The following is a 72,089-nucleotide window of genomic DNA, read 5'->3' on the forward strand; positions in this document are numbered from 1 at the left end:
TTTTCCATACAATGATTGTTAGCTATTTAGAATTATACAACCACTTTTGGGGCACCTGGGTGACTCAGTCGGTTGAGCGCCCAACTTTGGCTTAGGTACTGATCTCACAGTTTGCGAGTCTGAGCCTCACATAGGACTTACTGCTATCAGTGCAGAGCCCACTTTGGATCCTTTGTCCCCCTCTCTCTCTGCCCTGTCCCTCCCCTGCTCATACTTCCTCTCTCAAAAATAAATAAAAACATCAAAAAAAATTTTTAATTAAATTATACAACCACTTTTAAAAACACTTTGGCAGTTTTTTATGATGTTAAACTTAACTTATCCTAACACCTACTAATTCCATTACTACATGTTTATTCAAGATAAATGAAACATATGCCAAAAAAATACTTGTATAAAATTTCCTCAGCAGCTTTATTTATATTAATCAAAAACTGGGAAAAATATTCATCATGAAGTGAATGTATAAAAAATATAAGAGAACATAAAAGTGCTAAAAAGGAACAATTATATGATACACTTCAAAACATACGTGAATCTCAAAAACATTCTATTGAGCAAAAGAATCTAGATACAAAAGTGTATATGTTGCATGTTCCTATTTAAATGATGTATGAAAACAGTGAGGGAAATCAGAACAGCGGTTGCATCTAGTACATAATGCAAAGTTACATGGGATAGAACATAGATCTTTCTGGAGAAAGGGAAATATTTGAGTGGGAAGATAGTTACAGAGATGTGTACAGGCAGTCCTTACTTGGTATAGTAATGTAGGACCATTCAAGCTGAAACCATGCAAAACAATCTTAATAATCAATGGTAAAAGTATTGTTATGTGAATTTAAAATTTTTTGTCAAAACATTAGAAACTCTTATTTTCGATTATAAATGTGTAAGACAATGGAAGTAACATTGGTATCTATTTAACACACTGTAATTTAAAACATTAGAAACACTGAGAATTAAACTGTTTTATTTCTTTATTTAAAAAAAAGCATTGAGTAGTTTGAACAGTGCTTGTCTTCCTCCTCTGCCCATATAACTTATAGAGTGATCATCTTTTTTTATGCCTTGATGAGAATTATACTCCTTTCTAAGATTAAAACAGCTTCTAACTTTTTATCCCTTGTGCTTTCAATATCATAAAATATGTCTGAGATATTTTCTAGTGAGAAGTTTTGCCAGCATCACTTCTTCTGGGACATTCCCATCCTTTTTATCATAAACATTTTATTTATATCAATAAATTTATCTTCACTAGGATATGGCTTCATCTCTAGCGTCTGTTGAATGGAGATTATACCAGCATTCTTACAGTCAGCTATTTCTTCCATATCTCTACTTTCTATACAAATTTTACTTTCAGCATTAGTAGTTCTAATTTTTTGCATCACCTTCATCTTGGCTAGCTCATTTCCTCTTTTAATCACCCGTTTGTGTAAAATGTCACATGGTTTAAACTGGGAGAAAAGGATTCTATAATATACCTACATGCTTTGCTGTCTAACTTGGAAAATAAATTGCAATAACTAATCACTGTCAGGCTTTGAAAGAAATGATGTGAAATGTCAATGATCATCATGCTCACCAATTACTGAAATAGTGATTTGTACCCTGTCAAAATACCAACAACATTTTTCACATAACTTGAACAAATAATAGTAAAATCTGTATGGAACCCCCAAAGAGCCCAAATAGCCAAAGAAATCTGAAGAAAGAAAACCAAAGCTGTACATATCACAATTGTAGATTTCAAGATATATTACAAAGCTGTAGTAATCAAAGCAATATGGTATTGACACAAAAACAGACACATAGATCAATGGAACACAACAGAGAGCTCAGAAATAAACTCACGGGGCACCTGGGTGGCTCAGTCAGTTAAGCGACTGGCTCTTGACTTCAGCTCAGGCCTTGATGTCATGGTTAGTGGGTTCAAGCCCCATGTCAGTCTCTACGCTGACAGCATGGAGCATGCCTGGCATTCTCTCTATCCTTCTCTCACTCCTCCTTGCCTTCTCATGCTCTCTCTCTCTTGAAATAAATAAACAAAATTTTTTAAAAAAAATAAATAAACTCATGCTTATACAGTCAATTAAATCTATGACAAAGGAGGTAAGAATATACAATGGGGAATAAACAGTCTCTTTAATAAATGGTGCTGAGAAAACTGGGCAGTTACATGCAAACTGGACTACTCTATTACATCATACACAAAAATAAGCTAAAATGGATTAAGGATCTAAATGTATACCTGAAATCATAAATCTGCTAAAAAAGAACATAGGCAGTAATTGCTTTGATGCTGGAAGTAGCAACATTTTTTCTAGATCTAGATATGTCTCCTAAGGCAAGGGAAACAAAAGCAAAATTAAACTATTGGGACTGCAACAAAATTTTTTAAAAAACAACTTTTTCACATCAAAGAAAACCATCAAAAAACAAAAAGGCAGCCTACTGAATAGGAGAAGATATTTTCAAATGATATGTCTAATAAGGGATTGATATCCACAACATATAAAGAACACATAACAACTCCACACTAAAAAGGCAAACAATCCAATTAAATAAAGGACAGAGGACCTAAATAGGTATTTTTTCCAAGAAGACATACAGATGGTTGACAGATTCGTTAAAAGATGTTCAACATCACTGATCATCAGGAAAATGCAAATCAAAACTACAGTGAGATATTACCTTAATTACCTGTTAGAATGACAAAAATAAAAAAGACAGGAAATAACAAGTGTTAGTGAGGATATAGAGAAAAGGGAACCCTCCCTCATGTACTATTGGTGGAAACATAAATTGGTACAGCCACTATGGAAAACAGTATGGAGTTTCTTCAAAAAATTAAAAATATAAATATTATATGATCCAATAATTCCACTCTATATTTACCCAAAGAAAACCAAAACACTAATTCAGAAAGATATATGCATGTTTATTGTAACATTATTTACAATAACCAAGATATGGAAGCAACCTAAGTATCCATTGATAGACGAATGGATTAAGAAGATGTGAACACACACACACAAATAATATGCAACCAAAAAAAGGATGAGATCTTGCCTTTGTGACAACATAGATGGACTTAGAGGGTATTATGCTCAGTGAAATAAGTCATACTGAGAAAGACAAGTAGCATCTGATTTCTCTTATATGTAGAAACTAAAAACCAAAACAAATGAAAAAAAAAAAAAAAAAAAAGGGAGACCCAGACCTATAAATACAGGAACAAGTTTATGGTTGCCAGAGATGGTGGAGAGGGCAGGGATTGGCAAAATGAATGAAGGGGAGTGGAAGATACAGGCTTCCAGTTATGGAATGAATAAGTCACAGGAATAAAGGACATAGCATAGGGGATATAGTCAATGATACTGTAATAGCATACATGATGATGCATGGTAGATATATCTGTGGTGAGCACAGCATAACATATGGAGATGTTGAATCACTATGTTGTACACCGGAAACTAATATAACATTGTATGTCAACGATACTCAAATTAAAAAGGAAAATGAATGAATGAATGAATGAATGAACAAATAAATACAAATAGAGATTTGTGGACTAAAGAAGAGTAATGCTTGTACTTTATGCAACTTCTCATACTTGGTATAGCATGGTCACTGAAATTTGAACCATGTTGCTGGGGGACTGGTATTATTAAACTAAATTACAGTAACTGAAATCTGTACATATGGAAACATGCAAAATAGGGACTTCCTGTATTTATTAATACTTATAAAACATTGTATGCAAATGATATCCCTTTATAAATTAATTTTTAACAAATTAAATCTGAAAGATATAAAAATTTTAAAGGAAAAAAGCTATAATTTCTACTAGATAATACAAATAATCTAAAACTTTTAATTAATTAGAGTTTAGTAATGTGGCTGGATATAAAATTATTCATAAAGATTTATAGAGCTTAATATTTTTATTAAAAGAAATTGAAATAAACCTAAATGGATATGGAGTTATGCCATATTCATAGACAAGAAGATTCCATATCATAAAAACTTATTTATGTAAGTAACCTAATATCTATGTTAGGTTTGTCATTGCATATCCTTGGCAGGAGGAGAAACTACTTATTAAATAGTGCTAACACATTTGCTTATCCACAAATACAAAATAATGGCTACTTAATTTCCCATGTAACCAAATATCAATCACAAATGGATCTAAATATGAAAGTTAAGTTTCAATCTTATAGAAACATATTTGTAGGAATCCTAAGTAGTGAGGAGATCCTTAAGCAAGATACAAAGATTTCAATGATGGTTTTAAAATGAAGAATTTCTATTGATCAACAAGAAGAGATAAGTTATGAAATGGCAGGAAGTATTTGCAACACATAACAGCATCACAGAGAATTAATAACATGAAAAAGAAAAGAGCCTTTACAAATCAGTAAGAAAAAAAATCAAACATGGGCAAAAGAGTTATACAGACATTTTCACAGACAATTGAATATGAATGACTTTTAAATAATGGAAATATATTTAATCTTGAATACTCAGAGAAATAAAAATTACAAAAATGAAATGACTTTTACAACCATTAAATTGTCAAAAATTAAGAATTTTGTGAATACTAAGTATGGATGAGGATGGGTGTAAATGGAGCCTGTTGGTAGGCTATTATTCTGTTAAACAATTTGGCTTCATAGTCTAAAGTATACTCTTTTGGCCTACAAACCAACAGTTCTACACTCAGGTATATATCCTAGCAGAGATTCCCAACTGGTCTGAAGAGTCATATAGCTGTGAAGAGACAAGGTTAAAGAGGTGCTAAGAAATTGAGCCACTTAGTACTCAGGGTAGCCTGGTAACTCAGTCTGGTCACCTCAGGCTGTGAACAGCCTCATCCCTTTGCCTCAGGGTGTCATACATGGTCTAAGTATAATGTGAGATGTATAAAGCTATTAAAGACAGCATTGCTTAGAAAAGCAAAAACACAGAAGTGACTGCAAATGGATGAGAACAGATAAATAAATCAAGGAATATTCAAACAATGGAATGATCCATAGAAGGAAAATAAATGAATCACAAGTAAGAGCAACAATATAGATGAATCTTACAAAAATTATGTTGATAGGAAGAACCACCCTCAGTACCAAATATAAGGAAACTAAAGTTAGAGAGTGTATGTTTATATGTGTGAATATGCTTGCAGCATATATGTTGACCATATATATGATCAAACCATGTTTTTAATAAAGGGAAAAATAATATTAGAACTCAGGATGATGGCTTTCATATGATTTCATTATGGCTTCTTTTCCTGCTGGCCTGGTGGTAGGAAGACCAAGCAGTGAACTTGGGGAAAAGTATATTGGTAATTACAGGGGCAATGTTAATATTCTTATTTGCAAGGTTGGCCATAAAGCACAACACAATGGAATAAGGGATGGGGGGGGGGGTGTTGGAAGACACATAAGAGATTGGTATTTATACCAGATGGAAGAATAATGTGCTCCCATGCTTATGGGGATGATTTAATAAGTACAGAAAACTTCATGGCAGAATAGAAAGAAGGAGAATTATGCAGAAAAAAATTTTTCCAAAAGGTGGAAGAGAATGGGACCCATCACATAACTACATAGGCTGGTCTTTTTAAGGGACAGGAAAATCCACTTATAAAAGGAAAGGTCAAAGGCTAAATGTACAGATATTTCTGGGTTGACTAGTTTGTTTGTGGAAAAGTAAGGGAGTTCAAGATATTCAGCTGGGGGTGAGACAGATGTATAATGTGTATGGGGTATATGGTAATGTATAAAGGCATGAAATGGACAAAAATAGAAGAGGAAATTTCTTATTTATGTATCTGTGGCCATAAAATTTATCATAGCAATTGATGGTTCTAAGAGAACACAATCTGGGAGAATCAACCAAAAATACAACTAGGACTAACAAAAACACTTGAAATTCCCTGCTGCCTGAAGCCGTTAACACAAATCATCAAGACTTACAAGCCACCACTCTAACTTTCTTTTAATTACAGTTATACAGATGAATACAGTTGTAAATTCTAAATAAATTTTGCCAATGGGAGTATTTATAGTTTCCTTTTCTGAACTGGAATTTCCCATTGTCACTGTAAAATAAAGCCATTATATATTTTTCAATGATAAAAGAAAATAAAAATTTTAATAATTATAATTTAGAACTTGTTATTGAATTAAATCCCAAAGGAAAATTAAACTCCCTCTATATATTATTTGCCAGGTTTTGCTTTGTAAGTAGTATTATTTAAAAGGAACTGAGTGGATGACAATCAAAATAGTAGCTAGAGAAGAACATTAGTAGAATGGATTTTCACATGGTAAATAAGGTCTTTAAAATTGCTGCATTAAAATAAATGTTCTCCTTCAAAAATCCTGAGGAATGATAAATACTTACATCAAGATATTTCTATTGCATGCACAAGCACACAACTATATTGATTTTTGTGTTTTGTGTGTGTGTGTTTGGTTTTTGTTTGTTTTTTGTCTTCAGTGCTACATTTCCAAGCCATGTATAAAATCAATGTTTTTATGGACTTTTATAACCTGGGAAAACCAAAACATACATTAATGAGTGCATCTCTCAGCTCCTAGAATGCATATTATGCAGTGTTTTTTCTCCTATAAAAAACTAAGTCTCACTCAAATCTCTTTAGGAAGGCAGATACATAACTTTAGCATTCTACCTTGTGAGGATGCCTGGATCCAACTTTCCCTTTCAAAGGGACTTATCCCAGGACATTATCTTATTTTGTGGAACTCTCCTGTCTTTGATCCCTCTCAGTGCTCTGTCTGGCCCCTCACGCAGGCCTCCCAGGTGCATCCACGGACATTCCAACTGCATCTACAGCTTGTGTGTAGCCTGCCACCACATAGCCACCCCTTGATACCAAATAAACATAGCATTAGCCAACTCTATTAGCTATTTATTCACTGTAATGCACTTACTGTTTGTTCAAATTTACGGTCTTTTAGATAAATTTGACACTATTGAGAATATTAAGATTTCAAAGAGCTTCAGTGAATAGGTAAAAAGTGATATGATATTTTGAAAGCTCTCAAAGGGGACTACTTTAATGATCACTGTGCTAATTTTCATGTTTGGGTTTATATATTGATCTCAATTACATGATAGTCAAACATCAATATACTCCTGTCTATCTAAAAATATAGATGATGGGCGCCTGGGTGGCTCAGTCAGTTGAGCATCTGAGTTTGTCTCAGGTCATGATCTCAGGGTTCATGGGTTTGAGCCCTGCGTAGAGCTCTGTCTGGGCTGGAGGCTTGGACCCTCGAGCCTGCGATTCTGTGTCTCCCTTTCTCTCTCTGCCCCTCCCCTGTTTGTGTGTGCTCTCTCTCTGTCTCTCAAAAATAAACATTTAAAAAAAGAGAGAGAGATGAATTCTATACTTCAATGATATTTGTTGACTTTTTCCCTTTTTTTTTTTTTTTAGTGCTCATCAAGGTAAGTGTGCTCTTAAACCCCTTTATTTCACCCATCCTCCCACCTCTCTCACCTCTGGCAATCACCAGTTTGTTCTGCTTAAGAGACTGGTGTTTTTGTCTCTTCTTTTCTTTGTTTTTTCATTTGTTTAGTTTCTTAAATTCTACATATGAGTGAAATCATGATATTTGTCTTTTTCTGACTGACTTATTTCATTTAGCATAATACCCTCTAGGCCCATTCATGTTGTTTCAAATGGCAAGATTTCATTCTTTTTATGGCTGAGTAATATTCCATCATATATATATATCACATATCATTTTATATATATTTATACATTTTACATATATTATATATATCAAATCTTCTTTATCCTTTCATCTATCATGGACACTTGGGTTGCTTCCATATCTTGGCTATGGTAAATACTGCTGCAATAAACATGGGGGTGCATATATCTTTTCAAATTAGTTTTGTTTTGTTTTGTTTTGTTTGGGTAAATACCCAGTAGTGGAATTATTAGATCATATGGTAATTCTATTTTTAATTTTTTGAGGAAACTTCTGTACTGTTTTCCACAGTAGTTGTACCAATTTGCATTCCCACCAACAGTGCACAAGGGCTCCTTTTTCTTCCTATTCTCACCAAAATGTGTTATTTTCTACTTTTTTAATTTTAGCCATTCTGACAAGTGTAAAGTGATATCTCATTGTGGTTTTGATTCTCATTTCCCTGATGATCAGCGATGTTGAGCATCTTTTCATGGGTCTGTTGGCCATCCGGATGTCTTCTCCCCAGGGCAGGAATCACTTTGGGGTAGCGTCAGTCCCATCCAGGGCTACTTGCAAGATGTGATGTGGCAGGAGCCACTTTGCAGGGATGCCTACCAAGCAAAGCAGGTTCGATGGGGCAGGTCTGTAGGAGAACCCAGGGACAGGGCTCACAATATTAGCAAGATAAGTGGAGAGTGGTTCCCACAAATGTCCAGCTATCTGGGCTTGGGGAAGGGCAAGAGGGCATAGAAAGAAATGTGACCCCAAGGCCCTTTTGCTCTTGGAGAAGTTTCCTTAAGATCCCTGCCCTTCAGCACATGTTCTGAAATTGTAAATAAATCTCCTTCATGTATACCCCAGGCACTTTTCTAACTGTTGTTCTACGCCGTATCCCCTGGGGTTGTTTGTTTTGTGAGCATTGCCCTTAGCTCTCCCAGAGCTAACCTTAGTGATTTTGAAAGTACCTAGAGTTAAGCCCTGCTGATTATAAAAACTTGCAGCGTGAAGCCCTACTGGTTTTCACAACCAAATGTTATGAAAATTTGTGTTCCCGGTGCAGGTCCCCCAGTGCCTGAGATGCCTGGTGTACAGTCCGCTCCTCTCAAATCCGCTCCTCTCCCTCTCTGTGACTGTGGTGTCCTTCCTGTGGGCAGTTAGTCTCACCTGGAGTTTGTTTCCTGACTGTGACCCACCCCTCTTACCCTTTTTGATGTGGCTTCCTCTCTACCACTGGAAACTACAGAAGTCTGTTCTGCCAGTCATCAAGTCATTTTCTGAGTTACTTGCACTGATGTAGCTGTTATCTAGGTGTGTCTATCAGATGAGGTGAGTCTAGTATCCCCCTACTCTGCCATTTCTCCTTCCCATTTTGTTTTAATTTTTCAATTTTTGTTGCTTCTTTTCTCTGGAAGTATATTCCTCTAAAGTCTCTCTCCCTACAGATTGTCATATTGTATCCACAGTGTATTACAAAGTGCCAGACATTATAAGTATTATTAAAAGTAGCTATTTGATTTTTTAATATTAATATTTAAATTATTGGAACCAGAACATTGCCTAGCAATGTCTAGACATCTTATAGATCTCCTAGAATATCAATTAAAATAAGTGAATATGATATATTCTTGAATTGCTTATAATTTCATCACCCTGAGATACTCAGACCGAAAAGAATGGTAATAAAGTAAAAACAAAACAAAACAAAAAGTATAATGTTTAAAATTTCTGGTAGATGGGGAGCTTGGGTGTTTCAGTCTGTTAAGCATCCAACTTTGGCTCAGGTCATGATCTCACAGTTAGTGAGTTCAGGGCTCTGTACTGCCAACCCAGAGCCTGGAGCCTGCTTCAGATTCTGTGTCTCCTGCTCTCTGCACCTCCTCCGCTCGCACTCTGTCTCTCTCTGTCTCTCAAAAATGAATAAACGTTAAAATAAGTAAAATAAAATAGAATAAAATAAAATAAAATAAAATAAGATAAAATAAAATTCCTGGTTGGAAAAACTAAGTATAGTGAAAAAACAAGAAAAACTGGGATACTTTCTCAGCCTGCCCCTTCAATGGCCTGTGAAATTAAAAAAATTTTTTTTAACATTTATTTATTTTTGAGAGACAGAGATAGAGCACGAGCTGGGGAGAGGCAGGGAGAGAGGGAGACACAGAATCCAAAGTAGGCTCCAGGCTCTGAGTTGTCAGCACAGAGCCTGGCATGGGGCTCGAACATCACCAACCTTGAGATCATGACCTGAGTTAAGTCAGACACTTAACCGACTGAACCACCCAGGTGCCCCATGGCCTGTGAAATTTTAAAGAATCATTCACATGCAAAGGACACGAGCAAAGGAAAGATCAGAAGGGGCTAACGCTTATAGAATTATCTACATTTGAGACCAATTCAAATTCAGGAAACAAAGTAACTTTTTATTTTCCTCACCTGCTTCATTCCTAAAAGAAAGAAATACTAATCATGTTGATCACACTCTAGAATATTAATGGCCTTAAACCTTGAGAGGCCAAGTGATGATATAATAAACAAAACGCAGAAGTGTGTCTGTAGGATGCAGGAAAAAAATTGATACGGTACACAGCAGACCCCTCAATACTGATATCTTCCCCCATTCCATCCCCACTAATAAATTTAAATTTGTAAAAGTGCATCAAGCCCAGGTGTTATAGTTTCTTAACCTGTTTTGGGGCTTGCTTGTATGAGGCGCCAAGGAAGCAATAGAGAGCCTCCTCTTGATTAAAATCTTGACTTCTTTCTACTGCTTGCTGAGTAATAAAATCAACAAAATAAGCAAAGATCAAATTGTTATTCTAATTTCTCCTCAAACCTGGGCAAATGTTTTAATGTCTGGCCTAGTTTAAAAGAGAGGAATACATACTCAAAAGTTTTCAGATCTGAATTTTGATCCTAACCAATTTTCTCCTACTAAAAATAAGAGGGAATCTATTAACATTTGTTTTTCTAAACTTTCTGTCAAATTGATTTCTTAAAACTATGCAGAAATAAGAGCTAAGAAATCATACATGAATCATTAATTTGATAAAAAAAATCCATACTATTCCAATTTTATTTAAAGGCAAACTCAATTGGAAGAACAGGAAATTTAATAGCATGAGTCTGGATTTCATTAAGAATTTTCAGTTTCTCCCATACCACCCAAAAGTAGAAAATGGAAATAAAACTGATACAGAAATTAGTTATTAGACATTTTTTTCCACTGCAAGTAATAGAATGACTACAGTGTCTTAAACAGTAGGGGGTTATTAGTGGGTCTTACTTACCAGTCTTTCTGAAGACAGCCCCAATGTTGGTTAATTCAGTGGCTCAGTGTATTAGGATTCTTTGTTAGTTTCTCTATGGTTCTTATACTCTCTCTCTCTCTCTCTCTCTCTCTCTCTCTCTCTCTCTGTGTGTGTGTGTGTGTGTGTGTCTTTTCCTGCCCCTCCCTATCTTGTTCCCTCCCTCTCTCTTTTCTTTACACAAAAAGGCTGCCAAATCACCATTCAACATGATGTCCTACAATAATGTCCAACAAAGAAAGGGAAGGAAGCAGGATTTAGGCAGAGGAAGAAGTCAAGCTGTAATGCAAGTAGAGGGACAGCTTCAGCTGACCCCTTGGGGATTTGATATGACTCCAGAGGTGGCTTATATAGACAGCCTTTTACACTTCCTCACTGTTCACTTGCTAGATGTGTACCTCCCCAGTCATGACCTTAGACAAAGCAGCCCTCTATAGAAGGGGTAATTCCCCTATCTGATGGGGCTGTAGCTAAATAAATAAATGGAGAGACATGTCATGTTTGTGGATTATAAGACTTAATATGAAGTATGTTAATTATCCTCAAATCAATCTCTGGAGTTAATATAATAGCAGGTATTTTTTAATGAAATTTGGTGAGCTTCTACTATAATTTATATGAAAAGGCAAAGTATAAGAATAGATAAGGTAATCTTAAGGGAGAACAAACAAGCTGGAGGACTTATACCATCAAATATCAAGATTCATGGTAAAACCATAGAAATTAAGTCAATGTGAAATCAGTACAAGGATAGACAAAGAGGCCAATAAAAGAAGAGTAAATTCAGAAACAATTCATTCATATATGTTCTCTGGAGTTATGACAAAGTTTGCACTACAATTCAGTAGGGAATGGATAATTTCTTCAAAAAATACTTGTTGGGTCAATTGGCTATCCATGTAGATAAAGTGAATCCTGAAACCCCTAACTCATATCATTTGTGGAAATCAAGTCTAGATTGATAAGACAGATAAATATGAAAGGCAAAACAATAAAATTTTTAGAAGAAAACATGGGAGGATATCATAGAAGCATATAAGGCAAAGATTTCTATGAACGGACACAAAAACTACTATCATGGATGTATTTGACTATTTTAGAATAACAACCTTTTGGGGCACCTGGGTGACTCAGTAGTTTATGCCTCCAACTCTTGATATCAGCTTATGTGATGAGCTCAGGTCATGATTTCATGGTTTGTGAGTTTGAGCCCCACATCAAGCTCTGCACTGTCATCTTGGGATTCTCTCTCTCTCCCTCTCTCTCTACCCCTCCCCTGTTAGCGCTGTCTCTCTCAAATAAATAAATAAATAAATAAATAAATAAATAAAATAAAAACTTAAAAAAATAATAACTTCTTCTCATCAATAGATGTCACTAAGGGGCAACTGGTTGGCTCAGTCAGTTAAGCTTCCTTCCTCGGCTCAGGTCATAATCTCACAGTCTGTGAGTTTGATCCCCATGTTGGGCTCTTTGCTGACAGCTCAGAGCATGGAGCCTGCTTCAGATTCTGTTTCTCCCTCTCTCTCTGTCCCTTCCCCACTCTCTTTCTCTCTCTTTCTCTGTCTCTTTCTCTAAATCTCTCAAAAATAAATAAACATTTAAAAAAAATTGTTTTAAGGTATCACTAAGAGGGTAGTCAATCCACAGAATGAAATAAATATTTGCATTAGAAATATCATAAAAATTAGTTGTTTCCAGAATATACAAAGAACTCAAAATCAATATGAAAAATTTGAAAATACCCTAAAAATGAGAATTGAATAAGCAATGACTATTAAATTTACCAAAACCAAAACTCAACTTCATTAGGAAAATGCAAATTAATGGGACACTAGAACTTTCAGTATCTACTGAATCTAAATATATTCATCACTATTAACTTTCAATTTTCTCCTAAGTGTATACTCAAACGATATATATATTTTTGCCAAAACAAAATCTCTAGAATGTTCAGAGTGGCACTATTCATAATATCTCCAACCTGGTAATTATCAGCATGTCCACTGGATAAATGAGTAAACAAACTGGATAAATACATTGAAGTATATTTGCACATCAATAAGAACAAACACATTACAATTACAAACAGTAATAGGGACAAGTCTCATAAACATAATATTAAGAAGCAGAAGAAATAAATTGGCAAAACACTGTATTATTCCACTTTATACATAAAGTTCAAACACAGAACTAAGTCATTATATAAGAGATGGTTGAAGAGGGGTTAGTCTTGGGGTGAGGAGTGATTACAAAGGGACACAAATGGGCTGTATGGAATGTTGGTATCATTTTATTTCTTGATCTATGCACTTGTTATACAAGTGTTCATTTTGTGAAAAGCCATCAAGCACCACACTCATGATTTGTACACTTTTCTGAGTATATTCTAACTTTGAAAAAATATATATAAGTAAAAAAATCCATTAAGTTCCTCCTCTTTCAGAGTCAAAATGCCTCCTATACTGATGTTTTTGCTTTTATACATTCATACACTTACCTGAGCTTTGTTTGACTGAATTTAGCTGGACTATCTGGGACTTCTTCCAAGTTCTTTTTTCCTTCATCTTTTGATTTCTCAAGAGATCTTCTTTCCCTCTTTTCTTCATTGTGACAGGCTCTATACTTCTCACTTCTCTCTTGTAAATTATACTCTTGTGATACTGATGGGAACTATCAATTTCTTTCGACATTTCTCCTTCTTTAATTTTCCTAGAAGTTCTTTTTTCTCCAATTTCCTCTTTTGAAAATCTCAGAGGAAACTGTACTTGAGGTAGGGCTTCTCTGCTCCTCTAATTAGAAAGGCTTATTGTCTCTCAGTATTGATAAATTCTATTTTTAATATATATTGAAGAGATGTGACACCAAACTTTTGGACACAAGCTTAATGTGTACATTTGTAGTTGTTTGGTCCTCAGTCTGATAGTCCCTTTTCTGAATAACAGGGGGGAAATGTGTCTTTTAAATTATAGAAATAGTAAAATCAATTTTATCATGTTAACATGTTAGGTTCTTTTAACCAAAATATGTTTTGACCATATTTCAATAAAAGAGTCATGAGTATTTAATTTCACTGAAATATATGTAGAACTATGCCTGTTAGGATAAGGTAGCTTTTGGTATCTTCAATTTAATAAATAAGATTTTTAGGTACTGTTTTGATCAAAAAAGTAGCTTTATAGTAGTACTGAAATTACAGAAATGGAGTTAGAAAAATATATAATTAATTTTGGATAAAGACATGGCGGGGCATTTAAGCTGTAAAAGTTAAATCTCATGCATGTCAAAGTCCATGGTGAATAAACTTTTATCAAGATCATGATGGTTGGGGCACCTGGGTGGCTCAGTCGGTCTGACTTAGGCTCAGGTCATGATCTCATTGTCATGGGTTCGAGCCCCGCATTGGACTCTGTGCTGACAGCTCAGAACCTGGAGCCTGTTTCGGATTCTGTGTCTCCCTCTCTCTCTGTCCCACCCTCCCTCGCTCATGCTCTCTCTGTCTCAAAAATAAACATTAAAAAAAAAATTTAAAAAAAAGATCATGATGGTTTATAGAGATATCATTGATTTAAATAAGAAGTGAAAGCCGTATATATTTTTAGATGACTTGAGTTTATAAAATTATACATCAGAAAAATAATGACTTATTGTTTAGCATAAAAAATATAAAAATCATTGATTACAATATCAAATTTCACTTTGTTTGAAATCACAAGTCTAAAGAAATGTATAGAAAAATACAAGGTAAAATGTAAGCTATAACATCATTTAAAGTTGAAAGAAGTAGAAATTATACACAAAATGAGGACTATACAGAAAAGTGCTAACCTAGCAGAGAAAGACATAGTGATCACACCAGATTGTAGTCTGAATCAGCAGGATTGATAAGAAAGGAAATGTACTGCATGGATTAGAGAAACTGCATGGTAATTCTCTATACTATTCGTCTAAAGCTTAGCACAGATGCTGAATTTTGAAAAAGATTAGAAAAATAGAACATTTAGGAAATGATAAACAAGTTCAGGTGATATAGCAAAATGAAGAGAACAGTGGACACTGCAGGCAGGAGTGTGTGTTCTTGAGGTTACGACAACGCCACCAGTTCTCCAGAGGCCAAGTCATCTCACGCCTCTTGGCCCTGCTGTTCTCATTTGTCAAATAAAAACAGTTACAAAATCATATCATAATTCTATGCAGGTCCCAGATTTTCCTATGATATGAATTACAAATACATGAGCAATTGAGAGGCTGCTGACATAGTTGGCTTTAAATATGTGAGAGGTGTTCCATAACAGCTAATAAAATATTCACCTCATTCATGGATAACAGAACTGGGGGGAAATGGGCTTCATCAAAAGTAAGAAAATGTAGGTTAGGTCAATGATTCTCAATTCTCACTACCTTAGAAGCAACTGGGAATCTCTTTATAAAATGCAAACACTAGTCTTTGCCCCAAGATTCCATTTCAAATGGTCTGGGGCATGTCCAGGCATCAGTGTGATTTAACAGTCCCCCTAAATGTTTCTAATTTTCATCAAGGTATGGAAACTTCTGGATTAGATGTAATAAAACACTCCCTTTGAATGAAAAGTTACAGATAATCTCTCCTCTAGAGCCTATAAATGTTAGAAAATCATTAACTACAAAATGAACATTAACCCACAAAAATAATTAATATCTATTTACACTTTAATATATTTACTAGACTCTTCTAAGTGCCCGGATTACATCACTTTGCCCACACTATGGTAGACCTATATAATTGTACCTTCAGCCACAGAATTTCATTTGCTGCCAGTTCAATTCTTTTCTGATGAAGTTATGACTAAAAATAAAGGAATGGAAGAATGTCTGTTCTTTTACTATATTCTGTCTTGTCCAAAAGCATTACATTAATATAAAATGCCTATTAATTAATTCAGTATAAAACATGGTTCAGTTTTCCCACATAATCCATATCCCCAAATTAAACTCTTTTGAAGATAAATGTTCTGCTGGAAAATATTATCTGTTTTAATTGTAACTGTGCAACCTTAGATTTCCAACTGAGTTTGGTGTTCTTGGAACTAGGACATAAAATTACTATGTTCTTTTTCAAACTTTCTATTGAAGTCAATATTATGACTTTCACTATATCAGAAATTCTCTGCTTTGTGTTGTTTCATGCAGTCCCCGTGTTATAGGCATTTTACGACTTTTTGAGATTAAGATATTTCAAACCTCAGTGACTATATGTTTCCACTGGGATACTGGAAACAGACTTTACAGTCTCTACACAGAATACAATTTTTAAAATAAAATTCCATAAATTAAGGCTCTTATAAGCCTTTGGAAATGCTGCTGTTTCAAGCAGCTGTTTTGTTGCATTTGATCCCCACACTGTTAAGTTAAAGTTCATGGAGATATGTATTTTAACCCAGGCTACCCTTAATTAGCATGAAGGTCCTGTGAAAAGATTATGCCTTGACAAAGAGCTTATGTCAATTAAAAAATCCCAGACAGAAGATCAATATGTAATCACAACTTGAAATACACTGATCAAAATATACTATCTTGAAGAAAATATCAACTGTATCTATTGACCATGTAACACAGCTAGAGGGCTCGTGAGAGAGGGAGGCTACAAACTGAGTTGTGGTCAACAGGAAAATTCAAATTTCAGCTTCCATCCCACAAAATAAAATACATAATATAAGAAAAAGTCTTGTCATAGGACACTCATTAAATTGCATTAAATCACTTAATCCAAGAAGTTTTAGTAATGTAAATTTCACATTTGAGATGTAAGTACCTAAATGAACAGTAACTCACTTTTGTTATTTGCTTAAATTTCATACATCTTCAGCAAGAATTAGAAGGACAAGATGAGACCTTCTAGGAATCAGAAGAGAGACAAGGACAGTAACCATTTGGGAATGATCCTGAAATTTTGCTATTTTTGCTAGCTATTTACTATTTTACTGTTTTGTTTGTTTCTCTATGGGAATCAGAAATCATACTTTCAAAATGACTTCTAAGTAAAAGCCAAAATTCTTATGGCACTACTGTAGTCTGAGTATTTGTGTACCCTCAAAATTCATCTTTAAATCCTAACCCCCAAGGTGATGGTCTTAGGAGGCAGAGCCTTTGAGAGTTTCTTAGGTCATCAGGGTGGATCCTCCACGAATGGGACTGGTGCCTTATAGAAGAGACCCCAGAGAGTTGGCTCACCCCTTCCACTGTGTGAGGACATAGCAAAAAGTCAGTAGTCTACAACCTGAAAGAGGGCCTTCACAAGAAACTGACTGCTGATATTGGACTTTTAGCTACCAGAACCGTGATGAACAAATTTCTGTTGTTTTATAAGCTACCCAGTCCACAGTATTTTGTTATAACAGCCTGAAAAGACTAAGACAGGCAACCTACAAAACTTTATAAATGTGTATTCCTTCTTCTCACTCACTACTCTGACCTTTTTCATAATATGTGCCCCCTCACTTTGCCCCAACCACATCAGCTGGTTATACCAGACACACTCCTTCTGCAGGATCTTTGCACCCACTGTTTCTTCTGCCCATATAGCACTTGACTCCTGCCCTCTTTCAACTTTTGACCAACAATCTTAGTGAAGTTGTCCCAGGCCCCTCTATCTAAAATACAAAGCACAGCTAGCCACATACAAACCTCATGTACACTATCTTCTATTTTTTTAGTGCTTACCTATCACATCATATATTTTATATATTAAATCTTGTTAATTCTCTGCCCTCTTCCTTTCTCAAATGTAATTTTGATTACAGTTACGATTTTTTGTTTATTTCTCATTGCTATATCACTAAAATCTAGAACAGTGATAGTCATATGGCAGGTACTCAATAAATATTTGTGAATAAATAAATGATTGAAAACCTTTGAATTATGATTTTTATTAATTTTTTTGTGTAGGAAAGTCAGAATTGGGGAGAATATGGCCAACTCTAACTAGACACAAGGAGGACCAACTCTGAGAGAAAGGGGTGTATAGCAGTATTAAAAAAAAGAATAAAAGGAAGTAAAGATAGGCTGAATTCTATATTTTTCAACCAGTTAACTTGCCCCTAAGACTTTCAATGAGCACCACCAGGAAAAGTAAGCTCAATTTCTTCTCTCCTCCCAACCTCTCCATGAGGACTAAGCCCTCAACCTTATCTCAACCAGTTTATTTTTCCTGATCTATGCAATGTCTCCAAATCTGGCCTTTTGTTGCATTACATCAGCTGTGGACATCAGTTACAATTTCTCAAACTTGTTGCTTCCGGTTAATCTTAATGGTAACCATAGCTGATACAGCTCTGTTCCTATTCCCTGTCTAGAGCCAGCCCCATGTAACAAGATTCCTTTTCAGTTTGCTCTACTTGTGATTATGTGCCTGAATAATAAAATGGAAATTCTACTCTTTCTATTTAGTGGTGAAGATTCAGTAGCCCTCTCTCCAGCTTTGATAGTCCTTTTATATGGGACAAGGAAAGACCAATTTATGATGAAATTAGGAAGTAGTAACTCTGGGGCAAAGATTCTTCTGTGTCGATACTACTATGTTGCTTATAAATAGAATGAACTTTCTTTTCCAGCTTTTCCAGAAATAAAACTAATATTTTATCAGAGCAAGAAAAATATGAGAAAATGAACTCACAAGCCTCAACAGCGGAGACAGTGTCTCAGAAAAATTTGAGATTTGAGTTTAAAGAATAGTTGCCATGTCCCTTTTTATATGAAATATAGACAATGTGAAGTTCCCCAGGATGGGATTAGAGAGCCATTTGGGGTCATGCACCATGACAAATACTTTGTTAATTTTTTTATTAACAGCTTTATTAATATCAGAAGAAAAGCATACAGAATTATTTTACCCATAAAAGAAAAAAATGTTTATTCATGTTTTATTTTTCTACCTATTAATCAATATACAGTGTTGAGCCTTAGCTAACATTTACCAATCTCTTCCTGGATGACAGTACTTTGTAAAATAGGTATTATTCCACTTAATTCTCATAAAGGATCTGTCATATAGATCATATATTACCCTTTTGGAGGATACTAAAGCCAAAATAGTTCAGGTAATTTTTCCAAGATTACACAGCTAAGTGTGGAGAAGCCAGACCTGTATCTAAATGTCTAAACTATACAACCCCCTAACATAATCACTGGCCTGGTATATGGTATTGCATACTTGAATGAACTTCTAGTTGTCTTTATTAAATATTAGGTCACATATATGTAAAATCAGATATTTAACTGTAAGCTTTAGTAGAATGATAAAAAGTATTTTTCCTATTTATGGTAAGTGCACTTGTTTTGGAACATGTGCTTCAAAAGCCTGCATTACCATCAAACTAAACGAGGTCACAATCATTCTATATCTAGAATTGACCTAACTCTTCTTATTGCTTCTACTCTTGCCTGTACCCAAACTATTCTCCCCACAGAGAAGCAAAGAGAGCTTATTAAGAAAAAAACCGAAACCATGTCTTTCCCTTACTTAAAACTAGTCAGTGCATCCAAACACACTTGCAATTCTACCATGGCCATAAACCTGGCCTGATCTGGCCCTTGCTGATTCTTAAGCATTCATTTTGAGCCACTCTTCACTTGTTTCATTAAGCTCCAGTTACATGATACTCTTTATTTTTCTTCAATTTCCAAATGACTTTCTTTCCTCATGGTCTTTACAAAACCTTCCATTTCCCTATACGCCATGTGTCTTCACGGTGCATGGCTAATTTATTCTTACCCACTAGATTTCAGCTTATATGTCATCTCTTCAGGGAGGCTTTCCATGTCCTCTCTATCTGAAACACATGTATTACTATTCTGCCCTAAGTTATATTCTACGTTAACACACTATTTTCTTTATGATAATTATTAAAATTCATAATAATTATGTTTATTTACTTACTCTTTTTTTTAAAGTTCATTATAATGCCAATTTCATGAGAATAGTGATTGTGTCCATCTTTTCATCATTGTGCCTCCAATAACTAGCATGGAGCCTAGAACATAACACCAACCAGTAATTATTTGTTAAGTATATTATTTTGTCCCCCAAGATAAAATAAAAATGGCTTTCAATTTCAGAGAAGGTGGATTTCAAATTTCTGAGCCCAGCATTCAGTGTTCCACCAAGACTTTACCTGATTCCCTTTTCTCCTAAATCTACTCAAAACATTCTATAAACCAACACATCAAATACCTCCAGTGTGTTCCTGGACATCTTTACTCACAGCATTCTCTTTTGCTTGAATGTCCTCTACTTTTCCAAATTGTGCAGATTTCAAGTACAAATCTTCCTCAACTTACAATGGGGTTATGTCCTCATAAACATTATAAGTCAAAATGCATTTATACCCCTAACTTAAACATCATAGCTTAGCCTAGACTGTCATAAAGTTACTCAGAGCACTTGCATTAGCCTACAGTTGGGCAAAATCATCCAGCACAAAGCCTATTTTATAATGAAGTGAGGAATATATCATATAATTTAATAAATACTATACTGAAAGTGAAAAAAAGAATTGTTATATGTATGTAGAATGGTTGTAAGTTTATAAGTTGTTTATCCTCACAATCACATGAGTGTCTAGGAGGTGTGGCTCACTAACACTGCTCCATATCATAACAGTATTGTACGGCATATTACTAACCTGGGAAAATATCAAAAATTAACAATTCAAAGTAAGGGTTTTTCCCTACTGAATGCATACCATTTTCACATCATTATAAAGCCAGAAAATCATAAATTGAACCATCGTAAGTCAGGGATCATCCGCACATACATTCTAGCTTTAGGAAAACTTTCTTCTTTCCCCATTATTTCTTGTCCCCTTGAATGAAAATTAATGGACTATAATCTAAATTCATTTTGGACTTTGAAACATCTATTTATATATAGGAGTGCTTAGAAGCATTGAAGCTAGAGAAACTTAGTTGCCCCATCTTACTTCACCATTTAGTGTCTGGAGATCCTTGTTTGCTCACCTATAAAATTACAATAAAATTATGCCTATGTCATCATTTTTTGAAAATCAAACATATAATTCATGTAATGCCCAAGTACAATATATCACTGTAATATAATAAGTACTTAATAAGTGTTCATTATTCCAAGTCAGAGTGGAACTTACATTTAGTTAGCGTTACATTCATTTGGTTATATGCCTATGAACTACAAAGAGATTATAAACTTCTTAAAATCTTTGAAAATATGTTATTCTGATCATGTTCCACAATCTCTTGTGTAAAAAAAATATTCAATTAATATTTGTTGACTTGACTGATTGCATCCATTAAAGAACACTTTTTAAAAATGAAGCTTTGTCTGTAAGTGTGCTTCTTCCAGAAACAGGAAACCTGTAATTAGCTCTTATTGTGAGGAAAATTCATAAATCTGAATTGCCACGCAATTCTTTTTCTTCTACCAGTGTATGATGTATGTGATGCTTAAAAATAATTACAAACTCTTGGAGGTAATCAGGTTCCCTTTATACTCTAACTAGAATATATTAAATAGCATTTAACAGAGTCTTGTAGTTGGAATTCTGTTAATCCTCACTAGTAGCAGATACTGCTTTTTTGTTTTTTGTTTTTTTTTAATTTAGAACAGTGACACCCCCCCCCCCCCCCCAGTGCCACACACTGGGTAAGTTAGAATTACCTGTGGTAATTATTAGCACCACAGTTTGCTGGCCTCCACGTCCAACCCACTCATCAGAATCTCTGGGGGTGAGACACTGGAAATTATACACCCTAAGAGATTCTGATATGTAGCCACATGTAAGAAACTCTCTTCTAGAAAAGCAGCTTAATAGAATACCATGTACAAAATAAAGGGCAGTGGACTTTTTTTAAAAAAAAACTAATTTATTTATTTTGAGGGAGGAGAGGGGCAGAAAGAAAGGGAGAGAGAGGATCCCAAGCAGGCTCTGTGCTGTCAGCCCAGAGCCGGACGCGGGGCTCGATCCCACAAACTGTGAGATCACGAACTGAGCCAAAATTAAGAGAAGGAGGCTTAATTGACTGAGCCATCCAGGCAGCCCAAGGGCAGTAGATTTTTACATTAACCATCATTTCTATTATATCTTCTGAAATGACAGAAGTTTCAAGCTTTGGGCTTTACTTTCACAGAGAAGTCTATCTCTAGTACATTATTTCTCACTGTAAATGATAAATTTAAATTTATATAGTTTCCCATTTTTAATTGATAAAGTCTTTAAAATATCATGATGTGGTTACAAATTTAAAAAAAATGTATGATTTATAGAAATAAAAGCTTGTCACTACAGAATAAGTATCAATGAAATAAAAAGTAATGCATGAGTCTATTGACTTTTAAGATCCGAATTTTGACAGCAGTTCTGAACCTATATATTCATCTTGTTGAGAAGTATTTCATTTTATGAATCTACCATATTTTATTTATCCACTCACCAATTGGTAGGCATTGGATTGTCTCCAATTTTTTATTATTAATATTGCTGCTATAAATATTCAAGTACAAGTCTTTGTGGGAACATATGTTTACATTTCTCCAGGAGAGCTACATAGGAGTGAAATTGTTGGTTCATACGGTAACTTTGTGTTTTAAAGCTTTAAGAAACTGTCAAAATGTGTTTTTCAAAGTGGATTTGCCAGTTTACATCCCCACTGGGGATATAGGAAGTACCTGTTCCTCCACATACTTGCCAACACTTGTTATTACATGCTATAACATGAATGAATCTCAAAAACATCATTCTAATATGAATGAAGCCAGGTGCAAAATACCACATATTATATGATTCCATGTGGATGAAATGTTCAGAAAAGACAAATCCATAGAGACAGAAAGGATGTCAGTGCTTCCCTGGGAGTGGGAATAAGCATTGACAGAAAATGGCTATGAAGTATATGGAATAATGAAAATGTTTTAAAAAATGGATCATAATATTGGTTGAATAATTCTGTAAATTTACTATTTATTATGACATATAAATAATACCCAACTAATGATACATATGAATATGTATACACGTATATGTAATGATATATATGTATGCATATATGTAGATGAATGTGCATATATATATATGTGCATATATGTGTGTGTATATATATGCATATATTCACTTCTTTTTCAAAATCCTTTTTACTACAATAATCAAGAGACATACTTCTCTACTATAGTGAATATAGAAAATGAACATAAGAGTTTATGCAATTATTAGCTGAATTAGTGGTTATATTTATTACCAATTTTCCTGTGGCTTTTGAAGTAGAGAATCATTTCTTGAAGAATAAAAACAATATATTTTAGGAATGCCACCTGGATGAAAAGAAAAAAAATAGCTCCATTTTTTTCATTAATACTCTTAATCTCTATTATATTTTTCTGTTACTGTTTATTTATCTTTTTAAGTTTATTTATTTATTTTGAGAGAGAAAGTAGCAGTGAGGGAGGGGCATAGAAAGAGGGAGAGAGAGAGAATCCCAAGCAAGCTCCATATGGTCATCACAGAGCCCGACACGGGGCTCAAACTCACAAACAGTGAAATCATGACCCAAGCTGAAGTCAAGAGTCTGTCACTTACTGACTAAGCCACCAAAGCACCCCTTTCGGTTACTCTTTATAAGGGTGTTTTTAATATCTAAATTCAAAGTTAATGATATGCTGTTAGTAATTTTAGTCTTATATTTACAATGCTGGAGGTTTAATCTTCATGACGTATATTCTTTAAAATATTTGTTATCTGTGTTTTTTAAATGCTTATTTTTAAATAAATAAAAAGAGAGAGAAAAAGCACAAGCAGTGGAGGGGCAGAGAGAGAGGAGGACAGAGGATCTGAAGCAGGCTCTGCATTGACAGCAATGAGCCCAAGGTGGGGCTCGAACTCACGAACTGCTAGATCATGACCTGAACCAAAGTTGTACATTCAACTGACTGAGCCACCCAAGTGCCCCTAGTAAAGTATCTATTTAAATCCTTTGCCCATTTTAAATTATGTTTGTTGCCTCCTCTTATTGAATTTGAGAGCTCTTTATATATTTGAAACCTATTTTATATGTATGCTGGGTACAGGTACTTTATGGATACACACAATTTTTTTTCAGTCCATGGCTTATCTTTTCATTGTTTTAACATTGCCTTTCAAACAGCAGAAGTTCATTAATTATGATAACCTACAATATATCTTTTGTTTTATAGATAATGTATTTTGTGATATAATAAAAAGATCTTTGACTAACACAATCACAAATATTTTCTCCTATGTTATTTTTGAGAAATTATAGTTTTAAGTTTTACACTGAAGTCTATGATGGATTTGGTGGTTATTTTTGTAAGTGGAGAAAGGTCTTTAATGAGGTTCTTTTTGGTGCATATAGTTGTGCGATTGGTACAGCACTATGCTTTCTGCATTGATTTGCTTTTGCACATGCCCAAAATAAATCGAACATGTAAGCAGGGGAGTGTATTTCTAGTACTCTGTTCTGTTTCATTGATGAACTTTTTCTAACTTTCATTAACAACACACTGTCCTAAATATTGTACCATTAAATTATAAAATCAAATCACATGAGTCCCCCAAATTTGCTCTGTTTTGAAATTGATTTTACTATTCTAGTTGCTGTCAAGTTTTATATACATTTTAGAATTATCTTGTAAATTTCTACCAAAACCCTACTCATACTTTGAGGGATATACATTGATTCTATAGATTAATGAAGGGAGAATTGACAATATTAGCAATATTGCATCTTCTAATCTCTGAAAAAAATATGTTTCTCAATTTATTTAGGTTTTCTTTTATTTTTAATTAATATTTTATAGTTTTAAGCATCAAAGTCTTGCACATGTTTTGCTGAAATTCTATTTAAGTATTTTATGATTCTTTATGCTACTGTAAAAGGTTTATTTTTACACTTCCAATGTTCAATTATTCATCTAATATAGAGACGATAGTGAATTTTGTATATTCTCTGTGTGTCTTGTGACCTTGCCAAATTTCATTATTAATTTTAGTAGCTTTTTTGTAGATTCTCTGGATTTCTACATAGATAATAATCCCTTGATTTCCAATATATATGCCCTCTACTTCCATCCTTCCTTATTTCACTGGGCAGGACCTCTAACATGATATTTAAGAGAAGTAATTACAGTGAACATTCTTGTAAGAAAGTATTTAGACTTTCCAAATTAGGTATGTTGTTAGCTTAAAAAAAGTTCAAAAATATTCCTTTCTGAAAATCCTAGTTTTCTGGAAGTTTTTGAAAAAGAAATTATAATGAATTTTGTAGTATGCATTACTACATATATTGAAAATACATATTTTCTTCTTTACTATGTTGATACTGTAAATTATATTGATTGTCAAATGTTGAAGGATCCTCTTATTTCTGGGAAAAGCCCCACTTGATCATGATATATTGTTCTTTTTATATATTGCCAGATTAGATTTGGTAATATTTTAGGGGGTATATTTGCCTCTATGTTCTTGAGGAAAATTGTTTTGTGGTTTTCTTTTTTTTTTATATCCTTTTCTGTTTTCATATTAGGGTAAGGGTAAATTTGAAAAGTGAGTTTAAAGTGCTCACTCTTTGGGGCACCTGGCTTGCTCAGTTGGTAGAGCGTGTGACTCTTGATCTTGGGGTTGTAAATTTCAGCCCCATAGTGGGTGTAGAGATTACTTAAAACAAAATCTTTAAAAATAAACAAACAAACAAACAAACAAACAAAAAAACAAATAAATAAACGTGCTCACTCCTCTTCTATTTTCTAAGAGGATTTGTGTAGAATCAATATCTTTTTTTCCCCCTTAAATGTTTGGTGGAACTTACCTATGAAGCTATCTGACTGGAGTCTGTTTTGCTCAAATATGTGTGTGTGTGTGTACATATTCAAATTCTTTAATAGTTATAGAAAAATTAAGATTAGCTACTCTGCCTTGAGTAATGTCTGGTTACCTTGGTGTCTTTTAAGGAATTTGACCATTTCATTCAAATTATTGAATTTATGGCCATAAAGGTTTTCATGATAAATATTCATTTACTTTTCATCTCTGTAGAATATCTAGTGATATTCACTGACTTAGACAATTTTCCTTTAGAGTGATCAACATTAAAGTTAAAAGCAAGGACTTTTATTATTTTCCCTAATGTTACCATTTCTGGGCTCTTTTTCCGTGTGTATATTTGTCTCTATCTGGTATCATATTCCATGTGCCTAAAGATGGACACATTCCTTTAATATTTTACAAGTTAGTAGTTAATTATTTCGGTTCTTTATTTGTCTAAAAAAGTCTTTCTCATTTTTTCTCTGGGTATAGAGTTCTGAACTGACAAGATTTTCTTTTCTTTCTTTCTATTTTTATTTAGCCTTCTAACAAAGTTATTCCCTTGACTTCAAGTGAGAAGTCTGCTGCAATTCTTATTTTTGTTATTTTGCATGTAATATTTCTTTTTATTCTTTGCTTATCTTAATTATTTTTTATGTTGTTTGAAGTTATTTAAAAATATTTATAGGAGTTGTGTGTGTGTGTGTGTGTGTGTGTGTGTGTGTGTGTGTTTCTTTTCCTTGTCCTGGGTGAGAGAGGGATCATGTGAAATTATCTTGCTTAGGACTCTCTAAAATTTTTGGATCTGTAGTCAGATTTTAATTTTTAATATTTTTATTGTTCAAATTCTCTTTTCCTTATACAATTCCTATTAACTATCTATTTGAACATATAAGAATGTACAACAGGTCTTGGTGCTCTATTTGTTTCTGTCATTATTTTTTCTTACTTAGTTTCACTTTGCAAATTACATTGCCTTCTCTTCAAGTTGACGGATTATTCTCTGGCCATCAGAAGTTTATTTATAAAACCATCCAAGGCTTTCTTTGCTTTTGTTACCGTATTATTTTAATACTAGGATCTCCATTTGACCCTATATTGTGATAGCTATCTCTCTTGAAATTTCACATCTGTTCATGCATGTTTTTCACCTCTTCCCCTAGAACTTTCAACATATCAATCATAGTTAATTTAATTCTTAATTCCCTGGATGAAAGTTCCAAAACCTGGCTAATCTTTTTGTCTGGTTCTTTTGATTCTCTTTCTCTGGGAAGTGGGATATTTTTACTTGTTTTTGTTTATGTCTCATAATTGTTTTGTTGAACACTGAAATCAAGTGTGGGACCATAAAGACTGAGACACATAGTATTTATTTTTCTAAGGAGCTACAGTTAAACAAGGAATATTGTTCCTGCTCTGCTCTCAACTTTAGATCCTCCATAGGTTCTGGATCCTCAGAAAGGGTCTCTCTCCACGTTCCTGCACCTCTCCCAGAGATAGATTGCTGTTGTTTGTTACTTGTTGCTTGGTAGACTAATGGTGAGGTTCCTTTGTTTTCCTGGGTACAGTTTCAGACTTACGCAGGTCCTTGGGTCTTAGACTTATCATTGGGTCTTCAGACTTATCCTTGGGTCTCAACTATGGGGTTTTCTCTGTCCCTGCCTTGCCCCTCGGATGAAAAGATTACTAAGATTGTCTGGGCCCAAATGGCTTCCCCTCTCTCAGACATAAAAGCATTTTTCTATTTCCTTCTTTCACCCACAATAAGTCTTCATTGTGCTCTGGGACAACAGGGTCTACTGCTCTTCCTCAGTGACCAAAGGCTCTATGCCTTTCCCAAAGCAGGAACTGAATCCTTTCTCTAGGTCTGCCCAACCAAAGAAGTTTTCTCCAATTCCTCCCTTGTGAGCACCCTGTGCAGGGCCATAGAGAAAAACCTGTAAACAACTGTTAACTATCCTATATCTTTGGCCCTAAGGAATTCTATACTCTCATGCTATCCCACATTTGGCCTTCATTCACTAAAAAGTTTAGCTGAATTTTGTTATCCACTTGTGTCATGATGTCTCTTTTTTTCAAACTCTGTCATAGGTAAGCCAATGTTCATGTTTTATCTCTTCTTAGATTTCAGTCTAGTTGCTTGCTTTGCAAACTGTTCTTTGATGAATTCAGGAAAAATCACGAACTTGTAGATTATCAAGATTTTCTTGCAGTTAGGGTGAAGATGATGCTCTTTTAGTTTTATACATCCTAGCTGGAAACCAGAAATCAGTAATTTGAAAACAAACAAAAACAAAAAGCCTTATATATCTGGTTATTTTTATCAACTTTGTATTTTTTTAATCAAAAACAAATAAAAAAAAACATTTTGAGTCTTAAAATGATGTTACTTTCATCCAGACATTTTCATTTGATTTTCCAGGTCACTGGAAACACAATCTTTTCATATTACTTCAATACTATTTCTGGAATCGACACCTTCTGGTTCATTCAGATGACATGAGGCTAAGTTGCATTTTATGCAAGATATTATTTACTTATTCAGTCCACAAAGATAAAACTTAAGGCACAAGATATTTTGGAGAAATAATACCAATGCCAAATCATAAAATTCAGCTTTTGTCTTCTTAGCCCAAGGTAAAACAGTCACGAATGCTGGGCTCACTTTTCTAGATCCCAGAGTTCTACCATTTCCTATGTCACCAACCTTGTCACCTTTTCACCATTTCCTAGGTCACCTTCCTTATTGTTCACCAACCTTGGTAATGCCTCAGTGCCTGAAATGTTTTTTATTTTGTTTGTTTTGTTTTTCTTTGTTTTAATTCCATCTGGTTGTCTTTAAACAAAGACTTGCTTTAACTTTGTTGGTCTTTCATTAATATCTGTATGGGTTTCAGAGGATGTAGGTAGTATAAATTTGAGTTTCAGTCCTCTTAGAGAGTCAGTTTGTTATTTTGAATTTTCAGAAAGTTTTCTTCCTCCACATAAATTAATGTCAAAGCAGTTATTTTTCTCACCAGTCCCTTTGTGTAATCTTACTTTTTTCTTTTTCTTTTAATTCAAATTATCATTGACACTGTAGCACACGTTCCCTTCCCCACTCCCATATCTTGTATATGCTTAAAGGTTTTACTTCTGCCCGTCTTCTCACTTGTAAATTGAGACCTCCAAGTTCCCAGGTTTAGCAGATTCTCTTAGGACAGGCACCAGATTTAACATTCTTACTTTGTCAAGTTGGTGCTTTAGATTCATTTTTGGTTTCTATGGCATATTAGTGTATAAACATAGGCCAAATTTAAAAGCTCACAGATAATATTCATGTATCCACCATCTATATCTTACTATTAACAACTTACTGGGCTTACTAGGCTTGTTTTATAATATATCTCATCATTTCACTATCACCATACCCCTTATTTTTAATTTAAAACTGAATCGTTGACATTTCCATACATACACCTTAAATATATCAGCCTACAAATTAAATAATATTTTATTTTAATTGTAAACTTTAAATACAACAAATTACACACAAATTTTAAGTGTATATTCACTGGGTTTTAACAAATGCATGTATCTAGGGGTGCCTGGGTGGCTCAGTCGGTTAAAAGTCCGACTTCGGCTCAGGTCATGATCTCGCAGTTCGAGGGTTCGAGCCCCGCGTCGGGCTCTGTGCTACCAGCTCGGAGCCTGGAGCCTGCTTCGGATTCTGTGTCTCCCTCTCTCTCTGCCCCTCCACTGCTCATACTTTCTCTCTCTCTCTGTCTCTCTCTCTCTCTCTCTCTCTCTCTGTGTCTCTCTCTATCTCACTCTCTCTCTTTCTCTCAAAAATAAATAATAAAGATTTAAAAAATTTAAACAAATGCATGTATCTACATAATGCATCCTGTTATCAAGATACCAAACATAAACATCTGCATAGAAAGTTTCCCCATTCCTCTTGCAGCAAGTACTCACTTCCATCTCTACCTCCAGAGACAATCACTTTTTATTCTTTCTTTTCTTCCAAAATAGATTATATTTGTTCTGAAATGCCATAAAATTAGATACTTTTATTGTATTTGGTCTTTTGTATAAGGTTTCTTTCATTCAGCATTTTATTGAGATTCATCCATGTTGTTCCATGTATTAGGAATTTGCTTTATTGTATTGATGAGTAGTTTTCTATTGTATGAATCTACTACAGTTTGTTTATCCACTTTCATGTTGAGGTACACCAGTACTTTTTTAATATAGTTTTTGGGTTTTATGATTAAAGTACTACAACCATTCACCTATACATCTGCTGGGGAAACAACTTCCAATTTTTGCGTAAGCTCCTAAGGTTGGCATTGCTAGGTAATAGGATGGGGCATATTTAATTTTGTAAAAGACTGCAAGAGCTTTCAAAGTGGTTTCACGTATTATACTCCAACCATGAGAAGATGCTTCATATCCTCACCAACATTTAGTGTTAAAAGTATTTTCAGTTTTAGTCATTTTGACCATTGTATAGCAATATTTCACTGGGGTTATAATTTTCACTTTTGTGATCACTAATGATGTTTATCAGCTTTTCATCTGCTCGTTGGCCATTTGCATGCCAAGTGTCTGTTCAATTCTACTGCTTATTTATTTTTTATTAGATTGTTTGTCTTTTTATTTTTGAGTTGTAGGAGTTCATTTTATATCCTGGACGCCGGCCCTTTCTCAGATATATCTTTATGAATCCTATCTTTTTGACACTTAGCTATGTATTTAACTGGTTTTAAATATGGATTTTTAGCGCTTTTATAGTGGGAGATTTTATTGGAATTTTTTTTTTTTAATTTGAGAGAGAGAGAGAGAGAGAGAGCACAAGCAGGGGAGAGGGGCAGAGGGAGACTGGGAGAATCCCAAGCAAGCTCCATGCTCAGCACAGAGCCCGAGGTGGAGCTCAATCCCACTACCCTGAGATCATGACCTCAGCCCAAATCAAGTTGGTCAGGGGCACCTAGGTGGCGAACTCGGTTAAGCCTCCCACTCTTGATTTTAGCTTAGATCATGATCTCCTGGTTCATGGGATTAAGCCTCCTGTCTGGATTTGCACTGTCAGCACGTTGTCTGCTTGGGATTTTCATTCTCTCTCTCTCTGCATCCCCCTCAAAATAAATAAATAAACTTAAAAAAAAAGTCAGACTCTCAACCAACTATGTATGGCACCCTGGGATACTTCATTTTTTACATTTCCTGATATTAGAATGAACCCTTTATATTGCCTTATTTGCTGCTAGGTGCAATAGATTTCTGTTCACTCTAGAAGTAAAGAATTTGGGAGGATAAATTACTGTGTAATGACAACCTCAGTAGTACACACAAGAGGCATAATCAAATACTTTGTTGCTGAACAATATGAAAGTAGGTATAATTTAGATCACATATATTAAACATATGTGATCAGCACTGTTCTAACAAGAATAAGAAAATGTCCTTATCTTTGAGAAATACATAGTCTAGATGAAGATAGATATGATTAAATGCAAAAAATGTACAAGACGCCAAGTCAACAAATAAATATACGATTGTGTCCATTGGATATAAGCATGGTCATTACATACAGTAGTTAAAGATCACTGAAGGCTAACGAAAGCATAACAGCATCACAAATTTGAAATGAACCCTAAAGAACAATTTAGATATATAAAAAGAAAGTACTTGAGTAAATTCACAGAGGTGGAGAGAATCATGACATGTTCATAGTATATTACATTGGGACAATAAAAAATAAAGTTGGATCAGTTAAAAAGTACTATGTTATCAAGATCTTTGCAAATCGAACCAAAGCACAAGAATGTAATGTAATAGGTGGGAAAGGGTCAACATAAGGTCTGTGCGTGTGTTTATGAGGGGATTTGGGGGTGTTGCTAATGAGATGAAATTGATATTTTAAGCAGATCAACTGGGTAATACTGCAGGTAGCAAAAATTATGTAATAGAGGCTGAAAGGAAACTATGTAATAGAGGCACTACTTCAAACTTAATAGGAAAGGAGTCTTAGCCATGGTAAAGGCTGTGGGAAGAGAGAAATGCATGGTAACAAAGACTATTCAAAGGAAAGAATAACCAAGGTATTTAGTGAGTGGCAGGAAAAATATATATGAATGATGGTAAGTAGTATTATTTAATGAAATATAATGACAACTTAAAAATCTCCAGGGCACCTACAATAAAATCTTAAATTTTAAACTGATTAAATAAATTGCCCAATCTATGTAGACAGAAGTGAAATATATAAAATCACATAGGCATGCAAATGTGACTCAGCTCACACCTGCTTGTTTTCCACAGAAAATGATTATTGAGAGTACCTTTTTGAGGAATTTAATCTGTTAATCTGAAAATGGGCATATTTTATAGAGACATCTTTTGCTTTTCTTATTAGTTATGTTTCCTTTTTTTTTTTTAATGCTACTGTCAACCCTTAGAGTTTATTGAAACACCTGCTGTTCTCTTCGAAAGTTATTTTCCTGCTTAGTATTTATTTTTTTAATACATGAACATCTGGTAAAAATTTACTTTAGAAATTCTCTCAGAATTCATCTGCTTCTAATATCCTACTTTCTAACTTCACATTATCCTCCTGCGTTATCAGACAGTGATATATTAACATCAGAAAACAATTAGTTCTCATGAATCTTTAATATTCAAGATGATAACCAACAGGATTTATTGGGTACCTATTTTTCAATACTCTGATGAGCCTGCAAGGAGAAGAAAGATATATGATTTCATTCTTGTTTTGAAGAAGTTCATAACCTGGTTGGCGGGGGGGGGGGGAGGATACTAAAACCTAACAGAGTGAAAAATACAAGGTAGTGTATCATTAAACATTTTATTGTATGGTTTTACAGAAAGATATAAATGAAGGCTGAGAAAAGAGAAAAGATGTTACAGAAGAAGAGGTGGAACTTGAACAAAGGATAGGCTTTGGGAAACTAGAACTTAAATTATACATTACAGCCAAGAGAAGACAAAGGAGATCATTTGGGGGCATTACTTATTTTCATTCTTGCAATTTAACCTCAAGCCATTCTTGGTTTCTTTTTTTATTCATCTAATATTTATCAAATTCTTTTAGTTAAATTATAGACTTAAAATATCTGTGATCTTCCAGCTTACTAATAAGGACTTGATTTCTTAAGAGTGGGAGGTGCTATTTTATATATATGTTTCCTAGATCAACGCTGGGGTTGTCTGAAATTTTCTGCTGCTAGGAAAATGTCTCAGAAACTTTGTACTAACTTTAATTTATTGTTTTATTTGGGGCAATTAGGAAAGAAATATTTTGGGCACTAAATCTAAGCCACAAATTTTCTCTTTCACCCTTCTAATAAAATTTATCCCGTTAAATCTTCACCATTTTATTTTATTTTAAGTTTATTTATTTATTTTGATAGAGAAAGAGAGAGAGTGGGAGCAGGGGAGGGTCAAAGAGAGAGAGAATCTCAAGCAGGTTCTGTGTTGATGCAGGGCTCAGACTCACAAACCATAAGATCATGACCTGAGCCTCAATTGAGAGTCGTACCCTTAACCAACTGTGCCATCCAGGTGCCCCAATGTTCACCATTTTAATGCAAAATAATAATTTCCTATTTCATTTAGTATTTTTCCCATAAGGAAAATAAATAAATTTCACAAATATAGGATACACATTTATTGTTATTATTAATATTTTTAGAGAATGAGAGAGAGAGAGCGCACGAGTGTGGTAGAGTCAGAGGGAGGGAGAGAGAGAGAGAGAGAGAGAGAGAGAGAGAAAGAGAGAATCTCAAGCAGGCTCCACACTAAGTGTGGAGGCTGATGCGGGTCTCCAACCTACAATCCTGGGATGAAATCAATAGTTCGTCACTCAACTGACTGAATCACCCATGCACCCCTAGGATACAAACTTATTTTTATATTGATAAATCAATTTTTCCTTCTTGTTTCATACAGGTAGTGCTATAAATACAGGTTAAACAAATATTTGTTTAAGTAAGGTAATTCTATGACAATCTCTTTACCCAGTCAATAATTCACAATATATAAACATGGACTGTGATATATATATATATATATATATATATATACACACATACACACACACATATATATGTATGTATATATATGTATATATATGTATATATGTACATATGTATATATATATATGTATATGTATATATGTATATGTGTATGTATACATATGTATACATATGTGTATGTATACATATGTATACATATGTGTATGTATACATATGTATACATATATGTATATGTATATATATACATATATGTGTGTGTGTGTGTATATATATATATATGTAGAAGATTACATTGCCTTGTTTAACACAAACGTGGAATTAACTTTAAGAAGCTAATAATTCTCTCATTCATTTGAAGATTCTGTTTCCAAGTATATTGAAAAAATAAAAGTTTCCTTCGATCTAAAAAATAGATTACCGATTTTGGGGCACCAAAGAAAAATATGGAGTATGCCTATATTTCAGTGTTCCATGTAAATCTTATGATTTCTGGTACTCAGAATTCTAAGAAGTAAATTTACTACTTAAAAGTTGCAGAAGAAAATTAAGGAGTAGAAACAGTTCTGCTACACACTATCTTTCTCACTAACAGTTTTATAAAAGAGTCATTTTAGAGCAATCCTAGGACTTGGATTTAAGTCTTGTAATTTAAGGACTTGTAATGTAAGACAGACATCTATCCATCCTATGCAGAATGATATGTTCATTGCCTATTCACTGGGATCTGTTGCACTGTGATTTCAAAATGGCACACTGTAAATGTGTGAGACAAATATCTACTGAGCCATCTGCTTCTAAAACATGGAAAATGGAAGTCATGGAGGACTTCTGCATCCACACTAGAATCAGTCACTCAATTCCACTGATTATACATGTTAAGTACCTCAAATGTATTCTCTTGAAACTATACCTCCATTATGGTCTTGGCTCAACCCTAAATCATCTTTTTACATAGACTATAGACATAAGCAAATTGTCCTAAAATTGAGCATGCTTTTATGCTATTCTGGCAGCAGAGGTAATGGATGCCTAAACAGGTCTATAGACATAGATATAGGATTATCTCTCTCCACATACACACATGACACACATATACATGCTCATGTGTGTGTGTACATATATAAAAATCCAAATATGTGTTTGTGAATCTTTGCTAAATAAAATTTACCAATTTCCTAATTTCAGTAATGGCAAAGGCTCAGGGATAATCAAGATCCTTTTCTTTATTTGTTCTTGTTCTGCTTTCCCTCGAATCCTTCTTGCCTATTTCTCTTCTCTATGCTGGACCACACTGCTCTATGGTAATATCAGAAATGATATGCTAATTGTAAAGACTCTCTGAAACTGCTTCGTATCTATTCTTTATAATATAGAGACTTTATACCTTGAATACAGTTTTTGATCAACTGTATTTTATTGCTTTAGCTGTTCTTTTCCTATTTTGCTATTTCACCAGTGGCAAGTTAAAATCTCAAGATATGCAAAATCCACCTTAGATTCAAATGTGTTCTGTAAAATCCTTTCAGTCTTTGAATAACTTTTTCAAATATATTTTGTTCTGCTGGTTAAATGGAAGGAATATTAAAGACCTTTTTGAATTTAGGGGGAGAACTTATCCTCCAGGCTGAATATCGCCTGGAAAAATCTTAACCACCGTTCCTAGGAAGTTTTTTTTTTTTCCTTTCCCACCATTAAGCTCCACATGCCAGTTCCCTGTCCCTGAAATGTTTATTTCCAGTAATGAAGTAAGAAGTGATAAATGCTTTAAAGATCATTTAACATCCTAGTATTCCACAATTTTAAAATTGAGTTCTTTACATTGGAGTTAAAGGCTTTAGTTATTAATTTTGATTTAATATAAATTGTATTGGGTACTAATCTGAGTAATCAGTCTTCCAATTTTTTGATGTTGTCTTCCTTTCTTTTAACTACAAATACTGTTTTTTGTGTATGTGTAACTAAAATCTGTCCTGTATTTTGGTTATTTACAGATGACAACAGGTAAGTATATTTGCTCTTGAAAAGCACCAAGCAAATAATCGTCCCTGATACTCCCATTACCCAGGTATAATGAAAATTCACATGTACATGTCTATTCTTTCAGGTATTTTTCTCAGTACATCCCCTCTCTTACTGGTAAACGTGATCAAATTGGAGTTACTGTGGATATGCTGTTTTTACTTTGATTAGATGTTTTTCAGCCATGTAGATATCTCCTATGGAAGTTTTTCATTAATTGTTTTTAATCTCCTTTCATATATTTATTAGGATATGAATATTGAGATGCCTGGACCTTTTAGACAGCAGTCTAAAAAAGTAAAAGCACTGAGGAAGCCAACACAATTTTCCTGCTGATTGAATGGGAGTTTCAGTCTTTTATATGATCCCATAGATATTTGCTGAACAATAGTGTCAGTCACATTGGAATGCTAAAACAGACCTCAGTCGCAAAGGTCCATTTTTTTGTAGCTGCAATATTAAAAATTAAATGCAGCCATAGGAAATGGAGGTAGGAAATAATTTTCCCCTAGTATTTCATGTTTCTACATTTGTCTGAAATTCAATTTATTGGAGTAGAAGGTTGATAGAGAGAGGGAAAAAGACCCAATAGTATATAGAAATGCAAATTAACAAAACTTGAATCAATATTTATAATAAAAAAGTGCTAGCTACTACTTATCAAGTCATCACACTATTATACAATAGAAGAAAAGGACTTTTTTTATATATGAATATTACATATATATATTATGTAACACCCGTCAAACTATATTTTTTCACTTTTTTTATGTTAGAGACAGAGAGAGCATGAGTGAGGGAGAGGGAGAGGGAAAGAGAGACAGAGAGAAAGAGAGAGAGAGAGAGAGAGAGAGAGAGAGATCTTAACCAGGCTCCATGCTCAGCATAGAGCCCAATGCAGGGCTCGACTGCACAACCCTGGGTCATGACCTTAGCCGAAATCAAGAGTCAGACCTCAACCGACTGAGCCATCCAGATGCCCCACAAGCTATATTTTTAATATGCAGAAAATATTCCCATGATCCTAATTCCTATGCTGCCTAAAATACTAGAAAAGCTCAAGAACTGCTAGATTTCAATAAAAAGTGCTAGGACACTAAGAGAGACAGTAAGAGGTATAGAGGCAGAAGTAGACATTAAAAGAATTACAGGTAGCTCAGAATATCACATAATATGTAGAACTGTAAGAAATAAAGTGAGATGGGAAGCAGGACCCAAATACCAATGATCAGGAAATTTGGACTTGATCTTGAAAACAATGGAAAAGCTTTGAAAGTATTTAAACATCATGACATGACCAGACTTGTGCTTTGAATGGTCAGAAAAAAAAGAATGGATTTGAAAAATAAACCTAGAAGAATATGTTATCATCCTTCAGCAGAGAGCACATGATGCCCTGAACTGTGACAGTGAGAATGAAGTGACATCCTGTGTGGAACAGCTCACCCATGGAAAGTACCTTTCCAGTGGAATCTTAGTCTAAGTGGCAGAAAGGCTTTCACCATGAGTTTCAAACAAATGTTACCCACAGAGAATGGAAAAATAGGCTCCTCTGGAATGAGTCCATTATACTCTAAATTTACTAGATCTTTTTCTGGAATTTCTTAAGCAAGATAGCAGACTACATGGATTGATTCCATGTCTACTATGTTGTTTTAGTTTTCAGTCTTTGGAAAACTTAGCCTCTCTTTGTCTCAAACTCCTTATTTGTAAAATAGGGATAATAACAGGATCCATGAAGTGATGTGCTGATAAATATTTTAACAACTGGCTCTAGGGGAATGAGGCAGCTGGTAAATGTTTAACAACTGGCTCTCTGAGGTAGGGAGGAAAACCATAGTTTACCGTATTTATTGATTTCCATGGTATAAATTATTACACTATGGCCATTTTCAAACTACTTCAACTTGATATGAACCAACTTATAAAATTCCTTGAAAAATGAGCTCCTGGCTCTCCTAAGCCAGTACAACACTGCTCTTGCACATCTCTAAATTTATTTACCTCAGAAGACTATTATTAGTATTAAACATGCAAATACATGCAAAGTACTTGCTGCACTGCCTAGAACATATTGAGAGCTCCATTATGTTAGCTATTATTGTATTGATTCTGATAATTTTCATTCCCAACTCTAATTATGATTATGTAAAAAAATACAAATTGATTGCTCTATTTTTTTAATTATTTTTTAGAAAGTCCTTGTGCTTAACAAATTTCTAACTAAACAATATTCATAAAATACCTCTTATTTCTTATGTTCTCCCAAAGGTGCATGGTTTTATTCCAGTGAACTTGGGGAAATTATTTCTAATTATTTAGGAGAGTTATTTCAGTTCTCCCATTAACTTTTTTTGAAGTTAAATTATCAGAGAAAATTTAACAATGGATTATTTCGAGACTTCTTTTCGAAAGTGTCTTTATAATGCAGATAATGTGGGTTCAGCTACGAAGTGCTATATCTGTAAAAATTCATCTTAAAAATAATCAGTATTACTATTATATACTTCAAAATAAATTCCTAAGGTACAGATCCTTACTACCAAGAATGAGGTATAAGTCACTAACCTTCACCAAATCATAATGGCATATCTTTACGTTTTTTTCTTTCTTTAAACAACTATTTCTATATAAATGTATTATCACTGAGAAATTCACAATTTGGAAATTAGTGCACACCAACAGATAAAATGAAATTCAGAAATAGAAAGAAAATAGTTTCACTTACTCTTTTTTATGACTATTACCTTATAATGAATAATCATTTCTAGAGTAGGATGTGAAACTAGCCCAAGGTGGGATTTTAATAGAGAACATCTCATATTAAAATATGATTGCTAAAATATCTGGCTAGCAATCTTGGTAGAAAGCAGTTTTACCTAAAAACTAGGATACCTGGAATGATAAGGATCAACAAATTCATGGGGACATCAAAATAGAAGGTTTGGAATCAGGTGTCCTGAATCATCCAGTTGTGCCAGTATGATAAAACTTTATCATGATTCAAAAATACTGAATTCAGATAAAAAATAGCAAAATACTAACGTTATGGTCCACAATATATATGTACTATATCACCAATTTAGATACATGTATATTTCACCTTAAATTTTAAATGAGTCATTTGTTGCTATGTTAGGGGATAAACATTTCTTAAAATAAGTTTCTTACTTAACTCATGTACTTTGAAGATAGCTTAAAAATCTCATTAGGTGCACAGATACACACATACACACACACACACACACACACACTCACAAATACAGAGCTATAGAGTTTTCCTAATACTTCTTTATGGTTACAAATTCAACTCTTTCACCACTGCAGTAATTTTTATATATGTTTTCCAGCATTATAATCCAAACAGCGACATGTTGTCCTTCCCTAAGCCTTAGTTTATTCCATGAGTGATGGGAACAATTAGTCTATATACTGAAGGCGCCATCTCCACTCATCAGTGACCAATAAAACCCCTAGGAAAGAGAGTTGTTTTGACACTCGTTTTCAGGACAAAGAGACAAATCACAAGAGACAGTGTGCAAATAAGTACAGTCAGTTTAAATAGTCTTGACTCATAGGGGTATAAACACAGAACAATTTTATTTTTCCAATAACTTCTACCAACTTTCATCTGTTATTCAGTCCTCACCCTTTCCTGTTGAATGGGCAGTCATCTTTAGTGGAAGCTCAGTCTGATTCTACACCTTTTTTCCTGTCACCTTCAGTTATTAAAAGTGCCATTCCAGTTTTTAAGACTCAATCTTCTTCATTTTAAAACTTCAGTATCACCATGATTGTTTAACCCCAGCTAGCCTATTGCATTATTTCCCAGAAGAACAGAAAATTCATAGATCTTTGCCATGTTTCTTCTGCACTTCTTATCTTACCTTTGTTATACATTCCCAGTTCTCTTCTTTATACCCTGGCAAAGTCCAGCACATTAGCTCAGTAACTCCCATATGGGAGATATTTACCCAGTATTTCTTGAGTTAAAACAAAAAAGAGGGTGGGTGAACTTCCTAATTTTGTAAGAATAGTCTATCTCTTCCACAAATAAGAAAGGGGGAGTGACATCAGCACCATGACCACATGAGTCATTCTTTTATTCTCTCCCCTTCAGTTCACAACTTACATGGACATCCATAACTGAAAAAAAAGGGACCTCTGCACAGCATACCAAAACACTCAAGAGATCCTTCTATCTGTGCATCCAAATGTGAGAGGCTTGGGCTGTGGAAGAGGCTGCAGAGTGAGGGGAATGGCAGGAGAGCTGGTAGCAGCAGAGGCAGTGGTAACAGAGAAGGCAGCAGAAGACCCAGAATTGGGACAGTGCAACCTTTCTGGAAAAGTAGGTGAAGGGTAAAGGCAATGCATGGGGTTTATCTGACCCACATTCAGTGGGTGGTGGTCCCACTGATCTTTCTGAAAAGAGACAGCAGTGACTAGGTGGAAGGAAGGGAAAGGGAAATAGGCAGACAAAGAGAACTCAAAAAAAGTGTCTCCTGCTCTTTGCCCAGAGATTCTAGCAAGAGGACCACCCATGGACTTCTGAGATGAACCACCTAAGGATCTGCCTATCAGGCATGCCCTAGTGCTTAGTACATACCTTTTCCCACACTACTGGCATCCCTTTTCTCGCAGCAGCTTTTTTTATATGCATGCTCCTCAACCTTAGCAGGAGTCAATTTTGAAAACAAAAGGAAGTCTCTTAATTACCAACTGTTGAACTGTAAGAATCAAAATAAACAAAACCCTGCCTAACTGAAAAAATAATCACTACTTCAAATATGGTCGTAGAAGCACTTTTTGTCAAACATCATGAGAAATCATGGTAATACAGCATTACAAAAAAGAAAGTGACAACTTTTCAGCTACCAAACCCAAAGACACTGAATATTGCTACCTAATTGATAAAATTCAAATTAGCTTTTATAAAGAAATTCAACAATCTATAAGAAAGCTCAAAAAGGCAATACAATGATCTCAAAAATAAAATTAACAAATGTAAGGAGTACTTTACCAAATACATTGAAATTCAAAAACAAAACAAAGCAAAAAACAACGGACATTCTGGAGCTGAAGAACTCAATAAATGAAATAAAGAATGCATTAGAATGCACTAGAAATAGAGCAGATTAGATGGAAGACAGAATTAGTAAGCTGGAAGATAAGAACCTAGAAATATTCAGGGGAAACTGGAGACAGGACTCAGATTTTTAAAAAGTGCAGAAGTGCTGCAACAACTATCTGAATCCATTAGAAAAGCCAATATAAGAATATAAAAATTCCCAACAAATAAGAGTCCAGGACCAGATGGCTCCCCTGGGGAATTCTACCAGACATTTAAAGCAGAGATAACACCTATCCTTCTCAAACTGTTCCAAAAAATAGAAAGGGAAGGAAAACTTCTAGACTCATTCTATGAAGCCAGCATTACTTTGATTCCCAAACCAAACAGAGACCCAGCAAAAAAAGAGAACTACAGGCCAATATCCCTGATGAATATGGATGCAAAAATTCTCAATAAGATACTAGCAAATCAAATTCAACAGCATATAAAAAAAATTATTCACTCTGATCAAGTGGGATTCATTCCTGGGCTACAGGGCTGGTTCAACATTCGCAAATCAATCCATGTGTTACAATCACATTAATAAAAGAAGAGATAAGAACCATATGATCCTGCCAACCGATGCAGAAAAAGCATTTGACAACATTCAGCATCCTTTCTTAATAAAAAACCCTCAAGAAAGTCGGGATAGAAGGAACACACTTAAACATCATAAAAGCCATTTATGAAAAGCCCACAGCTAATATCATCCTCAATGGGGAAAAACCGAAAGCTTTCCCCCTGAAATCAGGAACACGACAGGGATGTCCACTCTCACCACTGTTGTTTAACATAGTGTTGGAAGTTCTAGCATCAAAGGCATCAAAATTGGCAAAGATAAAGTCAAGCTTTCACTTTTTGCAGATGACATGATACTATACATGGAAAACCCAATGGACTCCACCAAAAGTCTGCTAGAACTGATACATGAATTCAGCAAAGTTGCAGGATACAAAATTAATGTATGGAAATCAGTTGCATTCTTTTACACTAATAATGAAGCAACAGAAAGACAAATACAGAAACTGATCCCATTCACAATTGCACCAAGAAGCATAAAATACCTAGGAATAAACCTAACCAAAGATGTAAAAGATCTGTATGCTGAAAACTATAGAAAGCTTATGAAGGAAATTGAAGAAGATATAAAGAAATGGAAAAACATTCCGGAAGTTGGAATTGGAAGAATAAATTATGTCAAAATGTCAATACTACCCAAAGCTATCTACACATTCAATGCAATCCCAATCAAAATAGCACCAGCATTCTTCTCAAAGCTAGAACAAACAATACTAAAATTTGTATAGAACCACAAAAGAACCCGAATAACCAAAATAATATTGAAGAAGAAAACCAAAGCGGGAGGCATTACAATCCCAGACTTTAGCCTCTACTACAAAGCTGTAATCATCAAGACAGTATGGTATTGGCACAAAAACAGACACATCGATCAATGGAATAAAATAGAGATCCAGAACTGGACCCACAAATGTATGGCTAACTCATCTTTGACAAAGCAGGAAAGAATATCCAATGGAAAAAAAGACAGTATCTTTAGAAAATGGTGCTGGGAGAACTGGACAGCAACATGCAGAAGAATGAAACTAGACCACTTTCTTACACCATTCACAAAAATAAACTCAAAATGGATGAAGGACCTGAATATGAGACAGGAAACCATCAAAACCCTAGAGGAGAAAGCAGGAAAAAACCTCTCTGACCTCAGCCACAGCAATTTCTTACTTGACACATCCCCAAAGGCAAGGGAAACAAAAGCAAAAATGAACTATTGGGACCTCATTAGAATAAAAAGCTTCTGCACAGAAAGGAAACAACCAACAAAACTAAAAGGCAACCAACAGAATGGGAAAAGATATTTGCAAATGACATATCAGACACAGGGCTAGTATCCAAAATCTATAAAGAGCTCACCAAACTCCATACCTGAAAAACAAATAATCCAGTGAAGAAATGGGCAGAAGACATCTATAAAGAAGACATCCAGATGGCCAACAGGCACATGAAAAGATGCTCAACATCACTCCTCATCAAGGAAATACAAATCAAAACCACACTTAGATATCACCTCACACCAGTGAGAGTGGCTAAAATGAACAAATGAGGAGACTATAGATGCTGGAGAGGATGTGAATAAATGGGAACCCTCTTGCACTATTGGTGGGAGTGCAAATTGGTGCAGCTGCTCTGGAAAACAGTGTGGAGGTTCCTCAAAAAATTAAAAATAGATCTACCCTATGACCCAGCAATAGCACTGCTAGGAATTTACCCAAGGGATACAGGAGCGCTGATGCATAGGGGCATTTGTACCCCAATGTTTATAGCAGCACTCTCAACAATAGCCAAATTATGGAAAGAGCCTAAATGTCCATCAACTGATAAATGAATAAATAAGTTGTGGTTTATATATACAATGGAATACTACTTGGCACTGAGAAAGAATGAAATATGGCCTTGTAGCAACGTGGATGGAACTGGAGAGTGTTATGCTAAGTGAAATAAGTCATACAGAGAAAGACAGATCCATAAGTTTTCACTTTTATGTGGATCCTGAGAAACTTAACAGAAGACCATGGGGGAGGGGAAGGGGAAAAAAAGTTACAGAGAGGGAAAGAGGAAAACCATAAGAGACCCTTACAAACAGAGAATAGGGGCACCTGGGTGGCTCAGTCGGTTGAGCGTCTGACTTCAGCTCAGGTCATGATCTCCAGTCTGTGAGTTTGACCCCCGCGTCAGGCTCTGTGCTGACAGCTCAGAGCCTGGAGCCTGCTTTGGATTCTGTGTGTATCTCTCTCTCTGTCCCTCCCCTGCTCATGCTCTGTCTCTCTCTCTGTCAAAAATAAACACTAAAAAAAAAAAATTTTTTTTAACGGAGAATAAACTGACCGTTGATGGGGGTGGGAGGGACATTGAGGAGGCCACCTGTTGGGATGAGCACTGGGTGTTGTATGGAAACCAATTTGAGAATAAATTTCATATTAAAAAATAAAATAAAACAAAACAAAACAAAACAAAACAAAATAAAATAAAAAACAATAGTGGGAATTTGAGAAATAGAAAAGGAGGAGAAAGGGGCAAAGCTTGCTTGCTTATTTATTTATTTATTTATTTATTGATTGATTGATAAATGTTTATTCATTTTTGAGAGAGAGAGAGTATGAGTTCGGGAGGGGCAGAAAGAGAGAGGGACAGAGAATCCAAAGTGAGTTCTGTACTGACAGCAGAGAGTCTGATGCAGGGCTTGAACTCAAGAATCAAGAGATCATGACCTGGGCTAAAGTCAGACACTTAACCAACTGAGCCATCAAGGTGCCCCAGGGCAAAATTTATTTAAAGATAGTAGCAGAGAACTTCCTGAACCTGGAAAAGGAACTGGACATACAAATTCACAATGCTAACAGGCAACTTATTATCTCAATGTAAAAAGACTGTCTCCAAGACACATCATAGTAAGACTGTCAAAAGTCAATGATAAAGAAAGAATTTTAATGGCAGCCGGGGGGGGGGGGGGTGGGAATGACAGTACCCTACAAAGGAATCCCCAGTAGGTTATCAGCAGATTTTTCAGCAGAAACTCTATAGGCCAGGAAAGAGTGGGATGACATATTAAATTACTGAAAGATTGAAAACTGCCAGTCAAGAATACTCTATCGGCAAAGTTACCCTTTAGATATGAAGTAGAAATAAAGGCTTTCCCAGGCAAAAAAAAAAGCTGACAGAATTCGCCACTATCAGACCTGCCTCATAAGAAATATTGAATGGAGACCTTCAAGCTGAAGACACAAAATTACAGAATTTTGACTGAAGTAATAGAATTATAAAACTGTAACTGTCTTGTAAGAATAGTATATTAAACTCTTACAGAATAAAAGTTAAAGAAAAAGAGCATTAAAAGTAACATAGCTAGTATAACTCAGTAACAAAATCACAGCATAAAAGGAGATAATATGTGGTGTCAAAAATATATAAGGGGAAGAGTAAAAGAATGGAGCTTTTATAGGTACATAAAGATAAATTGCTATAAACAGAAAAATGACTATTTTAATCTATGTAATGTTGTATAAACCTCATTGTAGCTGCTACATAAAATCTACAGCAAGCAGATGAAACATATAAAAGGAACAAATCACCATGGAAAGCCACTAACTTACAAAGGTAGACAGAAACAAAAGGAAAATGAAACAAACCAAGAAACCAACAAACCCTAGAAGGCAAAAGATAAAATGGCAATAGTAAATCCTGGCATATCACTAATCACCCTCAATGTAAATGGATCAAATTCACCAATCAAAAGGCACAGAGTGGCTGCAAAGATTAAAAAAAAAAAAAAAAAAAATAGACCCAACTATATGTTGCCTACAGGTGACACAGTTCTAAAGGCATGCCTAGGCTTGAAGTGAAAGGATGGAAGATAATATTGCAAGGAAACAAAAGCCAAAGAAGGCAGGAGTAGCCACCTTATATAAGATAAAATTTACTTTAAGCCAACAAGGGGGAAAAGAGATAAAGAAGGTCATTATGGAATGGTAAAGAGTCAGTATATCAATGTTAAATATATATGCTTCCAACACCCAAGCACCAGAATATGTTGTGTAATAATAACAGATCTTAAGGGAGAAACAGACAATAATATGATAATTATAGGCGAGTTCAATACCCCACTATCAGCAATGGATAGATAATGTGGACAGCAAATCAACAAGGGAATGTTGAAATTGAACCACACTTTAGAACAAGTGGATTTAATAAACATATACAGAATATTCTATCCAACAGCAGCATAACATATATTCTTCTCAAGTGCACATGGAACATTCTGTAGGTTAGATCAAGTGATAGGCCACAAAGCAGATCTTAGCAAATTTAAGAAGATTGAAATCATACCAGATAACTTCTTTGACCACAAGGGTATGAAACTAGAAATCAAAAACAAAAGGAAAGTGAGAAGATCTACAAATGTGTGGAAACTAAGCAACACACTTCTAAACAATCATTGTGTCAAAGAAGGAATCAAAATGGAAATTTATAAATTTATCTTAAAATAAAAAATATGGAAATATAAATATTGTGGGACACAGAGAAAGCAGTTCTGAGAGGAAATTTTATAACAATAAACACATATTTTAAGATATTAGAAAGATCTCAAACAACCTACCTTTTCACCTCAAGGAACTAGAAAAAGAACGAATTTAGCTCAAAGTTAGCAAAAGGAAGAGAATAATATTAAGATCAAAGTGAAAATAAATGATATAGAGACCAGAAAAATAATAAAGGGTCAACAAAAGTAAGAGCTGGTGTTCTGAGAGATAAACAAAATTGACAAACCTTTAGCAAGAATAAGAAAAAAAGAGAGAAGACTCCAACATATAAAATAAAAAATTAAACAAGAGACATTACAATTATGCATAAAATAATAAGAGACTAGTAGGAAAAATTATATGCCCACAAACTACATAACCTAGAAGAAATTGATACATTTGTAAAAACAAAAAAACCTACCAAGACTAAATCAGGAAGAAATAAAAAATATGAACAGATAAATACCAAGAAAAGATTGAATTAGTAATCAAGAAATTCCGAACAAAGAAAACTCTGGGACCAGATGACTTCACTGGAGAATTCTATGTATATAAAGAAGAATTAATACCAATGCTCCTCAAAATCTTCTAAAATATGTGTTGAGGAGGACACACTTCCAAACTCACTCTACCAAACCAACACTACTTTGATACCAAAACCAGATGCCACAAGAAAACTGTAGAAAACTACATAGAGAAAACTATAGACCTATATCCCTGATGAATATAGAGCAAAATTCTGAACAAGATATTAGCAAACCAATTTCAAGAATACATTAAAAGGATTATGAACCAGGATCAAGTAAGATTTACCCCTGGGATGCAAGAATGTTTCAACATATGCAAATCAATAAATCTAGTAGTTCACATCAATAAAATGAAAGATAAAAATCACATGATCATCTCAATAGACACAGAAATAGTATTTGACAAAATATAACATTCTTTCATGATAAAAACCCCTAAAAGATTGGATATAAAAGAAACATACCTCAACATAATAAAGGCTTTTTATGACAAACCTATACCTAACATTACACTCAATAGAGAAAAACAAAGTATTTCCTCAGAGATCAGGAACAAAACAAGGATTCCCACTCTCACCATTCCTATTCAATACAGTACTGGAAGTTCTTTCTGGAGCAAATAGACAAGCAAAAGGAATAAAAGAAATTCAAATTAGAAAGGAAGAAGCAAAACTGTCACTATTTGTTGATGATATGATCTTATTACACATAAAAAAAAATTCCAAAGAGTCAGTCAAAAAATTGTTGTCATTAATCAATGATTTCAGTAAAGTGGCAGGATACAAAATCAACATACAGAAATCAATTGCATTCCTCTACACTAATTATGAGGCTTTTAAAAAGAAATAAAGAAAACTATCCCATTAACAATAGCATCTAAAACAATAGAATACTTAGGAATAAACTTAACCAAGAAAGTGAAAGATGCAAGACTTTGCTGAAAGAAATTGAAGACACAAATAAATGGAAAGACATCTTTGGTTTGTGTATTGGAAAAATTAATATTGTTAAAATGGTCATATTACCCAAAGCCATCCACAGATTCATTCCAATCCCGATCAAAATACCAAGGGCATTTCTTTTTTTTTTTTTTTTACAGAAATAAAATAAACAATCTTAAAATTTGTGTGGAACCACAAAAGATCCCAAATAGCCAAAGCAATCTTGAGTAAAAAGAACAAAGCCAGAGGTATCATACCTTGCAGATTTCAAACTATTACAAAGCCATAGAAATAAAAACAGAAAGGTACTGGCACAAAAATAAATACACTGATCAATGGAACAGAACAGAAAGCTCAAAGTTAAATCCCAGCATATAAGATTAACTAATACTTGATAAGGGAGCCAATAATACCCAATGGGGAGAAGGTAGTCTCTTCAACAATGGTTCTGGGAAAACTGGAGAAACACATACAGAACAATGAAATTGGACCCCTATTTCACAACACTTACAGAAATTAACTCAAAACCTGGATCAGAAAATTAAACATAAAGTATGATATCATAAAACTCCTACAAGAAAACATAGGGAAGAGGCTCTTAGATATTGGTTTTGGCAATGATTTTTTGAACATGATGTCAAAAGCACAAACCACAAAGGCAAAAATCAATAAATGAGACTACATCAAACTTAAAAGCTTCTGCACAGCAAAAATATATGTATAAAAATAAATAAAATAAAATAAAAATGGACACAATAAAAAAACAACCTACATAATGGGAGAAAATTTTTGCAAACTCTATATTGAATACGGGGTTAATATATAGAATATATAAAGAACTCAGTCATCTTAATAACAACAAAAATTAAACAATCTAATTTTAAACAGGGGGAAAAAAACTAAATAGACATTTTTCCAAAGAAGATGTAGAGATGTCCAGCAGACACATGAAAAGGTACTCAACATCATTAATAATTAGGAGAATGCAAAATAAAATCACAATGAGATATTACCTCACACCTGTTAGAATGGCTATCCATCATCAAGAAGACAAGAAACAACAATGCTGATGAGGATGTGATGAGAAGGGATCCTTATACATTGTTGGTGGGAATGTAAGTTGGCCCAACTGCTATGGAAAACAACAATAGGAAGTTCCTTAAAAAATTAAAAATAGATCTACTGTACTATGCAGACATCCCACTTCTGTGTATATACCCAAAGGAAAAGAAAACAGGATTGTGACAATGTGTACACTCTCCATGCTTATTGTAGCATTATTCACAAGAGCTAAAATATAGAAATAATCTAAATGCCCATCAACGGATGAATGGATAAAATAAGATGTGGTACATATATGTAATGAAATATTATTTGGCCATGAAAAAGAGTCTGTCCTTCCATTTGTGACAACATGGATGGACCCTGAACACATTATGTTAGGCAAGGGAAGTAAGAAAAAATAATACAAGTACTGAATTATATCATTTACATATGGATATATATACAGCCTAAATCTGTAAAAAAATGGAGAGTAAAATGGTAGTTACCAGGGGATAGAGTGAGGGAGAAGAATGATGATGTTAAATGGTACAAACTTGTAACAGAATAAATAAGCCATAGAGTTCCTATGCACAGCACAGTATAAGGAATATAGACAACAATATTATACTATAACTATATAATGTGATAAGTAACATTACATTGGCAGCCATATTACAATATATAAATGTATCAAAGTAACTTGCTGTACACCTTGGATTTATACAATTTTACATGTCTAATTTATTCAATAAATTGGAACAGCCACTGTGAAAATAGTATGGTGGTTTCTCAGAGAAAAAAAAAAGCTCAGGGTGGGGGTGGAGGGTGGCTAGAAAAACTGCTTATTGTTCTTGAAAAACAAAAACAAAAACATGCCTTTAGATAAGCCCACCAACCAGTTTGGTTTCTGATTCTAAGATATCCCAGGAGTTACAAAACAAGAATAAAGCCTACTAAAAAATTTCACTGGAGAAGTCAGTATTTTTTCACTACCATATAATGTCTTCTCTGCAATTTCTGTGGGTTTCTTATCCTCCTTTAATAGAAAAATATTTCCCAACTCAATGATAATGTATTATAGGTAACTTTTTGTCAATTCGGGGAATCAATATACATTCAACTCTACTATGGAGAGCAGTAACCCTGAGGATATATGTACCATCCTCAGTCATCAAGGAGAGATTAAATATCCAAATATATTTTTACTAAAGTGTCTCAATAAGATCACAATAGCTTTTAAAAAAAAGAAAAATTTCTAGTATATGTGAAAATCAAAATGATGCCATCTTAATTATCATGCTCTATAATAATTCCAATTATTTGAAGCTTTGCTCTATTATATTCTGTAGAGAATTAAAAACAAATACAGCATCATCCTGAAATTCCAAAGTTCCCAGTGTAATGCATAAGGATCCTCAAAGCATCCTTCTGAATGGATTAAGATTCATCGATCCTACCCACATAAACCAAGGTGAGTTATTAAGAAAGAAGTAAACTGATGTTAGCAATCCCTTTCTCCAGCTTCACCCCAGAATGTAACTAGCTTTGTATATCTTAAGAATACAGGGATATGATAGAAGAGGGAGCATAAGTCAGGAAGAGAGCTTCTGTGTTCCAGGGCTAAAGGGAAGAACTAAAGATAGAGGTTGGTACTCTGAGTGGGAGAAGATTAAGCTGGGAGGCACTAAAAAGTTTAAGCTTTTCTGGGGTTCCTGGGTGGCTCAGTCGGTTGATCTCAGGTCATGATCTCGCGGGTCTCTGAGTTCGCGCCCCGAGTTGGGCTCTGTGCTGACAGCTCAGAGTCTGGAGCCTGCTTCTGATTCTGTGTCTCCCTCTCTTTCTGCCCCTTCCCACTCATGCTCTGTGTGTGTGTGTCCCTCTCTGTCAAAAATAAATAAACATTAAAAAAAAAGTTTAAGTTTTTCTAAAAGTTAAGGAGGAAATAAAAAAACAAAATCTTTATCTTAATCTGTAATTCTTTATATTTTAAGCAGCTTTTTCGTGAATTACTAATAAACTTTGCTTTGTATAATTAACTGGCTTGTTATTTTATATATATATATATAATATATATATATATAATATATATATATAAAATACATATATATAATACATATATATATTATATATATATATATATGTTTTTGATAGCTGGAGGTACAGAACTATATTTCTATCTTTTTGTAAAAGTCCTACTCTCCCCTATTTAGAAATATTTATTTTAAAACCAACCAATCTAATATTTGTAGTACCATTCTTGCTCATTCATATTCCCCTATCCCCCACCCTCTCTCTCTTTGCCTAGTCTCTCTTTCCCTATCACTTTATTTTAAAATATTTCTTTATAAGTTTTAATTTTTTAATGTTTATTTATTTTTAGAGAGAGAAAGAAAGAGAGTGTGAGTGGAGGAGGGACAAGAGAGGGAGAGACAGAGACAGAGTCTGAAGAAGGCTACAGTCTCTGAGCTGTCAGCACAGAGCCTGATGCAGGGCTGGAACTCATGAGCCTTGAGATCATGACCTGAGCCAAAGCTGGATGCTTAACTGACTGAGCCACCCAGGCGCCCCTGTAACTTTGTTCCATATGCAGTTTTGTAAACAGTATATGACAGTGCTTTAATTAGGAAGCTATCTAATTATATAATATTTTGAAGGCTCAAGTTTAGAGAATGGCCTTACCTTATGTTGATTATTTTATTTGTCTTCCCCTTAGTTTTACTGATTTGTATTTTATTGTTATTTTGAAAGGTCTACTGTACTCTTTTATTTCCTTAGTGGCCATCTTCCCTTTATCTACTCTCAAAAATCACACATATTTCTCTATTTTAACATAAAACAAAATACCTATTGGGGTGCCTGGGTGGCACAGTCAGTAAAGCATCCGACTTCTGCTCAGGTCATGATCTCAGTTTGTGAGTTCCAGCCCCATGTCAGGTTCTGTGAGGATGGCTTGGAGCCTGGAGCCTGCTTCAGATTCTTTGTCTCCTTCTCTTTCTGCCCCTTCCCCGCTCATGCTCTGTCTCTCAACAATGAATAAACGTTAAAAAAAAAAAAAAATTAAAAAAAAAAAACTATTATTTTTCCCAAATAAATGAGCTTAAGTCTTTGGGATATTTTCGTTGATCCTTCTCTATTCCTCCTCTCTCTTTTCTTTTCATTCTCTAAACCATTTAGAAAGTTTTATTTGTCTGTATTTTCTTCCCCCCTCCAACTCTTAGGTATCCAAATGTGTTACACGCAAAGTCATTTTTTTCTGTTTCTAAAGTCCTATTTAGCACATTTTTATAAAAGGTACTTTTAAGTATATTTGACTGTATATTTCTAGAATATATATTTCACTGCTCACAACTGTCTCCTTTCCTTTTCATCTTGTCGAAGACTCCATTCTGATTCATTTGTCATTTGGGTAGTGTCGATCAATTTTCTTAAATACTTTGTTTATTAAATCATCCTAGAAATTCATGTTCTACCCATTGTGGCTGTATAACAAGCCACTCCAAAACCAAACTGACAACATTTATTCTATCTTGAATCTGCATTTGGGCAAGGCTCAACAGGAAACAGCCCATCCCTGTTCTACTTGGTATTGCCTGGAGCTTCTGGAAGGCTGGGGCTAAAGTAATCTGAAGGCTAATTCACTCACCTACTGATGCGTGGAAGTTGATAATTTGAAAACTCAAACAAGAGTCTAAAAGAGCCCCTGTTAAAGGCTCTTTCTCTATCCTTAAGTAGACTTCTTGTACGGTGTCTCTAGAATGGCTGCTTCAGGGAAGCTGGACTTCTTACCTTCAAAGGCATACATTCCAAAAGAAAGAGATAAAGAGAGAGAGGCCAAGCATACGGTATAAGTCCTTTTATGATCCAGGATGAAAAATCACAATTAGAAGCAAATATCTAAGGCCAGCCTACATTCCTAAACTCATGAGGAGAGGCATTAGAATCCACCTGTTAATGGGAGAAATGCCAAAGATTTTGCAGAAATGTTTTAAATTTTCTAGAGCCTGTAGCATGATGATGATAATGATAATGGTGATGAAGATGACTGCGTTTTCAGAATAGCACAATCTATGTCCAGGTACATTCAACTTCAGAGAAAGTTATCTTCATTATGTGTTTAATTATCATCTCTGTTAATATAAGATATAAAAGGGGAACCAGACCTGAAAATTCCCTGAGTTGGGGCACCTGGGTGGCTCAGTCAGTTAAGAATCTGACTCTTGATTTCAGGTGAGGCCAGGATCTGTGGTTCATGAATTCAAGCCCCACATCTGGCTCTGTGCTGATGGTACAGAGCCTCCTTGGAATTCTCTGTTTCTGCTTCTCTCTCTCTCTCTCCTTCTCTCTCTCTCTCTCTCTCTGACTCTCTCAAAGTAAATAAATAAACTTAATAAAAAATTTTTAAAAAAAGAAAGAAAATTCCCTGAGCAGACAAAACTAGTTAAGCGAAACCTAATTTAGCATATCCTATAACAAAAGCGAAACTTAACTTGGGTTTTTCTTGTAAATGCCTCTAAAAATCATAAATAAAACCTAAAATGTTTTTTAAAAATGGCATAAGATAACCACTTTTAACCAATACCCTGCCACTGCAAAAACCCCAATGCTATAAAATTAATTACTATAAAGATTAATACTTTGCAATATGTGTATAAACTGTCCTATAGCAACATGCCTTTGAGCTTCATTTCACGATTGATTTGAAGATTCCTCATTTGTGTACTGTTCTATGCACAATAAACTCATTAAATACAATTTTACTGATCTTTTTTTTTTTTTTTTAGCAGTTTCTGGGTTTTGATATCTCCATAATTGTTTTTTTCCTTATTTCCAGAACTCTGGTCCCCTGAATACACTATCCATATTTATCTTTTCCACTATGTTGTTACCTCACTGCAATATATGTTTTGCATATATTGCAAACATACCTCACACAATACATGTTTTGCACCATATATTTTAATGTTTATTTATTCTTGAGAGAAAGAGAGACAGAGACAGAGTGTGAGTGGGGAAGGGGCAAAGAGAGAGGGAGACACAGAATCCGAAGCAGGCTCTAGGCTCTGAGATGATAGCACAGATATTTTAGAACTCAAAATCAATTTTCTTTTCCTTATATTATTTCATTTGTTTATTAGGGAATTATATCTTAGGTTCCAAAAGCTCTTTTAACTCTTGATTTGATTCATGAAGTGATTCTAACATGTGTGTGTAGATATATAGATATAGATAGATATAGATATAGATATAGATATAGATATAGATATAGATATAGATATATAGATATATATTTTATTTAGGCTTTTAGATATCTCCCTCACAATCTTATTTCACTGGATGTATATAGTTTGTTCTACCTAAATTTCCTCATTCTAACAGATGAAACCTAAATGTGTTGTGTTCTTCCTCTGTAGATTCACAGATCTTGTGTCCTATCTTAACTGGTAGCTATCTCCCAGATTTGGAAGGTGAAATGTTCTTTACTTCTTGGGATTGCTGGTGTAGATGCAACAGATCACTGTTCCCTGCTAAGGTACATGCAGCCAATCCCTCTGTTCCTGTCTCCTTGTTCTCTCAGATTTGGGCAATGAGGACATCTTGCCACCCAGTCCCTTCCTGGTCTCTTGGGAGCCAAAGAGACAAGGCACCTTCGGGGGGAAGTGTGGATTGATGTCAACTTTTCTCAGTGAGAGTCCATAGATCTCTGTGAGCCAAACTCTTCCTGGAATGTAATTTTCTTTTTCTTTTACAGCATCCTCAAAGCTGATCTTCAGATGTTCAGATTGTGCTCAAACCATTCTTTTTCTTTTCTTTGTTTTTTGTTTGTTTGTACTGAGGTTTAACCTTAAATAAGACCAAACAAAAATGCTCTTCTTAGACTTAAAACCTATTATGTATCCATAAGGAAAGAACTCTTGGCATTGCTTGCCTTCTTAGTATCTACGTTCTCAATCCCAATCTCATGAATTTTAACTTTCAGCTGTGAAGAAGTTAACTAGGAGTTCCAGATTTCAGTTAAAATGAAGCTGCATGTTTGTACCATAATAGTTTCCTTTAGACTGTCCAAACTAGAGTTCCTTACCTTAATAGCTTATTACCATTGAATAGGTTTCTTCTGCTAGCCGAACAATTTTAACTTTTTTGCGATTTAGGTATTTTTGCTGACACATTGGCTTTAAAAGAGACCAGACATTTTCTTTTCATGACTTAAAATTATATCTTGGATATGACCAAAGATAGCACATTTAGAAAAACATACAAAGCAATAATTTCCTCATAACTGCTTAAAAGTGGTTTGTATGTGAAAAATACAAATAACTCTGGGAAAACTTTTTTTTTTATAATTTCAAATTATGTTAGAGACAAGTTGCAAATAGTGTCTAAAGAGGATTGAAAAATCCAATGCTCACTTCATTTCACAAAGAACAAACAAAAACATAAACCTAAGATAAAAAAACTAAAGGAGAATTAGAAGAGGTCCTGTCAATTCCCTTACCAAAATGTTAAGTTCATACTCATTTCAACAACAACAATGACAACAACAACAGTAAAACAGTGATGGGAGGGAGAGAGGTCCAGCTTCTGATGCATTACATGTTTATAACTTCCCTATTTCTTCCATTCATAAAGAGAACAAGTCTGGAAAGAAATTATGAGTCAAAGCTTTATTAAAAGCCTATGACAGCTGAAACAAAGAAAGCTATTCCTATATAAAGGCCAAATCACAGGGAAAGATTTTAATATCAAGCAGGCCCAAGGCAGAGTGATCTTTCTATGGGATTCATTCCAAAGTAAGAATGATAAATCATTAGAGATAATCACTTCCTTCATGCCAGGAAATAAATCTGTTATTAGCATAAATTATGCATAAAAGTGTCCAAATACTTAGTTCATTTGTTTAAATCTTATCCTGGAATTTAATTCACTTCTAACCATAATATTCCTTACTATTACTCTGCTTTACTTATTTTCATACAGACTTAAGTAAAGGGTAATTCACATCAAAGACTGCTATTTGTTTCTGGTAGTTAACCACACCTTTTGAATGAAGCCTAGTGATCCAGACTATTCAGATAAATGACAGGTAAAGGCCCCAAGTGCTGAATTTGCAACTTAAGCAGAAACCAACACGATCCATTTATTTATGTAACAAGTATTTATTTAGCAACTATTCTAAACTAGACAGCGCTGAGCATTAAGAGTTCAAAACTTGTTTTCTTTCAGTGAACATCGTTATTGTCTGCCCTGAAGGTTAGGTTATAGCTAGTGTAAAATTCAAGTATATATCTGCAGCTTAACCATTTTAAGTGTACTTCTATGTTTAAAAGACTATTATCTTTCAGTAATAAAGTTTTAATTTTGGAATAAGTTTTGTGTAGTAGAAGAGCTGCAAAGATAGTACAGAGTTCCCTTATCCTTTTCATCCAGATTCCCCTGATGCTAACCTATTCTACAACCAACCACAGTTCATTTGTCAAAACTAAAAATTAACAGAATAGTAGATTAGTAGAATATTAAAAATAATTTATGGATTTTATCCACATTTCACCAGTTTTTCTACATTTTCTCTTCCAGAATTTAATCCAGGATACTATATGATATTTAATCATCATGTCTCCTTAGTCACTTCGGGTCTGTGACAGTTTCTAAAACTTTCCTTCTTTTTCAGGACCTTTCCACTTTTGAATATTACCAGTCAGGTATTTTGTAAAATGTTCATCAATAGATGATATCAACATTACTTACGCTGATACTCTTAACCTTGATCACTTGGTTAAGGTGGTGTCTGATGTTTTTCCTTTCCATACCCTATTTGGTGGAAATGAATCACCAAGTCCAGCCTATGTTCAAGCAGAGTTGAATTAAGTTTCAACTCCTGGAGGGACCATTTTTTTTTAAATTGTTGGTTATATATTTCCATACAATATTAAAGAAAAGATACGTTGGCCTTCATTATCTATAGTATTTGAAGAGTCACAATATCCAGATAATTTAATCAAGTCATTAAAAAAAGTATTAAACCCACAATTAATTGTTGTTGCTGCTATTGTTTTACTTACCATATATAAATGGATAACCATGTAATTTATCTTATCAACTTTCTCTTTTGAGAGTGAATGGAAGCACCATTTATAACATTTTAAAATAAGAGGCATAAGCTGGGGCATATTTACTCACTATAAGAAAAACACATAATTGAATGAATTGCAGACTTTTCAAAAGGTTGCTGTAGATTCAGAGACACAAGGGTGTGAGTATAAAGAGCAATAAAGGATGCTCATGGAAGCAAGCTGGGAGCATCTCAGCAGATTCAGGAGTCAAGGGTAATTCTGAGGCATTGTGGGCAAGAGCCCCTCTTTGAGACATACAGATAAATGTGGAGCAGTGGTCTCAAACTTGTATCTCCCAGGTCACACCAAGCCCACAGATGTGTTGTTTGGCCACCGGTATTCAGAAAACATTGAATTTCTTCCTAATGTTCAACCACTGAAATTTTTCATATAAAAATCCAAGACTTGACTTTTTTTTTTTTTTTTTTTTTTTTTTTTTAATTAAGAGATGTAGCGATGCAGGGCTGCCAGTCTACATGGATGGCTACAATTAGCAGAGCTGAGTAATTGGTGCCTCCTTTGTGGTTTCCAGGACCCACCATTACAGAACTTCCCTCACAATGAAGTTCATAGTTAGTGCCACTCCACCAACTCATAGGCTGCCTGCTTTATTAATTTTTCCAAATGGCTTGTTGTGGGAATTTGAGTACCTGATCCTTATCTGGCATTCATGTGTCAATGTCTTTAACATAATAAAGCTTGAAGTGACTTTGGGTTGAGTCTCTCTCACTCTTTTCCCTGGTAGACTTGATGTGAGCACTCATCCTGATGAAAAAGGACATTTCCTGGGTACTATCAGAGACTTGGTAGCCAACAGTTTGAGCTATGTTTTATCTGTCCACTGAGAGAAAGGTATTTTTTATTTCCACTTTTATTCTCATCTAGAGCAGTGGTTATCAACCTTAAGTCCACATTAGAATCATTTGAAGAGCTTTCATAAAAATCCTGATGCCTGGGTTCATTAATAAGGAAATAAATCAAAATATTTGGAGGTAAGATCCATGTATCAAAGCTTATTAAAAAGTTCCCAGTTTGATCTAACATGCAGCCAGTGTTGATACTCACTGATTTAGATTCCCTCTATATTTGGAAAAATAAAGAGACAATCTTTTAGAAAAGTCATTGCTGCCCAGAAATACCACAGCTCCAAACAAGGCAGCCTTCTAATCTGTGGGCCTGAGGGAGATTAAGAAGTCCTTATAGCTACACCCACCCTTTGACATCTCACATCTTGTCCATTATCCTTATTCTTTTCTCCACAATAATTCCAACATGTGTCCAATTTCTTTTCCTCTTCCTCAGGTCATCCTGCCCATCTGCCATTCACATTGCAAACTCCTCATGACCTCTACATCCCATCCAACTTCTTAATATGATGGGTAATTCTAAATAATCCTACTGATGCTTTGACTTCCTGCCCTAATTCCTAAAATGTCCGTTTATTGTCCTCAGCATAATAATGATACAAAGCACACTCAGCTTTCAGGTCCTATCTTCCAAGTCTCTCAGCACTAACATCTCTTATTTAAAAATCTGACTTTCCTTTCTACTCAGAAACTACTTTCAGCCCTCTAAAGTCACCTTTTGTAAAAACTTTTGATGGCTGGCAAATGCTTTGACTATTTTAAATATAAAATATCAAAAATTTAATCACCAAATCTTTAGTAAGTAAACACGATCAAATTTTAAGAATTTTACATTTCAACCTATTTTTAAAGGCAGCATATGCTTTTAAATTTAGAACTTGATAGAATAATCCATTGTTTAATATCCTGTTCAATGGAAAAACAGCCGGATTTTGCCACATGGTACTTCCTATTTAATACATGCATAGATTCTCTCAACCTCTAGACTCCCCAAAATATATTATCTATCTATGAAAGACATGGGATATCATTTTTCTTTCACCTAAAACAGTTAGAGAATTATAGGGTCTAGCACAGGATTAACACCTTTAGGGGAGGTCATGCATGAAAATTAGAATACCATTTTTCATTGTGCTGCGTTATACATTGCTACTGAAGCTGCAGAGAAGTTCTCATTACTTCTCTTCAAAAACATTGTAAATTTTGTTAATGCCAGCATCCTTCCATGAATGCCAATGTACTGTTTGATATTTTTACAGTCTGAATTTTTTCCTTTCCTAGAATAAAGGGCAAATGGATCAAGTGTTGACCTACACATTATGACCCCCATCTAAGTATTCTTTCTTTAGAAAACAGTTTGTGTATATGAGCACTAATCTGTAAAATATTTCTGTCCTCACTGTTTTGACAAAGCCACTGGTTCAGAAATGAGCGGAAGACATCATACACATTTTAATTTGACTACATCATGGATCAGTGGCAATGTGCTTTGAAACATTGTTTCAGTTGATAGTTTGTGTTCAAGGACATTGCCTTAGTTAATAATCTTAACTTGAAGTCCAGAACTTTTACCAACTAACTGTAAGAATATCAAAGAATCCAGGTAAATACATTTAATAGCATATCTAAATTAAACCATTATTAAATTAATATATAAATAAAACCCAGTTAGACCAAAGTCTTTGGCTTTTGTCTTAGTTTCACTCAAAGCTGCTAGGAAATAGAAAGCAACCCTCTTACATCCAATGCAGGGTATTAATTCATTATTTGCAAAGGACAGTGCCAAAAAAATATTTTTACAATTATTTTCCCTCATTCACATTAAAGGACTAAAGATTTGGGGTAAGAAAATGTTGTGCATTTTGACTTCCACAATGGGCAAAGAGCAGGCTGGAGTGGCTTTTCTACATCTCAGGCCAAGTGAATGGGGTTCAGTGAGCTCATGGAAGAAGCTTGTATTGTGATCCTTGGAGCTCTGAGTCAGAGTAGCTGATACTGACTCAAGCATGAGAATCTAAAAGACCATCACTAGAACTACTCAGACAAGAAGACCAAGATTATGCCTCACTTCACGCCTTTGTAAGAGATAAGGATAGATAGGTATATTCCTTATGGAAAAAAAATGTGCACACATCATAATGAAATAACGATCATATTCATTGCTCTCCAAAAATACCACCTAGAATTATAGAAAGAACTCAGCAGAAAGTAACTTGGGAGTGGACCATGGCCTCTGTAGTGCTAAAAAGATAGATATAAAAAAACAACTAGGCAGATGGAGACCCCAGTGACGGAATTCATATCAAGTAATGAGTCTCAAAGCGTCCTTTAAAAGTGCCTAATCAAAATACATGTCAAGCTCAGAGAGGCCAAGGCCAGACCATTAGTCCTGGAAAATTCACAAATGTTTCACCCCTTACCTCCACTTCCTCTCCTCCACAGCCACCTGTCCACTTGCATTCAGACCAAAGAAGCCAGAGGCTGCCTTTTGAATGGGAAGGAGAGGTGGGCAAATAGAGGAAAAGCTGTCTGATCTTTTCTACCTCAGGAGAGTAGTCATCAGAAGGCCTGTGCTAAAGAAGGAGTGAAGTCGTAAATGAAAAAGCTATAGGCATTTGAACATTATTCTAGACTGGACATAGTAATTACTGAACTAAAACTGCTTTTTTTATGAATAAAAATTATCAAAACTTTTTGATTACTTAAAAGTAATCAGGAATGTCATGAGACTTACCCTAAGTTTCATCTAAGTTCCTGAAAAATTAACCAACTCCTTCAAGGTGAGTTTGAAACCCCAATGGGAAATTGAATTATGGTTCTTTCTTTCTTCTTTTCCTCCTTTGCTTGCTTTCTTTCTTTCTTTCTTTCTTTCTTTCTTTCTTTCTTTTCTTTCTCTTTCTTTCTTCCTTCCTTCCTTCCTTCCTTCCTTCCTTCCTTCCTTCCTTCCTTCCTTTCTTCCTTCCTTCCTTTCTTGAGAGGGCACCCGAGTTGGGGAGAAGGGCAGGGAGAGAATCTTAAGCAGGCTCCATGCCCAGCACAGAGGCTGACATGGGGCTTTATCTCACAACTGTGAGATCATGACCTGACCAGAAATCAAGAGTCAGACACTTAACTGACTGAATCACCCAGGCGCCCCAAATGACGGTGCTTTCTGATTATCGTCACCACTCTTGCCTCTTTCAAAGAACAGTGAGGAACATCATCTGAAACATCCTCTCCTGGGGTAAAGTCATTCACAAACATGTGTCCTGATTGGCATCTGCTGTAAGTGGCATTTCAATGCTACATTGTGACAATGGCCCTGTGGTAGGGTTGCCTGATTTAGCAAGTAAAATAAAGGACTCCAGGTTAAATTTGAGCTTCAGAAAAGTAAGGAATACTTACTTTCAGTAGAAGTGTATCCCAGATATGGCATAAGACATATAAATAAAAACCCATGTTTATCTGAAGCTCAAATTTAACTGGTGTCTTATATTTTTGTCTGATAACAGGCCTGTTTCAGTGACTGGAGAAAGGCAAGAAACAGACTTCTGAAGGCCCACTGCCATGAAAGGTTGTGAATGATCAGAATTAAATGAGGTGTTTAGAAAGACAGCAGAGATCTGAAAGGAAAATAAAAATGGAAAGGGGGAAATTGTTAACGAATGGCTAAGGTAGATAGTACATTTTCAAGATGTAGAAGGTAAATGTGGCATTATTTAAAACTTAACATTTTTTTAGAATAGAGTAGTCAATGATGGTACGATAAGACAATATTGGATGATAAGACAATATTGTCCTAATTTTCTAAAAAAAATCACTCTGTCTACAGAAATCATGGAAGCAAAGGTTTACACAGACCTTTGATAGATGAGCCCTGTCAGTATTCTATTTTTCACTGTCTCTCAGTATCATGCTTATTCTTTCTTGTTTTTTGAACTGTGAATTTTATGTAACTAAAGTTTAGCTTGTGATTCACTATAACTTCTTTTTATTTTTTAAGTTTATTTATTTATTTTGAGAGAGAGAGAGCATGAATGGGACAGGGGCAGATTGAGAGGGACAGAGAGAGAATTCCAAGCAGGCTCTGTGCTGTTAGCACTGAGCCTGATGTGGGGCTCAAACTCATGAACCATGAGATCATGACCTGAGCCAAGGCCAAGAGTTGGACATTTAACTGACTGAGCCACCCTGACACCCCTATTCACTATAACTTCTGTTTTCTGTTTTTTGTATACTTATATAGGTATCCATTCTCCCAAGATTTCTTTAGTTAAATTTCTTTCATTTAAATTTTTGTTCCCACATGCATCTTTGTTAACTTATCCTTACTGAACTTTATAAAATCACAGACACACTGCTATTTTGTAAATTATGTTTCTGTTAAATAAGTAAAGCTACCAGAAAACAAACTTGTAATCAAAATTGAAATTTAATATTTAAATCATGTATTACCTTGATTTATATTCAAGCACATATTTCTTTATCAGTGCACCTGTAAATCAACATTATGGAGACAGCTACCGAAGTATAAGAACAACTGAATATGTATAAACCACACTCTGTTCGTAAATATGTAGATTGAGGCAGTAAACACCTTTAATACCAGTTAGAAATCTGTCAGTGATTATACATAGGGCAGAAAGCAAGCATAAAATTTTTAGTAAATAGCTTAAGAATCTTGAAAATATCAATGGTCTAAGTTTGTATTCCATACTGATAGGCTGGATAGAAACTTTGATTACATATACAATAAAGAGATATGCATGCAGAATATAAATCCACATACAGTAATATTTACAATATACTGTAAACAGAGAACAACCATTATTGACACTTAAAAGGCCCTGAAAAATCAGTGTTACATAACTGTACTTTTAGGATATCATCCAAGAGCATTTCCTTTTTATTCTTTCTTATGAAAATAAAAAATAAATGGGGTCATCAGGTTAAATGCATTTTTAGTATACTGTTCAGTGACAAAAGATAGCTTAGTATATTTTTTGTCCCATGATAGCATTATCTTGGCATAGCTGATACTGGGTTCAGAACCATTTTTCACGGCTAATGAGCTAAAGATAGTCAGCTCATGTCTGCCCCTCCTGACTCATGCTCAGGCTCATCTCTACCAACCAGTCATTGGGTCCCTCTGTCACCCCGATGGCTCTCTTGACGAGAGACTTGAAAACCTCTAAGTCCCTGGCGTGACTCATAACCTCGCAGCACTGCACTGCTCCATGTTCCCAAAGAAACAACAAGGAGGCTCTTTTCTTTAGTTTTAAACTACTTTATTAGAAAACAATGAGTATCTACCATGAAGAATGTCATGATGAAATGACGAATGTTCTCTTGTCAAAAATCACAGAATCAGGAAGATCATCTGTTTCTTACTGTATCTTTTGATTGTTTTTGCTTGTTACAGTCATACTTTAATTAAAAAAAAATTAAGTAATGAAGAAAATTAGACATAAATAAACACAGAGAAAAATAAAAGAACCAGGGAATTTTCTTAGTCTGAGAGTCTCTATCATACGAAAACTTGAAAAGAGTTGTAGAGACTCAATGAAATACAAGACGTTTCCAGAAAACCACAGAAAGAATTTCTAGAGGAACTTGTTGGGGTAGCAAGATTGAGATACTTGGGCATTACTTCCTTATATGGGTTATATTCTTAAATCCCAAAAATAATATATAAAACTCAATATTATACACATTTTTTTCTTTTCTTTTTTAAGTAGGCTTCATGGCCAGTGCATAGCCCAATGTGTGGCTTGAACTCATGACCGTGAGATTAAGACTTGAGCTGAAATCAAGAGTTGGAAGCTTAACTGAGGTGCCCCCTCTGCTAAAATATTTTGAAAATATCTATTTTTCACTTGCATATCTTAATCTACTCCAAAGGAAGACTCTTCTTACCAATTAGTATGACTGACTGGATCCAATAACATCCATATTTATTTTTACCTAAAGGTACAAAAGCTTTTTGTGTATTCTTTTATAAACATTCTGTGAATATTATTGAATATATCAAGTTTTTGTATCTATGTATTTTTATCTATGATCTTTTATATCTATGATGTATATCTTGATCTTTTCTTTATTCCTTTCTTTCTTTCTTTCTTTTTTTAAAATAGGCTTCACGCTCAGCGCAGAGCCCAACACAGGACTTGAACTCATGACCCTGACATTAAGACCTCAGCTGAAATCAAGAGTTGGAAGCTCAACAGACTGAGCCACCCAGGTGTCCCTAAGACCTTGATCTTTGAGACCTTGATGGTAGAAATGGTGCTGGAATTTTTTTTTAATTTATTTTAACATCTTCATATGAAAATGTTTCTGTTTTGGTTCAGGATGAGGGTGGGGATAAATGATTTTTAATTTTGTATATGGTATCTTAACTAGGATCACATGTAATATTTATTTACATAATTCTTTCTTCTTTTTTCCATGCTTTGACATGAACAAAGAATTGTGCAACACTTTTCTAACCCAATACTTTTCTAAACACAATATTTTTTGCCTCATATCCTAATACACAACAGTCTAGATTATTAAGCATTTTGTATTACTGTGGCTCTGTACACTAAATCTGAGTCTGATTCATTGTAAGCCAGTGGGTGTTTAACCTAAAAAACTAACTTGTGTAAGATAAACTACAATATATCAAATGGAGTATATTCCAATGGAATGGAGGGAAGCTGCAAAGTTGTTTTTTGATGAAACTCTTGTAAAGCCCAACTTTAGTCAACATCATGAAGCTGATTGACATTTTTGGGGTTTTTTGGTGGTTTTGTTTTTGGTTTTTTTTCGGGTTTTTTTTTCGTTTTTTTTTGTTTTTTTTTTTTTTGTTTGTTTGTTTGTTTTTTTGGTGTGTAACAAGAAATTGATTCTGGTATAGATAGTCCACTTCCTATTTTTTCCTTAGTGGACAGCAGTAATAGCTTTGAAAAGAAGGAGATGCCAGTAGTAAATTAATAAATATGAATTTAAAAACTCTCAAACTAAGGCTTATACATCATCACATCTCCCTGTTAGTCTACTGAATATTTCCATTGAAATAAAACATTGCTCAGTGTCCTGTCAATCAATTTCAGGCTTCATGATAGTGTAGCAGAGGACAACACACATACTCCTACTGGAATTTAAGCTCCATAGGAATATGGGGGCGCCTGGGTGGCTCAGTCAGTTAAGAGTCCGACTTCAGCTCAAGTCATGATCTCACAGCTCATGAGTTCGAGCCCCACATCAAGCTCTGTGATGACAGCTCAGAGCCTGGAGCCTGCTTCGGATTCTGTGTCTCCCTCTCTCTCCCTGTCCTTCCCCCGCTCATTCTCTCTCTTCCTCTCTCTCTGTCTGAAAAATAAATAAACATTATTAAAAAAAATCAAGCTCCATATGAATATGGACATTTCTCACTGACTGCTGCATTCTCAGGTTCCAGAATATCACCTGGCACAAAGCAGACATTCACAAAATAATGTTTGAATGTTTTTAAGTAAATTCACTCAAGATAGAAATAAGGAATCTGCATTTTCAAAATTCCTCCATAAGATCCTGAGAATCAGTATATTTAGAAAGGATTGACCAAAAATATATTTCTCTAATATCATTTGTGTTTCTGACTTTTAGAAAAAATTTCCTGTTGGGATTCACAGTTGCCCTTCAGATAAATGAGATTCACCTAAACTATCAATAATCCCTGGCATGTTTCTAATCTTGACAATTGGCATAATCTTAGTATAGTATAAGGAAGCAAGTCTCAAGACCAAGCATCATTTCTATTCTTGGCTGTGAAATAAATACCAGTTGGGAATGGGGAGAGAATTAATCTAGTGAACAAAAGCAGTGATCTGTTAAACATCAAATAAACCAGTATAGTGCTTGTCATACTATAGGCATTTACCTACTGGTTTTCATCATCATTGTCTTTGATTATTGTTATATTATTAATTATAATAAAATTATCAATAGCTATTGATAATAAATACCAATAATTTGACAAATATATTGACATGATAGTGTCAACATAAATATTAATAATATAGTAATTATCTGGGGCGCCTGGGTGGCTCAGTCGGTTAGGCCTCCAACTTCAGCTCAGGTCATGATCTCGTGGTTTACGGGTTCGAGCCCCGTGTCGGGCTCTGTGCTGACAGCACAGAGCCTGGAGCCTGCTGTGGATTCTGTGTCTCCCTCCCTCTATGCCCCTCCCCTGCTCATGCTGTGTCTCTCTCTGTCTCAAAAATAAATAAAAACATTTTTTAAATAAATAAATAAATAAATAAATAAAATAATAATTATCAATAACAATAAATATGTAATATAAATGAGGGGAATTAATGTGGTAACAAAATTTAAGGGAATCCATTTTGAAATTTAGGCATCTGAGCATTGCAAAATGAAACAGGAAATATTGTTTCCATCTAAAGAGACTCCCATATTAATACTGTGAAAGTCCAGCTCAAATAACATTTATACAAAGAACAGAATATACACAAGATGTAACTGACGATAATAATAAAAAAAAATCTGGATCCTTCATGTAGCTTTTTTCATTGAAAGAGCTCCAGTACTGGAAGAAGACCACGAGGACTGCACGCAGAGTTCATTGCTATTGTTACGTGGCAATTAACAGTCTAAATAGCAGTTTGTAGAATATGTTTCAAAGTGAGCGCGCTTCTCATGAACACATTATCTTAAAAGTATATTTATGAAGATTATCTACTATTACCAACCCATATTTTTTCAAAAATAAAATATTAAGTGATGATCTCAGGTTTTGTTTATTTAGGATTGTCCTAGAAATCTGGAGGAAAAAAATATAGTCCTTATATAGATATCGGGCCTTATGAACCTGATGGACTTTCACTTCTCTTGTTAATTTTGCTCTCTCCATGAAAATAAAATTATTTGGGGTACCAAAGGAAAGACAAAGATTATAATTTTAACTGTGAGTCATGTGTGTTGAAAAAAAAAAAATGTGTTAAGGTTTTTTGTTTAGTTAAAGCTCAACATAATGTTCCCTGTGTCAAATCAGTGACAATTTAGCATGTTGCAATCCCTCCTTCCTTTATTTATTTATTATTGAAATATAATTAACATACAATGTTATAACTTTCAAATGTATTTCTCTCAGTGCTAGTCCACACCTGTTTTTGTCCTGTTTTTATTTATCAATGCCCTGTTGTCAAAATATTAACTTACAAACCAAGGCAAGAAATAAAACAACATTCACTTTACCACACTCCTTTCTCATCTTTTACCTCCCCTCCCTTCAATATTCTAGAGATTTAAATAGAATTAATTGAATTAAATTAGCTCTTGCATACTTTTATTATTATTATTATTATTATTATTATTATTATTATTATTATTAAATTTAATTTCTTGAATCTATAGCTGAAATCTGACTGGGGGTGCAAAACTGTAGTAATGCCCTGAGATAAGATTGATATGCAAAGACTACAGGCAATATAAAAGGGCTTTTTCAAATGACATATTGCAGATGCTTCAAAAAGATGTTTATTTCCAAGAGGCAGCCTCCTATGTGCAAAATTATCATCATTCCTAAATTCAATTTACTTCAGGTTGAAATACAAGGACAGTTTGGTATTCTCATAATTATATGACTTAAAAATTGACAAATTTTGATTTGAAGAGGTCTTTTTTGTTGTTGTTACCTTGAAAACAACAGAAAGATTCTAAAGAAGTATAATGATGCAGCAGGTTTTTAGCCAGCATTTATGCAAATGGTATCACTGTTATAAATTTTAACATTTTGTTAAAATGAATATTGAAATTTAGAAGGAGAATAAATGACACCTTAAGAATCATAAAATGTATAAATCAGTTATAGACTATGGGAATTATGGTATCTGGAGAGAAACATCTGGATCCTCATGGTTGGCTCTGTCTAGGCATCTAGCTGAGTCTTGGTGTTGAAACATGGCAGATACTTGACCACTGGATTTACTCAGGTGGTCTGCATGTGAGATGTAGCTCCCACCTTGCCAGGTCTCCTCTTATATGAGTATAGATTCTATCTGTCTAGAGGAATTTTCATAAATAAGGGCAATAACTGCAGGCTATAAGGATTAAAAGTTTGGGGGATAAGATGTAAGAGGGTCAGAAGTGACCTCAGATAAATGAAGAAAAAAACTATAAAGAGGAGAAAAAATTAAAGTTGAAAATATAAAAAGAAATAAGGTTTTCTTTCCTCAAAGTGAAAGGATTTTGCATTTAATCCCTGCTTTTTGTTTCAAGAGAAAGATAACTCCACACAGCTCTAACTGTTGATAATTACACAGTAACTTTAAGATTTCTGCAAAATGGGAAAGAGATAAGAATTCATCAAAAGCATTAGAAAAAGCAATCTCTTGCTATGTCAAGGATCAAAGGTTCTCACCTCCTTCTCCCCTTCTCCACCAGTATTAGCAAGGAAATGACTCACAGAACCAACAACGTGGTGGCATTTAGTAGAAAGAAGGAAATGAAGGCTGCCACCTTTGTATCAGCAGCTATGTTAATGTTAAACATTATTTTTAATGTTAATTAAATATGTTAACAAATATGTTAATTTAATACTTTGCCAGTAAAGTTCACACACACAAAAAAAATGTTCTTGTTTAAAGACACTAACTTGGGGCACCTGGGTGGCTCAGTCAGTTGAACGTCTGAATTTGGCTCAGGTCATGATCTCATTACTTGTGAGTTTGAGCCCCACAACTGGCTCTGTGCTGACAGCTCAGAGCCTGGTGTCTGCTTCAGATTCTGTGTCTCCCTTGCTCTCTGACCCTCCTCCACTTGTGCTCTGTCTCTCTCTCTCTCTCTCTCTCTCTCAAAAATAAATTTAAAAATGTTAACAATTAAAAAAAAAAATAAGACACTAACTTATTTAAGGTAGAACAGGTTTCTAGGTATAAAAATTTTATCCAGGGCTTCTTGACTCATCAAAAGGGGCTATGAGGTAATATGTATAAATCACTTCAACTTGTCTTTTCAGACAAGCATTTTTATATCAAGCTGGAAAAGTGTTTTTCCAAAAGGTTTTGAAAACTTTTTTTCCAACTAGTAATTCATGGAATCTGATCCATAAGATGCTCTGCCCAAAAATGTGTTCTGTGGCAAAATCAGTTGGGGAAGGTGCACACTAGATATTCCTACTTGGATATTTGCTATTACTAGAAACATACTTAAGAACTACATTTAATTTAGCATTTTCCAAGTCTCTTTTTAAATTTTTTTTTATTATAGAAAGAGAGAGAGAGCATAAGCCAGGGAGTAGGGCAGAGGGAGAGAGAGAGAGAGAGAGAGAGAGAGAGAGAGAGAATCCTAAGTAGGCTCCACACGCAGCACTCAGCAGAGATCCTGATGCGGGGATTGATCCCATGACTCTGGGACCAAAACCTAAGCCGAAATCAAGAGTCAGTTGCTCAAACAACTGAGCCACCCAGGCACCTAATTTTTTTATAGCATTTTCCAAATCTCTTTAAATATGATCTCTCTCTCCTTCACAGAAGGAATGATCATAGGGGAGATGACAATTGAGCCTTAACAATCTTGAAGGATAAAGATCATCAAGAGTAGCATTTTAGAAGGAACCATCCTACAAAGAGGTATGACAATGTCACTGTGATTTAGTAAATAGTAATCAATTCAACATGACTTGAGTAGACAGGTAGTATTTGTGTATATATATGGAAAATTGTCACAAGTTAAAAAGCTGTTAAAAAAAAGGTAAGTATCCTTCATTGAGGGACCTTGTATATCATATTCATGGTGACTGAATTCATCCTATAAATAGTTAAGAGCCAGTAAAGGAGTTGCATCAGTCATTTTCACACTGTATGTTAGGATAATTGTCCCAGCAACATGTAATATGGATCAGAAGATGATACTGGAGGTAGAGACATCAGTTTGGAGGCTATTACCCTTACAGCAATTAAGCTCAGTTACTAATTTATGAGAACAAAAATAAAGAGATTGAGAAAGTGTTCAAAGAAGGTAAAAGATGTTGCTGAATTTCATGTCCCTTCTCAGGAAAGCAGTAGTCAAGGTCATGCAGACTGTGAAGAAATTCAGGGGTAGAATCACAACTAGTGAAGGCTCTCTCAAGAAGTTATCAGCTTATGTTATTTTTAATTTTGCCTAGTAGTTTAAAAATTGAATTAAAAACTAAAAAGCACTTTTTACTTAGTTGTTAATTTCTTGATGAAATCTTGATAAATCTGCTTAGATAAATAACTATCAGGCATACTTATCTTGAGATCAAGTTAAACTTTATTCTGACAAGTCCTTATTTTTTTCATACCAAATATTTTCATCTCAATTATTACTGTATTAAAACATCTTTGTATACTTATTGATTAGCTCTATTCTCAAGTTTAAAAGTTCACTTGACTGAACTCAGTGAACAGTTTATATTGATTTCACCTAAAACAGTTTTTACTTAACACTTTATCTTATCTCTCTTTACCTTCGTTTATTTGTGCACCAAAGTAACTAGTTACCTTCATTGTAAGAAAATTGAATCTAAATTATCCACCATGAAGAGAAATAACATGGGCCACAAAAAACAAAATACTCACAAAAAATAAAATAACCATACTGTTTTGTATATATCTCCTCCAGTATGAATTGTTTCTTGGCAGAACTACTAACAAGTAGACGTGCAACTTTTGCCCCCCAATTTAATATAAACAAGCAACCTAAAATGTCAAATGCCTTTGTAAGTCACATCTCTGATGATCAGTCCAAGGCTAGGAATTGGTGTGGTTCTAAATATCTAGAGTTGCTCTATTTATAGTGAGAAATTATACCATTTTGCTTTCATATTTGAGAACTGCAGGAGAAGAGTAGTAAAAGAATGTAAATTGATCTTCATTTAACCTATCCATAGAGCCAGCTGCTTAAATTTGAAATATTCATTGAATATGTGTGCAATAACCATGGCTAGTCCAAATGTATTTCAAGATACAGCTACTTATTAAGTGCACAGAATTCTGCCAATCTACTCTGTTTGAAAGTAGGTCATAATTAAAGTGTAATCACTTAGTTTCACTGGAATTTCTGCTTAAGCTTAAGAGTCAGAATTAAACAAAATCATATTAAGAGGTACTTCTATAACAAGAGGAGAAATGTGTCTTCCTTTTGAACTAGTCTTTTAATTTACTCTTCAGTATCTTTTCCATGGCTATTTTTCTTATTAACCAAAAAAGACTGCATAAAAAGATGAATGGACTCACAGAGTTCCAGGACTCATTTAGGCATGGATGTTAATTATGCCCATTTCAGGCACTTTTTTTTTCAAAGTTTACAAAACCTTTACAAAGGTTTTTCTTGTAAAAGTTAATGAACATCTATTTAACCCAATTTACATTATTTATGAAAGACATTTAGCCACTGAGAGTAGTAGAATAATGTATTTAGTTTTGGGGAATCAATCTGAGAAAAATTAAAAGGATATTTAAAATTTCAATTTGTTTTCCATAAGTCAGTTCTCAAAACATCTAGATAAAATTACATGCAAATGATTATTACATTAGATTCTATAATTTATAAACAGAAAAAGATGCAAGATTAACTTTTTTTTGTTTGTTTTTAAGTAGTCTCCATGCCTAGCATAGAGCCTAAAGTGGGATTTGAACTCACGACCCTGCGATCAAGACCTGAGCTGGAATGCAGAGTTGGACACTTAACCAACCGAGCTACCCAGGTGCCCCCAAGATTAATTTTTGATCCAAGCAATAGCTATGCAGTACATCCTAAATCTTGTGGAAAAAAACTTGGTGAAGTTCCCTATCGTAATTTCAGGAAATTTATTCACTAAGAGATGAGGATTCTTTTTTATTTTGTAAGAAAGGTCTCTGTCCTACTAAGATTACAATATCTATCAACACAAAATCTATAGTTATCAACCAAAATGGATTAACAAGAATTAAAATTTTTCTTCCATCTTAACTTTAAAAACAAAATATATATGGGGGTGCTTGGCTGGCTAAGTCAATAGAGCATGTGACTTGATCTCAGGAATGTGAGTTCAAGCCTCATGTTGGGTATAGAAATTACTTTAAAAACATAAAATATTTGAAAAAAAACCCAAACCAAAATATACATTTATAACAATATGTATATAATAATATATATAAAACAATGGTTTTCAGATAGCACAGCACTGATTCCTGAAAGAGGGGTAACAAACAAGGTGGGCAACAAAATCACACAAGCTTATTGCAGGTAATGAAGGCAATGTCCATGCTGAAGGTCAGGGTGGGTGCGATGCAATAGAGACTAACAGTTTAGCTAAATTTAAAAGGCAGAAACTAAAGAATACAGTTTGGAATGGAGCTAGTTTGCTACTCTGTATAGACCAGTTCTCCTGGGAGCCTTTACTAAGATGGTTATTAGAATCTGTGATGTAAGAGATAAGAGCAGTTTTCCAGCCTCTGGGTGCTGATTAATTGAATCTGGATTGTGATAAGACTCACAATTAGTATCGACT

Source organism: Panthera onca, chromosome B2 (genome assembly GCF_046562875.1).
Source record: "Panthera onca isolate mPanOnc1 chromosome B2, mPanOnc1 haplotype 2, whole genome shotgun sequence".
NCBI lineage: Eukaryota > Metazoa > Chordata > Mammalia > Carnivora > Felidae > Panthera > Panthera onca.